We start from the raw sequence: 72,089 nt of genomic DNA on the forward strand, positions 1-72,089 counted from the left end.
TGCGAGTCGGGCCTAGTGCCTTTTGCATTCCCGATAGCCTTGAGTGACTTATGGAAATAAAGGAGGCTTCTTACCCTCCTTTCTCCTCGATTGTGGCGCTATTAGAAACCGAGTAAGCAGATTCGTGACGTTAAACAAGAGAAGTCAGGGTGGTTGGATTATGTGAGTAGTATGGACGACGCCTCAAGGATCGTTCATAATTTGTAGTTACAAACTAGTCATTTTCAATAATGCGTTATTGTAACAACTCACAACCCTTAATTAATCCAATGTCACCTGGGAAATCAAAAAACAATCGTCGTATCGGTATAATATCAAACAAGTCATATAATTTACACATTGGGAAAACATCAGGTTTTCCCGGGGAGTTCAACACTTTTACCTACGTGATGTATACAAAGTTCAACAATTATACATGTTTTCAAAATCGACAAGCATACTTACGGATCTTCACACTTTTAATAAACAATACTCTTTTCAGAAAATATCGGATTTTCTGGGTGTTCAAACTTCACAAAAATTATTTTCCATAACATTACTTATGAACTCACCAACATTTCATATGTTGACCGTTTTCAAAATAACTTGTATTCTCAGGTAACTGGTAAACAGAAGAATATGTATCAAGTTATATCATGGTGTTTTGCTTAGATTAATGATCAAACGGTTTATGTTATGAAATTGTAACGTTAAAACAATGTACTGAATGTAAACAATATCGGTTGTAATATTTCAATGCATGGTGATGAATGATGTTATGATTCGTGTATAATCATTGTGATGGTATTCAATTTAAGTCACAAGAGCCCTTGGACGTTTCCGCCGTCTGGTTCGGGGGTGTGACAGGTGGTATCAGAGCTCTGTTTATAGCGAACTAGCATATCAAATAAATCCCTTAAGACAAAATTCGAGATCCACGACTACCGGCGAAATGTAATAACAAATACACTTTCAACAACCAATATCGTTACCAAACGAATTGATTCGGTCTTGAATAAATAACAAATCAAAAATCAAATAACCGTAGTACTTCAATAACACGCGACAACTACGAAGAGACAATATTCAATCTTTGGGATTGAAAGCTTCAAATCATGCTTGTTGGGCCTTGCTCGCCCAATAACATGATCTTTGGGCCCGAAGGGGACGCGCTTACATGTTAATGGGCGTCCTATAACCTAATTTCATGTAAAAGGACTTTCAATAGCTCTATTGTGCTGTTGGGCCCCAAGGGTCCATTAGTACTGCTAGCGAAGTCGAGAAGTCAAATGCGAGTCAGGCCTAGTGCCTTTCGCATTCCCGATAGCCTTGAGTGACTTATGGAAATAAAGGAGGCTTCTTACCCTCCTTTCTCCTCGATTGTGGCGCTATTAGAAACCGAGTAAGCAGATTCGTGACGTTAAACAAGAGAAGTCAGGGTGGTTGGATTATGTGAGTAGTATGGACGACGCCTCAAGGATCGTTCATAATTTGTAGTTACATACTAGTCATTTTCAATAATGCGTTATTGTAACAACTCACAACCCTTAATTAATCCAATGTCACTTGGGAAATCAAAAACAATCGTCGTATCGGTATAATAATAAACAAGTCATGTAATTTACACATTGGGAAAACATCGGGTTTTCCCGGGGAGTTCAACACTTTTACCTACGTGATGTATACAAAGCTCAACAATTATACATGTTTTCAAAATCGACAAGCATACTTACGGATCTTCACACTTTTAATAAACAATACTCTTTTCAGAAAATATCGGATTTTCTGGGTGTTCAAACTTCACAAAAATTATTTTCCATAACATTACTTATGAACTCACCAACATTTCATATGTTGACCGTTTTCAAAATAACTTGTATTCTCAGGTAACTGGTAAACAGAAGAATATGTATCAAGTTATATCATGGTGTTTTGCTTAGATTAATGATCAAACAGTTTATGTTATGAAATTGTAACGTTAAAACAATGTACTGAATGTAAACAATATCGGTTGTAATATTTCAATGCATGGTGATGAATGATGTTATGATTCGTGTATAATCATTGTGATGGTATTCAATTTAAGTCACAAGAGCCCTTGGACGATTCCGCCGTCTGGTTCGGGGGTGTGACAGGTTGGTATCAGAGCTCTGTTTATAGTGAACTAGCAAATCAAATAAATCCCTTAAGACAAAATTCGAGATCCACGACTACCGGCGAAATGTAATAACAAATACACTTTCAACAACCAATATCGTTACCAAACGAATTGATTCGGTCTTGAATCAATAACAAACAAAAATCAAATAACCGTAGTACTTCAATAACACGCGACAACTACGAAGAGACAATATTCAATCTTTGGGATTGAAAGCTTCAAATCTTGCTTGTTGGGCCTTGCTCGCCCAATAACATGATCTTTGGGCCCGAAGGGGACGCGCTTACATGTTAATGGGCGTCCTATGACCTAACTTCATGTAAAAGGACTTTCAATAGCTCTATTGTGCTGTTGGGCCCCAAGGGTCCATTAGTACTGCTAGCGAAGTCGAGAAGTCAAATGGGAGTCGGGCCTAGTGCCTTTCGCATTCCCGATAGCCTTGAGTGACTTATGGAAATAAAGGAGGCTTCTTACCCTCCTTTCTCCTCGATTGTGGCGCTATTAGAAACCGAGTAAGCAGATTCGTGACGTTAAACAAGAGAAGTCAGGGTGGTTGGATTATGTGAGTAGTATGGACGACGCCTCAAGGATCGTTCATAATTTGTAGTTACAAACTAGTCATTTTCAATAATGCGTTATTGTAACAACTCACAACCCTTAATTAATCCAATGTCACCTGGGAAATCAAAAAACAATCGTCGTATCGGTATAATAATAAACAAGTCATATAATTTACACATTGGGAAAACATCGGGTTTTCCCGGGGAGTTCAACACTTTTACCGACGTGATGTATACAAAGTTCAACAATTATACATGTTTTCAAAATTGACAAGCATACTTACGGATATTCACACTTTTTATATACAATACTCTTTTCAGAAAATATCAGATTTTCTGGGTTTTTAAACTTCACAAAAATCATTTTCCATAACATTACTTATGAACTCACCAACATTTCATATGATGACCGTTTTCAAATTATCTTGTATTGTCAGGTAACAAGTAAACAGAAGAATATGTATCAAGTTAAATCATGGGGTTTTGCTTAGATTAATGATCAAACGGTTTATGTTATGAAATTGTAACGTTAAAACAATGTACTGAATGTAAACAATATCGGTTGTAATATTTCAATGCATGGTGATGAATGATGTTATGATTCGTGTATAATCATTGTGATGGTATTCAATTTAAGTCACAAGAGCCCTTGGACGTTTCCGCCGTCTGGTTCGGGGGTGTGACAGGTGGTATCAGAGCTCTGTTTATAGTGAACTAGCATATCAAATAAATCCCTTAAGACAAAATTCGAGATCCACGACTACCGGCGAAATGTAATAACAAATACACTTTCAACAACCAATATCGTTACCAAACGAATTGATTCGGTCTTGAATCAATAACAAATCAAAAATCAAATAACCGTAGTACTTCAATAACACGCGACAACTACGAAGAGACAATATTCAATCTTTGGGATTGAAAGCTTCAAATCATGCTTGTTGGGCCTTGCTCGCCCAATAACATGATCTTTGGGCCCGAAGGGGACGCGCTTACATGTTAATGGGCGTCCTATAACCTAATTTCATGTAAAAGGACTTTCAATAGCTCTATTGTGCTGTTGGGCCCCAAGGGTCCATTAGTACTGCTAGCGAAGTCGAGAAGTCAAATGCGAGTCAGGCCTAGTGCCTTTCGCATTCCCGATAGCCTTGAGTGACTTATGGAAATAAAGGAGGCTTCTTACCCTCCTTTCTCCTCGATTGTGGCGCTATTAGAAACCGAGTAAGCAGATTCGTGACGTTAAACAAGAGAAGTCAGGGTGGTTGGATTATGTGAGTAGTATGGACGACGCCTCAAGGATCGTTCATAATTTGTAGTTACATACTAGTCATTTTCAATAATGCGTTATTGTAACAACTCACAACCCTTAATGAATCCAATGTCACTTGGGAAATCAAAAACAATCGTCGTATCGGTATAATAATAAACAAGTCATGTAATTTACACATTGGGAAAACATCGGGTTTTCCCGGGGAGTTCAACACTTTTACCTACGTGATGTATACAAAGCTCAACAATTATACATGTTTTCAAAATCGACAAGCATACTTACGGATCTTCACACTTTTAATAAACAATACTCCTTTCAAAAAATATCGGATTTTCTGGGTGTTCAATCTTCACAAAAATTATTTTCCATAACATTACTTATGAACTCACCAACATTTCATATGTTGACCGTTTTTAAAATAACTTGTATTCTCAGGTAACTGGTAAACAGAAGAATATGTATCAAGTTATATCATGGTGTTTTGCTTAGATTAATGATCAAACGGTTTATGTTATGAAATTGTAAAGTTAAAACAATGTACTGAATGTAAACAATATCGGTTGTAATATTTCAATGCATGGTGATGAATGATGTTATGATTCATGTATAATCATTGTGATGGCATTCAATTTAAGTCACAAGAGCCCTTGGACGTTTCCGGCGTCTGGTTCGGGGGTGTGACAGGTTGGTATCAGAGCTCTATTTATAGTGAACTAGCATATCAAATAAATCCCTTAAGACAAAATTCGAGATCCACGACTACCGGCGAAATGTAATAACAAATACACTTTCAACAACCAATATCGTTACCAAACGAATTGATTCGGTCTTGAATCAATAACAAATCAAAAATCAAATAACCGTAGTACTTCAATAACCCGCGACAACTACGAAGAGACAATATTCAATCTTTGGGATTGAAAGTTTCAAATCATGCTTGTTGGGCCTTGCTCGCCCAATAACATGATCTTTGGGCCCGAAGGGGACGCGCTTACATGTTACTGGGCGTTCTATGACCTAATTTCATGTAAAAGGACTTTCAATAGCTCTATTGTGCTGTTGGGCCCCAAGGGTCCATTATTACTGCTAGCGAAGTCGAGAAGTCAAATGCGAGTCGGGCCAAGTGCCTTTCGTATTCCTGATAGCCTTGAGTGACTTATGGAAATAAAGGAGGCTTCTTACCCTTCTTTCTGCTCGATTGTGGCGCTATTAGAAACCGAGTAAGCAGATTCGTGACGTTAAACAAGAGAAGTCAGGGTGGTTGGATTATGTGAGTAGTATGGACGACGCCTCAAGGATCGTTCATAATTTGTAGTTACAAACTAGTCATTTTCAATAATGCGTTATTGTAACAACTCACAACCCTTAATTAATCCAATGTCACCTGGGAAATCAAAAAACAATCGTCGTATCGGTATAATAATAAACAAGTCATATAATTTACACAATGGGAAAACATCGGGTTTTCCCGGGGAGTTCAACACTTTTACCTACGTGATGTATACAAAGTTCAACAACTATACATGTTGTCAAAATCGACAAGCATACTTACGGATATTCACACTTTTTATATACAATACTCTTTTCAGAAAATATCAGATTTTCTGGGTTTTTAAACTTCACAAAAATCATTTTCCATAACATTACTTATGAACTCACCAACATTTCATATGATGACCGTTTTCAAATTATCTTGTATTGTCAGGTAACAAGTAAACAGAAGAATATGTATCAAGTTATATCATGGTGTTTTGCTTAGATTAATGATCAAACGGTTTATGTTATGAAATTGTAACGTTAAAACAATGTACTGAATGTAAACAATATCGGTTGTAATATTTCAATGCATGGTGATGAATGATGTTATGATTCGTGTATAATCATTGTGATGGTATTCAATTTAAGTCACAAGAGCCCTTGGACGTTTCCGCCGTCTGGTTCGGGGGTGTGACAGGTGGTATCAGAGCTCTGTTTATAGTGAACTAGCATACCAAATAAATCCCTTAAGACAAAATTCGAGATCCACGACTACCGGCGAAATGTAATAACAAATACACTTTCAACAACCAATATCGTTACCAAACGAATTGATTCGGTCTTGAATCAATAACAAATCAATAATCAAATAACCGTAGTACTTCAATAACACGCGACAACTACGAAGAGACAATATTCAATATTTGGGATTGAAAGCTTCAAATCATGCTTGTTGGGCCTTGCTCGCCCAATAACATGATCTTTGGGCCCGAAGGGGACGCGCTTACATGTTAATGGGCGTCCTATAACCTAATTTCATGTAAAAGGACTTTCAATAGCTCTATTGTGCTGTTGGGCCCTAAGGGTCCATTAGTACTGCTAGCGAAGTCGAGAAGTCAAACGTGAGTCGGGCCTAGTGCCTTTCGCATTCCCGATAGCCTTGAGTGACTTATGGAAATAAAGGAGGCTTCTTACCCTCCTTTCTCCTCGACTGTGGCGCTATTACAAACCGAGTAAGCAGATTCGTGACGTTAAACAAGAGAAGTCAGGGTGGTTGGATTATGTGAGTAGTATGGACGACGCCTCAAGGATCGTTCATAATTTTTAGTTACATACTAGTCATTTTCAATAATGCGTTATTGTAACAACTCACAACCCTTAATTAATCCAATGTCACTTGGGAAATCAAAAACAATCGTCGTATCGGTATAATAATAAACAAGTCATGTAATTTACACATTGGGAAAACATCGGGTTTTCCCGGGGAGTTCAACACTTTTACCTACGTGATATATACAAGGCTCAACAATTATACATGTTTTCAAAATCGACACGCATACTTACGGATCTTCACACTTTTAATAAACAATACGCTTTTCAGAAAATATCGGATTTTCTGGGTGTTCAAACATCACAAAAATCATTTTCCATAACAGTACTTATGAACTCACCAACATTTCATATGTTGACCGTTTTCAAAATAACTTGTATTCTCAGGTAACTGGTAAACAGAAGAATATGTATCAAGTTATATCATGGTGTTTTGCTTAGATTAATGATCAAACGGTTTATGTTATGAAATTGTAACGTTAAAACAATGTACTGAATGTAAACAATATCGGTTGTAATATTTCAATGCATGGTGATGAATGATGTTATGATTCTTGTATAATCATTGTGATGGTATTCAATTTAAGTCACAAGAGCCCTTGGACGTTTCCGCCGTCTGGCTCGGGGGTGTGACAGGTTGGTATCAGAGCTCTGTTTATAGTGAACTAGCATATCAAATAAATCCCTTAAGACAAAATTCGAGATCCACGACTACCGGCGAAATGTAATAACAAATACACTTTCAACAACCAATATCGTTACCAAACGAATTGATTCGGTCTTGAATCAATAACAAACAAAAATCAAATAACCGTAGTACTTCAATAACACGCGACAACTACGAAGAGACAATATTCAATCTTTGGGATTGAAAGCTTCAAATCTTGCTTGTTGGGCCTTGCTCGCCCAATAACATGATCTTTGGGCCCGAAGGGGACGCGCTTACATGATAATGGGCGTCCTATGACCTAATTTCATGTAAAAGGACTTTCAATAGCTCTATTGTGCTGTTGGGCCCCAAGGGTCCATTAGTACTGCTAGCGAAGTCGAGAAGTCAAATGTGAGTCGGGCCTAGTGCCTTTCGCATTCCCGATAGCCTTTAGTGACTTCTCTTGTGGAAATAAAGGAGGCTTCTTACCCTCCTTTCTCCTCGATTGTGGCGCTATTAGAAACCGAGTAAGCAGATTCGTGACGTTAAACAAGAGAAGTCAAGGTGGTTGGATTATGTGAGTAGTATGGACGACGCCTCAAGGATCGTTCATAATTTGTAGTTACATACTAGTCATTTTCAATAATGCGTTATTGTAACAACTCACAACCCTTAATTAATCCAATGTCACTTGGGAAATCAAAAACAATCGTCGTATCGGTATAATAATAAACAAGTCATGTAATTTACACATTGGGAAAACATCGGGTTTTCCCGGGGAGTTCAACACTTTTACCTACGTGATGTATACAAGGCTCAACAATTATACATGTTTTCAAAATCGACACGCATACTTACGGATCTTCACACTTTTAATAAACAATACGCTTTTCAGAAAATATCGGATTTTCTGGGTGTTCAAACATCACAAAAATCATTTTCCATAACAGTACTTATGAACTCACCAACATTTCATATGTTGACCGTTTTCAAAATAACTTGTATTCTCAGGTAACTGGTAAACAGAAGAATATGTATCAAGTTATATCATGGTGTTTTGCTTAGATTAATGATCAAACGGTTTATGTTATGAAATTGTAACGTTAAAACAATGTACTGAATGTAAACAATATCGGTTGTAATATTTCAATGCATGGTGATGAATGATGTTATGATTCGTGTATAATCATTGTGATGGTATTCAATTTAAGTCACAAGAGCCCTTGGACGTTTCCGCCGTCTGGTTCGGGGGTGTGACAGGTGGTATCAGAGCTCTGTTTATAGTGAACTAGCATACCAAATAAATCCCTTAAGACAAAATTCGAGATCCACGACTACCGGCGAAATGTAATAACAAATACACTTTCAACAACCAATATCGTTACCAAACGAATTGATTCGGTCTTGAATCAATAACAAATCAAAAATCAAATAACCGTAGTACTTCAATAACACGCGACAACTACGAAGAGACAATATTCAATCTTTGGGATTGAAAGCTTCAAATCATGCTTGTTGGGCCTTGCTCGCCCAATAACATGATCTTTGGGCCCGAAGGGGAGACGCTTACATGTTAATGGGCGTCCTATAACCTAATTTCATGTAAAAGGACTTTCAATAAATCTATTGTGCTGTTGGGCCCCAAGGGTCCATTAGTACTGCTAGCGAAGTCGAGAAGTCAAATGCGAGTCGGGCCTAGTGCCTTTCGCATTCCCGATAGCCTTGAGTGACTTATGGAAATAAAGGAGGCTTCTTACCCTCCTTTCTCCTCGATTGTGGCGCTATTACAAACCGAGTAAGCAGATTCGTGACGTTAAACAAGAGAAGTCAGGGTGGTTGGATTATGTGAGTAGTATGGACGACGCCTCAAGGATCGTTCATAATTTTTAGTTACATACTAGTCATTTTCAATAATGCGTTATTGTAACAACTCACAACCCTTAATTAATCCAATGTCACTTGGGAAATCAAAAACAATCGTCGTATCGGTATAATAATAAACAAGTCATGTAATTTACACATTGGGAAAACATCGGGTGTTCCCGGGGAGTTCAACACTTTTACCTACGTGATGTATACAAAGCTCAACAATTATACATGTTTTCAAAATCGACAAGCATACTTACGGATCTTCACACTTTTAATAAACAATACTCTTTTCAGAAAATATCGGATTTTCTGGGTGTTCAAACATCACAAAAATCATTTTCCATAACAGTACTTATGAACTCACCAACATTTCATATGTTGACCGTTTTCAAAATAACTTGTATTCTCAGGTAACTGGTAAACAGAAGAATATGTATCAAGTTATATCATGGTGTTTTGCTTAGATTAATGATCAAACGGTTTATGTTATGAAATTGTAACGTTAAAACAATGTACTGAATGTAAACAATATCGGTTGTAATATTTCAATGCATGGTGATGAATGATGTTATGATTCGTGTATAATCATTGTGATGGTATTCAATTTAAGTCACAAGAGCCCTTGGACGTTTCCGCCGTCTGGTTCGGGGGTGTGACAGGTTGGTATCAGAGCTCTGTTTATAGTGAACTAGCATATCAAATAAATCCCTTAAGACAAAATTCGAGATCCACGACTACCGGCGAAATGTAATAACAAATACACTTTCAACAACCAATATCGTTACCAAACGAATTGATTCGGTCTTGAATCAATAACAAATCAAAAATCAAATAACCGTAGTACTTCAATAACACACGACAACTACGAAGAGACAATATTCAATCTTTGGGATTGAAAGTTTTAAATCATGCTTGTTGGGCCTTGCTCGCCCAATAACATGATCTTTGGGCCCGAAGGGGACGCGCTTACATGTTAATGGGCATTCTATGACCTAATTTCATGTAAAAGGACTTCCAATAGCTCTATGGTACTGTTGGGCCCCAAGGGTCCATTAGTACTGCTAGCGAAGTCGAGAAGTCAAATGCGAGTCGGGCCAAGTGCCTTTCGCATTCCCGATAGCCTTGAGTGACTTATGGAAATAAAGGAGGCTTCTTACCCTCCTTTCTCCTCGATTGTGGCGCTATTAGAAACCGAGTAAGCAGATTCGTGACGTTAAACAAGAGAAGTCAGGGTGGTTGGATTATGTGAGTAGTATGGACGACGCCTCAAGGATCGTTCATAATTTGTAGTTACAAACTAGTCATTTTCAATAATGCGTTATTGTAACAACTCACAACCCTTAATTAATCCAATGTCACCTGGGAAATCAAAAAACAATCGTCGTATCGGTATAATAATAAACAAGTCATATAATTTACACATTGGGATAACATCGGGTTTTCCCGGGGAGTTCAACACTTTTACGTACGTGATGTATACAAAGTTCAACAATTATACATGTTTTCAAAATTGACAAGCATACTTACAGATATTCACACTTTTTATAAACAATACTCTTTTCAGAAAATATCGGATTTTCTGGGTGTTCAAACTTCACAAAAATCATTTTCCATAACATTACTTATGAACTCACCAACATTTTATATGTTGACCGTTTTCAAAATAACTTGTATTCTCAGGTAACAGGTAAACAGAAGAATATGTATCAAGTTATATCATGGTGTTTTGCTTAGATTAATGATCAAACGGTTTATGTTATGAAATTGTAACGTTAAAACAATGTACTGAATGTAAACAATATCGGTTGTAATATTTCAATGCATGGTGATGAATGATGTTATGATTCGTGTATAATCATTGTGATGGTATTCAATTTAAGTCACAAGAGCCTTAGACGTTTTCACCGTCTGGTTCAGGGGTGTGACAGGTTGGTATCAGAGCTCTGTTTATAGTGAACTAGCATATCAAATAAATCCCTTAAGACAAAATTCGAGATCCACGACTACCGGCGAAATATAATAACAAATACACTTTCAACAACCAATATCGTTACCAAACGAATTGATTCGGTGTTGAATCAATAACAAATCAAAAATCAAATAACCGTAGTACTTCAATAACACGCGACAACTACGAAGAGACAATATTCAATCTTTGGGATTGAAAGCTTCAAATCTTGCTTGTTGGGCCTTGCTCGCCCAATAACATGATCTTTGGGCCCGAAGGGGACGCGCTTACATGTTAATGGGCGTCCTATGACCTAACTTCATGTAAAAGGACTTTCAATAGCTCTATTGTGCTGTTGGGCCCCAAGGGTCCATTAGTACTGCTAGTGAAGTCGAGAAGTCAAATGCGAGTCGGGCCTAGTGCCTTTCGCATTCCCGATAGCCTTGAGTGACTTATGGAAATAAAGAAGGCTTCTTACCCTCCTTTCTCCTCGATTGTGGCGCTATTACAAACCGAGTAAGCAGATTCGTGACGTTAAACAAGAGAAGTCAGGGTGGTTGGATTATGTGAGTAGTATGGACGACGCCTCAAGGATCGTTCATAATTTGTAGTTACATACTAGTCATTTTCAATAATGCGTTATTGTAACAACTCACAACCCTTAATTAATCCAATGTCACTTGGGAAATCAAAAACAATCGTCGTATCGGTATAATAATAAACAAGTCATGTAATTTACACATTGGGAAAACATCGGATTTTCCCGGGGAGTTCAACACTTTTACCTACGTGATGTATACAAAGCCCAACAATTATACATGTTTTCAAAATCGACAAGGATACTTACGGATCTTCACACTTTTAAGAAACAATACTCTTTTCAGAAAATATCGGATTTTCTCGGTGTTCAAACTTCACAAAATTTATTTTCCATAACATTACTTATGAACTCACCAACATTTCATATGTTGACTGTTTTCAAAATAACTTGTATTCTCAGGTAACTGGTAAACAGAAGAATATGTATCAAGTTATATCATGGTGTTTTGCTTAGATTAATGATCAAACGGTTTATGTTATGAAATTGTAACGTTAAAACAATGTACTGAATGTAAACAATATCGGTTGTAATATTTCAATGCATGGTGATGAATGATGTTATGATTCGTGTATAATCATTGTGATGGTATTCAATTTAAGTCACAAGAGCACTTGGACGTTTCCGCCGTCTGGTTCGGGGGTGTGATAGGTTGGTATCAGAGCTCTGTTTATAGTGAACTAGCATATCAAATAAATCCCTTAAGACAAAATTCGAGATCCACGACTACCGGCGAAATTTAATAACAAATACATTTTCAACAACCAATATCATTACCAAACGAATTGATTCGGTCTTGAATCAATAACAAAACAAAAATCAAATAACCGTAGTACTTCAATAAACATGCAACAACTACGAGGAGTCAATATTCAATCTTCGGGGTTGAAAGTTTCAAATCGTGCTTGTTGGGCCTTGCTAGCCCAATAACATGATCTTTGGGCCCGAAGGGGACGGGCTTACATGTTAATGGGCGTTCTATGACCTAATTTCATGGAAAAGGACTTTCAATAGCTCTATTGTGCTGTTGGGCCCCAAGGGTCCATTAGTACTGCTAGCGAAGTCGAGAAGTCAAATGCGAGTCGGGCCAAGTGCCTTTCGCATTCCCGATAGCCTTGAGTGACTTATGGAAATAAAGGAGGCTTCTTACCCTCCTTTCTCCTCGATTGTGGCGCTATTAGAAACCGAGTAAGTAGACTCGTGACGTTAAACAAGAGAAGTCAGGGTGGTTGGATTATGTGAGTAGTATGGACGACGCCTCAAGGATTGTTCATAATTTGTAGTTACAAACTAGTCATTTTCAATAATGAGTTATTGTAACAACTCACAACCCTTAATTAATCCAATGTCACCTGGGAAATCAAAAACAATCGTCGTATCGGTATAACAATAAACAAGTCATGTAATTTACACATTGGGAAAACATCGGGTTTTCCCGGGGAGTTCAACACTTTTACCTACGTGATGTATACAAAGTTCAACAATTATACATGTTTTCAAAATCGACAAGCATACTTACGGATCTTCACACTTTTTATAAACAATACTCTTTTCAGAAAATATCGGATTTTCTGGGTGTTCAAACTTCACAAAAATCATTTTCCATAACATTACTTATGAACTGACCAACATTTTATATGTTGACCGCTTTCAAAATAACTTGTATTCTCAGGTAACAGGTAAACAGAAGAATATGTATCAAGTTATATCATGGTGTTTTGCTTAGATTAATGATCAAACGGTTTATGTTATGAAATTGTAACGTTAAAACAATGTACTGAATGTAAACAATATCGGTTGTAATATTTCAATGCATGGTGATGAATGATGTTATGATTCGAGTATAATCATTGTGATGGTATTCAATTTAAGTCACAAGAGCCCTTGGACGTTTCCGCCGTCTGGTTCGGGGGTGTGACAGGTTGGTATCAGAGCTCTGTTTATGGTGAACTAGCATATCAAATAAATCCCTTAAGACAAAATACGAGATCGACGACTACCGGCAAAATTTAATAACAAATACATTTTCAACAACCAATATCATTACCAAACGAATTGATTCGGTCTTGAATCAATAACAAATCAAAAATCAAATAACCGTAGTACTTCAATAAACACACGACAACTACGAGGAGTCAATATTCAATCTTCGGGATTGAAAGTTTCAAATCGTGCTTGTTGGGCCTTGCTAGCCCAATAACATGATCTTTGGGCCCGAAGGGGACGGACTTACATGTTAATGGGCGTTCTATGACCTAATTTCATGGAAAAGGACTTTCAATAGCTCTATTGTGCTGTTGGGCCCCAAGGGTCCATTAGTACTGCTAGCGAAGTCGAGAAGTCAAATGCGAGTCGGGCCAAGTGCCTTTCGCATTCCTGATAGCCTTGAGTGACTTATGGAAATAAAGGAGGCTTCTTACCCTCCTTTCTCCTCGATTGTGGCGCTATTAGAAACTGTCACACCCCAAAACCAAGAACGGCGAAAACGTTCTGGGGCGGAGGACGTCATGTATAGTATCACAACACAGTAAATGTAAATAAGCAAACAACATCATACATTGCATTAAATATATAATTTTAATGCAAGTGTGTTCTGTACAGTTATAGACACCAAAAATAATGAAACACAAAATAATATGAGATGAGTCTTGAATGCACTCCATCTTCTCAAAAGCTGGCCTCGGTACCTGTCTACTGATGACCTGAGAATACAAGTTATTTTGAAAGAGTTTATCAGCATTAAGCTGGTGAGTTCATAAGTATTTTAGTGTCAATGTTTCTTGTAAAAACGTTTGAACCTGTCTCAATGTATAAGTTTGTAAAAATGTAAGCAAATGTTTGAAAGTGTTTGTAAAAGTTTGAATCTCTCAGAAAATCCTATATTTTCTATAAAAGTAACCTTCTACCAAGGCTAAACTGTTTTGTAAACTTGTCTGTTATAAAAGTATGTAATTACCCAAGTATAACTATCATTTGTTAAAAATATAGGTTTGTACACTAATGCTTAAGTGAGATTATCACTAAAATATGTAATGGGTAAATCATTGTAGTACTGTAGCTTTGTATAATAAGACTACTACTGTACTAAATACTACTACCTTAAATCGGATTTATATTAAGGCATAATGTGATAAATTGCACCATGCTATCGACTGGTAACAACGCCTTAATGAATGGTCGTAATAAAAGAAATGACGTTTGGCACCCGCAGACCTGCAGGTCCGGCTGTAGCTAGCAGCAAGGTGTAGGATAGTCAATCCAGTATAGATCTATACGCAAACTCACGCTCTCCCTCCAGGAGAATTCTGGCTACAACTCGGGCCATGACAATTAAGGCATGCCCGATACAGTGGATCACAATTATTACGTATTTATATATATATATATGTATTGTTTCTCGTATATCTGTATATGTATTGTTTCTCGTATTTCTGTATATGTATTGTTTCTAGTATATCTGTATATGTATTGTTTCTAGTATATCTGTATATGTATTGTTTCTCGTATTTCTGTATATGTATTGTTTCTAGTATATCTGTATATGTATTGTTTCTCGTATTTCTGTATATGTATTGTTTCTAGTATATCTGTATATGTATTGATCCTGCGTTACCCCGATGGTAACCAGCTAATGATGTACTGATGAGCATGAATATGGAAGTACTTTTATGTCTATACATGTATATATGATATATAAGTAATATGGAAACGACCTTCGGATGGTCACCCGAAATCCCACCAGACCACATCCAAATCGAGGAAAAGGAAATAGGGCGGATGGCATTCCTAAGCCTTTTGAACATTATTTATATATCTATACCTATATGGGCATGCAATTGTATATGTAAAGCATAAATAAGTTTTCATAAAACATTTTGAAGCATAATTATAATTTCAAGAGAAGATTGATTTGATGTCGATCCATAATTCATTTTGAAAGCATAAGTTGATAAAACAGTTTAAGTAAAAGAAGCATTTGATTGAATCACAGTCTATAAGTAAGTTTGGATAGTAAAACAGTTTGTAAAACATTTCAAAGTAAGGCATTTTGATAAACAGCTTGAACAGTGGTAAAAATCGTTGTTTTCCTAGTTATTAATCACATGTGATTAAACACAATCACATGCGATTGAAGCAATAACTTATAAGTATTTGACTTGTATTCCCCCCCCCCCCCCCATAAAGTATTTAAAACACTTAAAATCATTTCAAAGGTTGATTCAAGGGGTATGAACTCACTTGTGGTGAGTCGTTTGAATTGCAGTTTCGGCTACCGTGCTAGGTGACAAACGGAGACTGGTTTACACGCACGAGCCTAGTTATCATATAATAAACATATATATAACTAATTAGACATATAATAACTTAAATAAATAAGTTAAGGCACTTAGAAAACATTTAAACACTTTTATGAGTGTTTAGGGTTCAAATGGTTGCATCTAAGTTGCTACGGGACAAGGCAAAAGGGTTTGAAACATCAAAGGGCCTTGTATAGGAGTTCACCATCCAACAAACCCCACACCTTGGAGTTTACGCCCGTAAACTCATAGGCTTATGGCCGTGAACTCCTCAAATGGTGTTTTTGGGTGTTTTGTGGTGTTATCTTGCATCTAGAACACTTCTATCTTTATTGGAATAATGCATGAAGTAGTTTTAAGGCTCTAGAACACTCCATAAGGGAGTTTACGGCCTAAGGTCCTTCACCTTAGAGTTTACGGCCGTAAACTCTAGGAAATTAATTGATTTGAGGCACCTAAACATCAAGAATGGCATCCATGAATTTATCTAAGGCTAATGGGGGCATGAGGCACACTTTGGTGCCTTCACTTGGAGTTTACGGCCCAAGTCATGTTCCTTGGCCGTAAACTCCTTTCAAGGAGTGATTTCAATGTGTTCTACTCTCCATTCTAGTCCCAAAGGTGCAAGGTAAATTGTCTAAAGGCTTAAGGGTAGCTTGGAATGATTTTTGTCCCACAAAAAGGGGTTTACGGCCCAAGAAGGGTTCTTGGCCGTAAACTCCTACTAACTTGTGATTTTGATGAGCTTTTGGTGTTCTAAATAAGCACAAGTACTAGTAGTTAAAGTCCTTAAGCATTTGGGGAAGATTTGGGGCACTTTAAGCCCTTGAAAAGGGGTTTACGGCCCAAGGTAGTTCCTTGGCCGTAAACTCCAAAGACTTATGTTTCTTGGTTGCTTTTTGATCCCTAAATGTCATACCCTATCTCCTATACAAGTCTTCTAGCAAGGGATTGGGACTAGGAAGCCATAATGTTCCATTTTGGAATTTACTCCCCAAGAACGATCTTGGGCGGTAAACTCCCGGATCTTGACATCTAGACATGTAATTAGTGTTAATGAGCATCTAACAAGTATTGAAACACATATAGAAAAGTAGACTCACAATCTGGGATGAAAACCCGAAGATCCGTCAGAGAGAATATGGCTTTTCTCTATTTGGAATTGTGAATAATGAATTAATTTAATTCAGAAAACTATTTATAGTCCTGGAATATTTTGACAGAAAATATTTTTATTCCTGACGTTGGACTGTAACCTTATGAAACTTGAAATGCCCAAGTTTCACCAAACCAGGAGTATCCACTCTCCTGATATCATCTAAAACATAAACCCTAATGTACACAAACTTGTTCGGAAAAGCTTGTAAATCACTGAAACTGAACTAGCTTCTATTGAATAGATGATGTTCGTTCAATGGAAATTTCGGGTTGTCACATCATCCCCCTGTTAGAGGGAATTTCGTCCCGAAATTAGAATTTAAGCAAATAAAAGTTACAAACAATTAAGCGAAAAGATGAGGGTATTTCAACTTCATCTGATCCTCGCGTTCCCAAGTGAATTCTGGTCCTCGCTTGGCGTTCCAGCGAACCTTCACGATAGGGATACGACTTTGTTTCGTCTGCTTGACCTCACGGTCCATGACCTCTACAGGTTCTTCCACGAAGTTGAGGCTCTCGTTGATCTCGATCTCGTCGAGTGGGATTACGAGAGTCTCGTCAGACAGACACTTTTTCAAGTTAGACACGTGGAATGTAGAATGTACGTTACGTAGTGTGTCGGGTAGATCCAGTTTGTAAGCTACGGGGCCGACCCTGGCAAGAATCTCGAAAGGCCCTATATACCTCGGATTAAGCTTCCCACGCTTGCCGAAGCGTATCAAGCCTTTCCAGGCTGAGACTTTGAGAAGGACTCGGTCTCCCACCTGAAATTCCAAAGGTTTTCTTCGTTTATCGGCGTAGCTCTTCTGTCGGTCTCTAGAGGCTTTCAATCGTTCACGGATTTGAACGATCTTCTCTGTCGTTTCCCGAATGATTTCTGGACCAGTGAGAGTACTGTCGGAAGCTTGCCCTCTCGCTAATTGGGTATCACCAACCTCAGCCCAGCACAGAGGGGATCTGCACTTGCGGCCGTAGAGAGCCTCGAATGGAGCAGCCTTGATGCTTGTGTGATAACTGTTATTATAGGAAAATTCGACAAGCGGTAAATGAGTATCCCATGCCTTCCCAAAATCAATCACACAGGCTCGCAACATGTCTTCCAATGTTTGAATGGTTCTCTCACTCTGTCCGTCGGTCTGGGGATGGTAGGCTGTGCTCATGTCCAGCCTTGTTCCCAGAGAACGTTGTAGGGATTGCCAAAATCTTGAAGTGAACCTACTATCTCTATCGGAGATAATGGAAATAGGTACACCATGCAACCGTACAATTTCCCTAATGTATGTTCTTGTAAGTTTCTCCATCTTGTCGGTTTCTTTGATAGGCAGGAAGTGTGCAGACTTGGTCAATCTATCAACGATGACCCATATGGTGTCAAGTCCACCCGTCGTCTTGGGTAACTTGGTTATGAAATCCATAGTGATCCGCTCCCACTTCCACTCTGGGATCTCTGGTTGTTGCAGTAAGCCAGAGGGCTTCTGGTACTCGACCTTAACCTTTGCGCAAGTAAGGCATTTACTCACGAAGGTAGCAATCTCTGCTTTCATACTAGGCCACCAGTATAGCTTTTTAAGATCCAGATACATCTTATCTGAACCTGGGTGGACGGAATACCGAGTGTTGTGCGCCTCGGTCATGACCAAGTATCGGAAACCACTGTGTTTCGGTGTCCAGATCCGGTTCATGAAATATAAAACTCCGTCACCCTTGGCTTCGAAGTTCTTGTCCATTCCCCTAAGGGATTCACTCGACACATTTTCAGGTTTCATGGCCTCTAGTTGAGCCGCCTGAATTTGCTTAGTCAAGTGTGAATGGATGGTTATGGATAATGACTTAACCTTGCGACCAGTATATTCTTTCCGACTTAGGGCGTCTGCTACTACGTTGGCTTTACCCGGATGATAACGAATATCGCATTCGTAGTCACTGAGTAGCTCGACCCACCGTCGTTGTCTCATGTTGAGCTCCTTCTGATCGAAAATGTGTTGCAAACTCTTATGGTCGGTAAAGATAGTGCTCTTCGTTCCATACAAGTAATGTCTCCAGATCTTCAGAGCAAACACTACTGCTCCTAGTTCAAGATCGTGGGTCGTGTAGTTAACCTCATGTGTCTTCAACTGTCTCGAGGCGTAGGCGATGACCTTACCTCGCTGCATCAGAACACATCCGAGTCCTTGATTGGATGCATCGCAATAGACTACAAAGTCTTCTATTCCTTCCGGAAGGGATAGTATTGGTGCGGTGCACAAGGATCGTTTGAGCGTTTGGAATGCTCTTTCTTGCTTCTCTTCCCAGTCAAAGGCCACGCCTTTCTGGGTCAGGGTCGTAAGAGGCTTTGCTATTCGTGAGAAGTTCTGAATGAACCTGCGGTAGTAGCCAGCGAGACCTAGAAATTGACGAATTTCTGTAGGTGTCTTTGGTGCTGACCAGTTCTCAATGGCTTTTATTTTGGATGGGTCCACGTGAATTCCTTCTTCGCTAACCATGTGTCCTAAGAATTCGACTCTTCGGATCCAAAATTCACATTTCGAGAACTTCGCATAAAGTTTCTCCTTTCGTAGTGTCTCTAGAACTTGTCGTAGATGATCACCATGCTCTTCCTTACTTCGGGAGTAGATCAGGATGTCGTCAATGAAAATGATGACGAACTGATCTAAGTAAGGTCGGCATACTCTATTCATCAGATCCATGAAGACTGCGGGCGCATTGGTCAATCCGAATGGCATCACCACGAATTCGTAGTGTCCGTAACGAGTTCGGAAGGCTGTCTTCGGCACATCCTCCTCGAGCACTCGTAACTGGTGATATCCGGATCTCAGATCAATCTTGGAAAAATAGTTCGCCCCTTGCAGTTGGTCGAATAGATCATCTATGCGTGGCAGAGGGTAACGATTTTTGATCTTCAATTTGTTGAGTTCTCTGTAGTCAATACACATACGGAATGATCCGTCTTTCTTCTTAACGAACAAGACCGGTGCTCCCCAAGGTGAGAAACTTGGTCTTATAAAGCCCTTGCTGAGCAGTTCGTTAAGTTGACCAGAGAGTTCTTGCATCTCGGCTGGTGCTAAACGGTAGGGTGACTTGGCTACTGGGGTAGCTCCTGGGACTAAGTCTATTCTGAACTCGACTTGTCGTTGCGGAGGTAACCCGGGTAGTTCTTCTGGGAAAATGCCGGGAAAGTCGCTCACTACTGGGAGGTTCTTCAGTTCTTTCGTTTCTAGGTTCGTGTCGACGACGTGAGCAAGAAATGCGTGGTATTCTTTGCGCAGATATTTTTGAGCCTGAATACTAGAAATAATGCGAAGACTCGCACCAGGTTTGTCGCCGTAGACTATAAGAGTTTCGTTAGACGGGAGGTTTAGTCGGACTGCTTTCTCGTAGCACATGATGTCGGCGCGATGAAGACTTAACCAATCCATGCCGATAATAACGTCGAAACTTTTTATCGAGACTGGCATAAGGTCAATTGGGAATGAATGGTTATCTAAGGTTAGAAGACAACCTAAGTATATGCTATTAGTACTTTCAGTTTTTCCATTGGCCATTTCTACTGTGAATTGTTCATTAAGTGCGTGTGGTTGTTGCTTAAGCATGCGAGCAAATTTGTGGTTTACGAAGCTTCGCTCCGCTCCACTATCGAACAGAATGCATGCATAGGAGTTATCAAGGAGGAACGTACCAGTCACCACTGTCGGGTCAGCAACTGCTTCCCCGTGGCCTATTGCTAGTACTCTCCCTGCTCCTCCAGCATTCCTCGCCTTTGGGCAGTCCCTTTTAAAGTGGCCTGCTTCGCCACATCCATAGCAAGTTGGGCTCACGCCAGAGCCAGGAACTTGGGAGATCGGTTGCGCCGGAAACTTACAGAATCGGACGGTGTGTCCTTTTCTGTGGCAGTTAGAACACTGCATTTCACGGCAGGCGCCGTTATGGTGGAAGTTGCATTTGTTGCACTTCGGCAAACTTCCAGAATACTGCTTCCCCGGAGCAGTAACAGTAGTAGGGGCTACCGCAGCATGTACTGCTACGATTTGCTGTTTCTTTGAAGCACGCTGCTTCTTCTTCTCGTCCCAGAACTTCCGCTTGTTGCCAGCGGGTTTAGAGGGTTCCGGGATGGCTAGGGTGGTTGTTGTTGCAGGGGTCTTGACTCCATGGTCAATAAGTCTTTGTGCCAATCGTTTGGCACTGTCGAAGGTAGCAGGGTTGGATGCTAAGACATTCCCCTGGTACGGAGGCACTAGCCCCCATACATACCGTTCAATCTTTTTCCCTTCAGTGGGAACCATATTGGGGCATAGGGCCACCAGTTCGCTAAAGCGGGCAGTGTAAGCGATCACGTTGGTGCCCTTCATTGTCAGATTCCAGAGTTCATGTTCCAACTTCTAGACTTCACCCCTAGGGCAGTACTCCTCGGTCATGAGGTCCTTCATCGTTGCCCAGCCCATGTCGTTAGCCACGACGAGAGTTAGGGCTTTGACGTGGCCGTTCCACCACGTTAGGGCTTTATCCTCGAAGGTGCACGCGGCATATTTCACTTTAAATGCAGCCGGGCACGAACAGATTTCGAAGACTGATTCAGTCTTCTCGAACCATTGCGAGAGAGCAATGACTCCGCCGGTGCCATAGAAAGGCTTCGGCTTGCAGTTTGTAAAATCCTTGTAAGAGCACTCTCTCGAGCGCACAGGGATTTCAACTGGGATAGATTCAACAGGGGTTCCACCTCTGCTAGCATCCGATGAGTGATACTGAGCCATGGCAGTTGCCACTGCTGCAGCTACGGCAGCATTCAGGGCTACAGTATCGATGACTGCAGGTGGTGGAGGCGGTGGAGGTACAGGATTATTCCTATTTCTGGGAGACTTGCGAGGAGGCATCCTTCAGCTATAAGTTTATAAAGACAAGAAGGATGTTAAGAATCAATTTGTAAGCAACTTGAGAGTGACCCATGGACTAACTAACCATAGCCCAACAGTTTGAATGAGTGTTTGAAATCACAATAAGAAATATTAGTAGGAATACACAAGTGTACAAATTTTTCCCACAGATTAGGTAGATTTCAATAGTACGGGTATTACTGATGTAATAAGTTCAAGGAAAAAATCGACCTAACAGTAGGTCTTACATCATACCATAAGGACAATAATGACAGTCCTAGATTCCTAATTAGAGTACCGAAAGTTAGGAATATTTTACAGACAAATGCCACTTAGAGCACATAAGTTCAAGGCTATCCCTAAATCAAAAGACAGAGATGTACTAGACATCATCTAATGGCGATGGGAATTCCTCGGGCGATCCCTGAGGTCGGACATTTGACGAAACACCTCTTGAAGGTGTCGGTCCTGAGCTCTCTGACGAGCTCGAAGTTCTAAGACTTCAGCACGGGAGGCAGCCAGCTGTTGCTGCAGAGTTTCGTTGGTTCTCCGGGTCCGTTCCATGTCTTCTTCGAGACGGCGAATGCGGACTGTATTGACGCCTGAATTGGCATCAATCTCCATGACCCGGTCGATGGCTGCTCGACCTTGCTCGACATTACGAGCTATTCTGCGGATGATCACCGGCAGAGCTCTGTCAGCAGAGCCACCATCGCTGATGTTGTAAAAGGTTCGGTCCCCAAAGTATGGTAAGGGCTGACCCTGCTCATCACTCCAGCGATTCAGATTGTTTGCCCACATGGGTGTAGGACCTGGAAACGCTGGTCGAGGGTTGTTGTTCGGGGCTTGACCTACAAGCGGTAGGTTGTTGACTTCAGGCTCGGAGTCGGATCCATCCGAAAAGCCTTCTGCGAGGTGATCATCCAAAGGGATTGGATGATCATCTTCGGGCTCTTCATCGATCCATCCAGCATTGCCTTCATTGGGAAAGTACGGGTCGCCATGATGGAATCCAGCCATTTAGATATACGCGAGAAGAGAGGTATAAGAATATAGTATACGTGTAACTAATAGCACAAAATACTCCTATAGTATTTTAAGGTTAAGTTCTACTGATCTTCTTGTGGTATTGTTGGTAAGTTTTTAGACTTGTTAACATATCACAACCATTCTAGGGCATATGCTAATCACTCCTAGGACCAACATAGTTGATCAGGCTATGCCATTCCCAGGACTAACCATACATCCCCGAGCTCACTTGTGATATTCAACAATCGTAATACTTTTGTTCTTGTCATTGTGACACTGATTTTAGTATGAATGCAGACTAGTATACTTAATTAAATATTTTATTATTTAAAGTATAGACTCTTGGTCAGAGTGTTTTAGTCCCTTTTTGGGTTTATAGATTAGTATATCTTTTATGGGTTGATATACTTGATTCACTATAAACAATGCTCTGATACCAATCTGTCACACCCCAAAACCAAGAACGGCGGAAACGTTCTAGGGCGAAGGACGTCATGTATAGTATCACAACACAGTAAATGTAAATAAGCAAACAACATCATCCATTGCATTAAATATATAATTTTAATGCAAGTGTGTTCTGTACAGTTATAGACACCAAAAATAATGAAACACAAAATAATATGAGATGAGTCTTGAATGCACTCCATCTTCTCAAAAGCTGGCCTCGGTACCTGTCTACTGATGACCTGAGAATACAAGTTATTTTGAAAGAGTTTATCAGCATTAAGCTGGTGAGTTCATAAGTATTTTAGTGTCAATGTTTCTTGTAAAAACGTTTGAACCTGTCTCAATGTATAAGTTTGTAAAAATGTAAGCAAATGTTTGAAAGTGTTTGTAAAAGTTTGAATCTCTCAGAAAATCCTATATTTTCTATAAAAGTAACCTTCTACCAAGGCTAAACTGTTTTGTAAACTTGTCTGTTGTAAAAGTATGTAATTACCCAAGTATAACTATCATTTGTTAAAAATATGGTTTGTACACTAATGCTTAAGTGAGATTATCACTAAAATATGTAATGGGTAAATCATTGTAGTACTGTAGCTTTGTATAATAAGACTACTGCTGTACTAAATACTACTACCTTAAACCGGATTTATATTAAGGCATAATGTGATAAATTGCACCATGCTATCGACTGGTAACAACGACATAATGAATGGTCGTAATAAAAGAAATGACGTTTGGCACCCGCAGACCTGCAGGTCCGGCTGTAGCTAGCAGCAAGGTGTAGGATAGTCAATCCAGTATAGATCTATACGCAAACTCACGCTCTCCCTCCAGGAGAATTCTGGCTACAACTCGGGCCATGACAATTAAGGCATGCCCGATACAGTGGATCACAATTATTACGTATTTATGTATATGTATTGTTTCTCGTATATCTGTATATGTATTGTTTCTCGTATCTCTGTATATGTATTGTTTCTAGTATATCTGTATATGTATTGTTTCTCGTATTTCTGTATATGTATTGTTTCTAGTATATCTGTATATGTATTGTTTCTAGTATATCTGTATATGTATTGTTTCTCGTATTTCTGTATATGTATTGTTTCTAGTATATCTGTATATGTATTGTTTCTCGTATTTCTGTATATGTATTGTTTCTAGTATATCTGTATATGTATTGATCCTGCGTTACCCCGATGGTAACCAGCTAATGATGTACTGATGAGCATGAATATGGAAGTACTTTTATGTCTATACATGTATATATGATATATAAGTAATATGGAAACGACCTTCGGATGGTCACCCGAAATCCCACCAGACCACATCCAAATCGAGGAAAAGGAAATAGGGCGGATGGCATTCCTAAGCCTTTTGAACATTATTTATATATCTATACCTATATGGGCATGCAATTGTATATGTAAAGCATAAATAAGTTTTCATAAAACATTTTGAAGCATAATTATAATTTCAAGAGAAGATTGATTTGATGTCGATCCATAATTCATTTTGAAAGCATAAGTTGATAAAACAGTTTAAGTAAAAGAAGCATTTGATTGAATCACAGTCTATAAGTAAGTTTGGATAGTAAAACAGTTTGTAAAACATTTCAAAGTAAGGCATTTTGATAAACAGCTTGAACAGTGGTAAAAATCGTTGTTTTCCTAGTTATTAATCACATGTGATTAAACACAATCACATGCGATTGAAGCAATAACTTATAAGTATTTGACTTGTATTCCCCCCCCCATAAAGTATTTAAAACACTTAAAATCATTTCAAAGGTTGATTCAAGGGGTATGAACTCACTTGTGGTGAGTCGTTTGAATTGCAGTTTCGGCTACCGTGCTAGGTGACAAACGGAGACTGGTTTACACGCACGAGCCTAGTTATCATATAATAAACATATATATAACTAATTAGACATATAATAACTTAAATAAATAAGTTAAGGCACTTAGAAAACATTTAAACACTTTTATGAGTGTTTAGGGTTCAAATGGTTGCATCTAAGTTGCTACGGGACAAGGCAAAAGGGTTTGAAACATCAAAGGGCCTTGTATAGGAGTTCACCATCCAACAAACCCCACACCTTGGAGTTTACGCCCGTAAACTCATAGGCTTATGGCCGTGAACTCCTCAAATGGTGTTTTTGGGTGTTTTGTGGTGTTATCTTGCATCTAGAACACTTCTATCTTTATTGGAATAATGCATGAAGTAGTTTTAAGGCTCTAGAACACTCCATAAGGGAGTTTACGGCCTAAGGTCCTTCACCTTAGAGTTTACGGCCGTAAACTCTAGGAAATTAATTGATTTGAGGCACCTAAACATCAAGAATGGCATCCATGAATTTATCTAAGGCTAATGGGGACAAGAGGCACACTTTGGTGCCTTCACTTGGAGTTTACGGCCCAAGTCATGTTCCTTGGCCGTAAACTCCTTTCAAGGAGTGATTTCAATGTGTTCTACTCTCCATTCTAGTCCCAAAGGTGCAAGGTAAATTGTCTAAAGGCTTAAGGGTAGCTTGGAATGATTTTTGTCCCACAAAAAGGGGTTTACGGCCCAAGAAGGGTTCTTGGCCGTAAACTCCTACTAACTTGTGATTTTGATGAGCTTTTGGTGTTCTAAATAAGCACAAGTACTAGTAGTTAAAGTCCTTAAGCATTTGGGGAAGATTTGGGGCACTTTAAGCCCTTGAAAAGGGGTTTACGGCCCAAGGTAGTTCCTTGGCCGTAAACTCCAAAGACTTATGTTTCTTGGTTGCTTTTTGATCCCTAAATGTCATACCCTATCTCCTATACAAGTCTTCTAGCAAGGGATTGGGACTAGGAAGCCATAATGTTCCATTTTGGAATTTACTCCCCAAGAACGATCTTGGGCGGTAAACTCCCGGATCTTGACATCTAGACATGTAATTAGTGTTAATGAGCATCTAACAAGTATTGAAACACATATAGAAAAGTAGACTCACAATCTGGGATGAAAACCCGAAGATCCGTCAGAGAGAATATGGCTTTTCTCTATTTGGAATAGTGAATAATGAATTAATTTAATTCAGAAAACTATTTATAGTCCTGGAATATTTTGACAGAAAATATTTTTATTCCTGACGTTGGACTGTAACCTTATGAAACTTGAAATGCCCAAGTTTCACCAAACCAGGAGTATCCACTCTCCTGATATCATCTAAAACATAAACCCTAATGTACACAAACTTGTTCGGAAAAGCTTGTAAATCACTGAAACTGAACTAGCTTCTATTGAATAGATGATGTTCGTACAATGGAAATTTCGGGTTGTCACAGAAACCGAGTAAGCAGATTCGAGACGTTAAACAAGAGAAGTCAGGGTGCTTGGATTATGTGAGTAGTATGGACGACGCCTCAAGGATCATTCATAATTTGTAGTTACAAACTAGTCATTTTCAGTAATGAGTTATTGTAACAACTCGCAACCCTTAATTAATCCAATGTCACCTGGGAAATCAAAAAACAATCGTCGTATCGGTATAGCAATAAACAAGTCATGTAATTTACACATTGGGAAAACATCGGGTTTTCCCGGGGAGTTCAACACTTTTACCTACGTGATGTATACAAAGTTCAACAATTATACATGTTTTCAAAATCGACAAGCATACTTACGGATCTTCACACTTTTTATAAACAATACTCTTTTCAGAAAATATCGGATTTTCTGGGTGTTCAAACTTCACAAAAATCATTTTCCATAACATTACTTATGAACTCACCAACATTTTATATGTTGACCGTTTTCAAAATAACTTGTATTCTCAGGTAACAGGTAAACAGAAGAATATGTATCAAGTTATATCATGGTGTTTTGCTTAGATTAATGATCAAACGGTTTATGTTATGAAATTGTAACGTTAAAACAATGTACTGAATGTAAACAATATCGGTTGTAATATTTCAATGCATGGTGATGAATGATGTTATGATTCGTGTATAATCATTGTGATGGTATTCAATTTAAGTCACAAGAGCCCTTGGACGTTTCCGCCGTCTGGTTCGGGGGTGTGACAGGTTGGTATCAGAGCTCTGTTTATGGTGAACTAGCATATCAAATAAATCCCTTAAGACAAAATACGAGACCGACGACTACCGGCGAAATTTAATAACAAATACATTTTCAACAACCAATATCATTACCAAACGAATTGATTCGGTCTTGAATCAATAACAAATCAAAAATCAAATAACCGTAGTACTTCAATAAACACACGACAACTACGAGGAGTCAATATTCAATCTTCGGGATTGAAAGTTTCAAATCGTGCTTGTTGGGCCTTGCTAGCCCAATAACATGATCTTTGGGCCCGAAGGGGACGGGCTTACATGTTAATGGGCGTTCTATGACCTAATTTCATGGAAAAGGACTTTCAATAGCTCTATTGTGCTGTTGGGCCCCAAGGGTCCATTAGTACTGCTAGCGAAGTCGAGAAGTCAAATGCGAGTCGGGCCAAGTGCCTTTCGCATGCCTGATAGCCTTGAGTGACTTATGGAAATAAAGGAGGCTTCTTACCCTCCGTTCTCCTCGATTGTGGCGCTATTAGAAACCGAGTAAGCAGATTCGTGACGTTAAACAAGAGAAGTCAGGGTGGTTGGATTATATGAGTAGTATGGACGACGCCTCAAGGATCGTTCATAATTTGTAGTTACAAACTAGTCATTTTCAATAATGAGTTATTGTAACAACTCACAACCCTTAATTAATCCAATGTCACCTGGGAAATCAAAAACAATCGTCGTATCGGTATAACAATAAACAAGTCATGTAATTTACACATTGGGAAAACATCGGGTTTTCCCGGGGAGTTCAACACTTTTACCTACGTGATGTATACAAAGTTCAACAATTATACATGTTTTCAAAATCGACAAGCATACTTACGGATCTTCACACTTTTTATAAACAATACTCTTTTCAGAAAATATCGGATTTTCTGGGTGTTCAAACTTCACAAAAATCATTTTCCATAACATTACTTATGAACTCACCAACATTTTATATGTTGACCGTTTTCAAAATAACTTGTATTCTCAGGTAACAGGTAAACAGAAGAATATGTATCAAGTTATATCATGGTGTTTTGCTTAGATTAATGATCAAACGGTTTATGTTATGAAATTGTAACGTTAAAACAATGTACTGAATGTAAACAATATCGGTTGTAATATTTCAATGCATGGTGATGAATGATGTTATGATTCGTGTATAATCATTGTGATGGTATTCAATTTAAGTCACAAGAGCCCTTGGACGTTTCCGCCGTCTGGTTCGGGGGTGTGACAGGTTGGTATCAGAGCTCTGTTTATGGTGAACTAGCATATCAAATAAATCCCTTAAGACAAAATACGAGACCGACGACTACCAGCGAAATTTAATAACAAATACATTTTCAACAACCAATATCATTACCAAACGAATTGATTCGGTCTTGAATCAATAACAAAACAAAAATCAAATAACCGTAGTACTTCAATAAACACGCAACAACTACGAGGAGTCAATATTCAATCTTCGGGATTGAAAGTTTCAAATCGTGCTTGTTGGGCCTTGCTAGCCCAATAACATGATCTTTGGGCCCGAAGGGGACGGGCTTACATGTTAATGGGCGTTCTATGACCTAATTTCATGGAAAAGGACTTTCAATAGCTCTATTGTGCTGTTGGGCCCCAAGGGTCCATTAGTACTGCTAGCGAAGTCGAGAAGTCAAATGCGAGTCGGGCCAAGTGCCTTTCGCATTCCTGATAGCCTTGAGTGACTTATGGAAATAAAGGAGGCTTCTTACCCTCCTTTCTCCTCGATTGTGGCGCTATTAGAAACCGAGTAAGCAGATTCGTGACGTTAAACAAGAGAAGTCAGTGTGGTTGGATTATGTGAGTAGTATGGACGACGCCTCAAGGATCGTTCATAATTTGTAGTTACAAACTAGTCATTTTCAATAATGAGTTATTGTAACAACTCACAACCCTTAATTAATCCAATGTTACCTGGGAAATGAAAAACAATCGTCGTATCGGTATAACAATAAACAAGTCATGTAATTTACACATTGGGAAAACATCGGGTTTTCCCGGGGAGTTCAACACTTTTACCTACGTGATGTATACAAAGTTCAACAATTACACATGTTTTCAAAATCGACAAGCATACTTACGGATCTTCACACTTTTTATAAACAATACTCTTTTCAGAAAATATCGGATTTTCTGGGTGTTCAAACTTCACAAAAATCATTTTCCATAACATTACTTATGAACTCACCAACATTTTATATGTTGACCGCTTTCAAAATAACTTGTATTCTCAGGTAACAGGTAAACAGAAAAATATGTATCAAGTTATATCATGGTGTTTTGCTTAGATTAATGATCAAACGGTTTATGTTATGAAATTGTAACGTTAAAACAATGTACTGAATGTAAACAATATCGGTTATAATATTTCAATGCATGGTGATGAATGATGTTATGATTCGTGTATAATCATTGTGATGGTATTCAATGTAAGTCACAAGGGCCCTTGGACGTTTACGCCGTCTGGTTCGGGGGTGTGACAGGTTGGTATCAGAGCTCTGTTTATAGTGAACTAGCATATCAAATAAATCCCTTAAGACAAAATACGAGATCGACGACTACCGGCGAAATGTAATAACAAATACATTTTCAACAACCAATATCATTACCAAACGAATTGATTCGGTCTTGAATCAATAACAAAACAAAAATCAAATAACCGTAGTACTTCAATAAACACGCGACAACTACGAGGAATCAATATTCAATCTTTGGGATTGAAAGTTTCAAATCGTGCTTGTTGGGCCTTGCTAGCCCAATAACATGATCTTTGGGCCCGAAGGGGACGAGCTTACATGTTAATGGGCGTTCTATGACCTAATTTCATGGAAAATGACTTTCAATAGCTCTATTGTGCTGTTGGGCCCCAAGGGTCCATTAGTACTGCTAGCGAAGTCGAGAAGTCAAATGCGAGTCGGGCCAAGTGCCTTTCGCATTCCCGATAGCCTTGAGTGACTTATGGAAATAAAGGAGGCTTCTTACCCTCCTTTCTCCTCGATTGTGGCGCTATTAGAAACCGAGTAAGCAGATTCGTGACGTTAAACAAGAGAAGTCAGGGTGGTTGGATTATGTGAGTAGTATGGACGACGCCTCAAGGATCGTTCATAATTTGTAGTTACAAACTAGTCATTTTCAATAATGAGTTATTGTAACAACTCACAACCCTTAATTAATCCAATGTCACCTGGGAAATCAAAAACAATCGCCGTATCGGTATAACAATAAACAAGTCATGTAATTTACACATTGGGAAAACATCGGGTTTTCCCGGGGAGTTCAACACTTTTACCTACGTGATGTATACAAAGTTCAACAATTATACATGTTTTCAAAATCGACAAGCATACTTACGGATCTTCACACTTTTATAAACAATACTCTTTTCAGAAAATATCGGATTTTCTGGGTGTTAAAACTTCACAAAAATCATTTTCCATAACATTACTTATGAACTCACCAACATTTTATATGTTGACCGCTTTCAAAATAACTTGTATTCTCAGGTAACAGGTAAACAGAAGAATATGTATCAAGTTATATCATGGTGTTTTGCTTAGATTAATGATCAAACGGTTTATGTTATGAAATTGTAACGTTAAAACAATGTACTGAATGTAAACAATATCGGTTGTAATATTTCAATGCATGGTGATGAATGATGTTATGATTCGTGTATAATCATTGTGATGGTATTCAATTTAAGTCACAAGAGCCCTTGGACGTTTCCGCCGTCTGGTTCGGGGGTGTGACAGGTTGGTATCAGAGCTCTGTTTATGGTGAACTAGCATATCAAATAAATCCCTTAAGACAAAATACGAGATCGACGACTACCGGCGAAATTTAATAACAAATACATTTTCAACAACCAATATCATTACCAAACGAATTGATTCGGTCTTGAATCAATAACAAATCAAAAATCAAATAACCGTAGTACTTCAATAAACACACGACAACTACGAGGAGTCAATATTCAATCTTCGGGATTGAAAGTTTCAAATCGTGCTTGTTGGGCCTTGCTAGCCCAATAACATGATCTTTGGGCCCGAAGGGGACGGGCTTACATGTTAATGGGCGTTCTATGACCTAATTTCATGGAAAAGGACTTTCAATAGCTCTATTGTGCAGTTGGGCCCCAAGGGTCCATTAGTACTGCTAGCGAAGTCGAGAAGTCAAATGCGAGTCGGGCCAAGTGCCTTTCGCATTCCTGAAAGCCTTGAGTGACTTATGGAAATAAAGGAGGCTTCTTTCCCTCCTTTCTCCTCGATTGTGGCGCTATTAGAAACCGAGTAAGCAGATTCGTGACGTTAAACAAGAGAAGTCAGGGTGCTTGGATTATGTGAGTACTATGGACGACGCCTCAAGGATCATTCATAATTTGTAGTTACAAACTAGTCATTTTCAGTAATGAGTTATTGTAACAACTCGCAACCCTTAATTAATCCAATGTCACCTGGGAAATCAAAAACAATCGTCGTATCGGTATAACAATAAACAAGTCATGTAATTTACACATTGGGAAAACATCGGGTTTTCCCGGGGAGTTCAACACTTTTACCTACGTGATGTATACAAAGTTCAACAATTATACATGTTTTCAAAATCGACAAGCATACTTACGGATCTTCACACTTTTTATAAACAATACTCTTTTCAGAAAATATTGGATTTTCTGGGTGTTCAAACTTCACAAAAATCATTTTCCATAACATTACTTATGAACTCACCAACATTTTATATGTTGACCGTTTTCAAAATAACTTGTATTCTCAGGTAACAGGTAAACAGAAGAATATGTATCAAGTTATATCATGGTGTTTTGCTTAGATTAATGATCAAACGGTTTATGTTATGAAATTGTAACGTTAAAACAATGTACTGAATGTAAACAATATCGGTTGTAATATTTCAATGCATGGTGATGAATGATGTTATGATTCGTGTATAATCATTGTGATGGTATTCAATTTAAGTCACAAGAGCCCTTGGACGTTTCTGCCGTCTGGTTCGGGGGTGTGACAGGTTGGTATCAGAGCTCTGTTTATGGTGAACTAGCATATCAAATAAATCCCTTAAGACAAAATACGAGATCGACGACTACCGGCGAAATTTAATAACAAATACATTTTCAACAACCAATATCATTACCAAACGAATTGATTCGGTCTTGAATCAATAACAAATCAAAAATCAATTAACCGTAGTACTTCAATAAACACACGACAACTACGAGGAGTCAATATTCAATCTTCGGGATTGAAAGTTTCAAATCGTGCTTGTTGGGCCTTGCTAGCCCAATAACATGATCTTTGGGCCCGAAGGGGACGGGCTTACATGTTAATGGGCGTTCTATGACCTAATTTCATGGAAAAGGACTTTCAATAGCTCTATTGTGCTGTTGGGCCCCAAGGGTCCATTAGTACTGCTAGCGAAGTCGAGAAGTCAAATGCGAGTCGGGCCAAGTGCCTTTCGCATTCCTGATAGCCTTGAGTGACTTATGGAAATAAAGGAGGCTTCTTTCCCTCCTTTCTCCTCGATTGTGGCGCTATTAGAAACCGAGTAAGCAGATTCGTGACGTTAAACAAGAGAAGTCAGGGTGCTTGGATTATGTGAGTACTATGGACGACGCCTCAAGGATCATTCATAATTTGTAGTTACAAACTAGTCATTTTCAGTAATGAGTTATTGTAACAACTCGCAACCCTTAATTAATCCAATGTCACCTGGGAAATCAAAAACAATCGTCGTATCGGTATAACAATAAACAAGTCATGTAATTTACACATTGGGAAAACATCGGGTTTTCCCGGGGAGTTCAACACTTTTACCTACGTGATGTATACAAAGTTCAACAATTATACATGTTTTCAAAATCGACAAGCATACTTACGGATCTTCACACTTTTTATAAACAATACTCTTTTCAGAAAATATCGGATTTTCTGGGTGTTCAAACTTCACAAAAATCATTTTCCATAACATTACTTATGAACTCACCAACATTTTATATGTTGACCGTTTTCAAAATAACTTGTATTCTCAGGTAACAGGTAAACAGAAGAATATGTATCAAGTTATATCATGGTGTTTTGCTTAGATTAATGATCAAACGGTTTATGTTATGAAATTGTAACGTTAAAACAATGTACTGAATGTAAACAATATCGGTTGTAATATTTCAATGCATGGTGATGAATGATGTTATGATTCGTGTATAATCATTGTGATGGTATTCAATTTAAGTCACAAGAGCCCTTGGACGTTTCCGCCGTCTGGTTCGGGGGTGTGACAGGTTGGTATCAGAGCTCTGTTTATGGTGAACTAGCATATCAAATAAATCCCTTAAGACAAAATACGAGATCGACGACTACCGGCGAAATTTAATAACAAATACATTTTCAACAACCAATATCATTACCAAACGAATTGATTCGGTCTTGAATCAATAACAAATCAAAAATCAAATAACCGTAGTACTTCAATAAACACACGACAACTACGAGGAGTCAATATTCAATCTTCGGGATTGAAAGTTTCAAATCGTGCTTGTTGGGCCTTGCTAGCCCAATAACATGATCTTTGGGCCCGAAGGGGACGGGCTTACATGTTAATGGGCGTTCTATGACCTAATTTCATGGAAAAGGACTTTCAATAGCTCTATTGTGCTGTTGGGCCCCAAGGGTCCATTAGTACTGCTAGCGAAGTCGAGAAGTCAAATGCGAGTCGGGCCAAGTGCCTTTCGCATTCCTGATAGCCTTGAGTGACTTATGGAAATAAAGGAGGCTTCTTTCCCTCCTTTCTCCTCGATTGTGGCGCTATTAGAAACCGAGTAAGCAGATTCGTGACGTTAAACAAGAGAAGTCAGGGTGCTTGGATTATGTGAGTACTATGGACAACGCCTCAAGGATCATTCATAATTTGTAGTTACAAACTAGTCATTTTCAGTAATGAGTTATTGTAACAACTCGCAACCCTTAATTAATCCAATGTCACCTGGGAAATCAAAAACAATCGTCGTATCGGTATAACAATAAACAAGTCATGTAATTTACACATTGGGAAAACATCGGGTTTTCCCGGGGAGTTCAACACTTTTACCTACGTGATGTATACAAAGTTCAACAATTATACATGTTTTCAAAATCGACAAGCATACTTACGGATCTTCACACTTTTTATAAACAATACTCTTTTCAGAAAATATCGGATTTTCTGGGTGTTCAAACTTCACAAAAATCATTTTCCATAACATTACTTATGAACTCACCAACATTTTATATGTTGACCGTTTTCAAAATAACTTGTATTCTCAGGTAACAGGTAAACAGAAGAATATGTATCAAGTTATATCATGGTGTTTTGCTTAGATTAATGATCAAACGGTTTATGTTATGAAATTGTAACGTTAAAACAATGTACTGAATGTAAACAATATCGGTTGTAATATTTCAATGCATGGTGATGAATGATGTTATGATTCGTGTATAATCATTGTGATGGTATTCAATTTAAGTCACAAGAGCCCTTGGACGTTTCCGCCGTCTGGTTCGGGGGTGTGACAGGTTGGTATCAGAGCTCTGTTTATGGTGAACTAGCATATCAAATAAATCCCTTAAGACAAAATACGAGATCGACGACTACCGGCGAAATTTAATAACAAATACATTTTCAACAACCAATATCATTACCAAACGAATTGATTCGGTCTTGAATCAATAACAAATCAAAAATCAAATAACCGTAGTACTTCAATAAACACACGACAACTACGAGGAGTCAATATTCAATCTTCGGGATTGAAAGTTTCAAATCATGCTTGTTGGGCCCTGCTAGCCCAATAACATGATCTTTGGGCCCGAAGGGGACGGGCTTACATGTTAATGGGCGTTCTATGACCTAATTTCATGGAAAAGGACTTTCAATAGCTCTATTGTGCTGTTGGGCCCCAAGGGTCCATTAGTACTGCTAGCGAAGTCGAGAAGTCAAATGCGAGTCGGGCCAAGTGCCTTTCGCATTCCTGATAGCCTTGAGTGACTTATGGAAATAAAGGAGGCTTCTTTCCCTCCTTTCTCCTCGATTGTGGCGCTATTAGAAACCGAGTAAGCAGATTCGTGACGTTAAACAAGAGAAGTCAGGGTGCTTGGATTATGTGAGTACTATGGACAACGCCTCAAGGATCATTCATAATTTGTAGTTACAAACTAGTCATTTTCAGTAATGAGTTATTGTAACAACTCGCAACCCTTAATTAATCCAATGTCACCTGGGAAATCAAAAACAATCGTCGTATCGGTATAACAATAAACAAGTCATGTAATTTACACATTGGGAAAACATCGGGTTTTCCCGGGGAGTTCAACACTTTTACCTACGTGATGTATACAAAGTTCAACAATTATACATGTTTTCAAAATCGACAAGCATACTTACGGATCTTCACACTTTTTATAAACAATACTCTTTTCAGAAAATATCGGATTTTCTGGGTGTTCAAACTTCACAAAAATCATTTTCCATAACATTACTTATGAACTCACCAACATTTTATATGTTGACCGTTTTCAAAATAACTTGTATTCTCAGGTAACAGGTAAACAGAAGAATATGTATCAAGTTATATCATGGTGTTTTGCTTAGATTAATGATCAAACGGTTTATGTTATGAAATTGTAACGTTAAAACAATGTACTGAATGTAAACAATATCGGTTGTAATATTTCAATGCATGGTGATGAATGATGTTATGATTCGTGTATAATCATTGTGATGGTATTCAATTTAAGTCACAAGAGCCCTTGGACGTTTCCGCCGTCTGGTTCGGGGGTGTGACAGGTTGGTATCAGAGCTCTGTTTATGGTGAACTAGCATATCAAGTAAATCCCTTAAGACAAAATACGAGATCGACGACTACCGGCGAAATTTAATAACAAATACATTTTCAACAACCAATATCATTACCAAACGAATTGATTCGGTCTTGAATCAATAACAAAACAAAAATCAAATAACCGTAGTACTTCAATAAACACGCGACAACTACGAGGAGTTAATATTCAATCTTCGGGATTGAAAGTTTCAAATCGTGCTTGTTGGGCCTTGCTAGCCCAATAACATGATCTTTGGGCCCGAAGGGGACGGGCTTACATGTTAATGGGCGTTCTATGACCTAATTTCATGGAAAAGGACTTTCAATAGCTCTATTGTGCAGTTGGGCCCCAAGGGTCCATTAGTACTGCTAGCGAAGTCGAGAAGTCAAATGCGAGTCGGGCCAAGTGCCTTTCGCATTCCCGATAGCCTTGAGTGACTTATGGAAATAAAGGAGGCTTCTTACCCTCCTTTCTCCTCGATTGTGGCGCTATTAGAAACCGAGTAAGCAGATTCGTGACGTTAAACAAGAGAAGTCAGGGTGGTTGGATTATGTGAGTAGTATGGACGACGCCTCAAGGATCGTTCATTATTTGTAGTTACAAAGTAGTCATTTTCAATAATGAGTTATTGTAACAACTCACAACCCTTAATTAATCCAATGTCACCTGGGAAATCAAAAACAATCGTCATATCGGTATAACAATAAACAAGCCATGTAATTTACACATTGGGAAAACATCGGGTTTTCCCGGGGAGTTCAACACTTTTACCTACGTGATGTATACAAAGTTCAACAATTATACATGTTTTCAAAATCGACAAGCATACTTACGGATCTTCACACTTTTTATAAACAATACTCTTTTCAGAAAATATTAGATTTTCTGGGTGTTCAAACTTCACAAAAATCATTTTCCATAACATTACTTATGAACTCACCAACATTTTATATGTTGACCGCTTTCAAAATAACTTGTATTCTCAGGTAACAGGTAAACAGAAGAATATGTATCAAGTTATATCATTGTGTTTTGCTTAGATTAATGATCAAACGGTTTATGTTATGAAATTGTAACGTTAAAACAATGTACTGAATGTAAACAATATCGGTTGTAATATTTCAATACATGGTGATGAATGATGTTATGATTCGTGTATAATCATTGTGATGATATTCAATTTAAGTCACAAGAGCCCTTGGACGTTTCCGCCGTCTGGTTCGGGGGTGTGACAGGTTGGTATCAGAGCTCTATTTATAGTGAACTAGCATATCAAATAAATCCCTTAAGACAAAATACGAGATCCACGACTACCGGCGAAATGTAATAACAAATACACTTTCAACAACCAATATCGTTACCAAACGAATTGATTCGGTCTTGAATCAATAACAAAACAAAAATCAAATAACCGTAGTACTTCAATAAACACGCGACAACTACGAGGAGTCAATATTCAATCTTTGGGATTGAAAGTTTCAAATCGTGCTTGTTGGGCCTTGCTAGCCCAATAACATGATCTTTGGGGCCGAAGGGGACGCGCTTACATGTTAATGGGCGTTCTATGACCTAATTTCATGTAAAAGGACTTTCAATAGCTCTATTGTGCTGTTGGGCCCCAAGGGTCCATTAGTACTGCTAGCGAAGTCGAGAAGTCAAATGCGAGTCGGGCCAAGTGCCTTTCGCATTCCCGATAGCCTTGAGTGACTTATGGAAATAAAGGAGGCTTCTTACCCTCCTTTCTCCTCGATTGTGGCGCTATTAGAAACCGAGTAAGCAGATTCGTGACGTTAAACAAGAGAAGTCAGGGTGGTTGGATTATGTGAGTAGTATGGACGACGCCTCAAGGATCGTTCATAATTTGTAGTTACAAACTAGTCATTTTCAATAATGAGTTATTGTAACAACTCACAACCCTTAATTAATCCAATGTCACCTGGGAAATCAAAAACAATCGTCGTATCGGTATAACAATAAACAAGTCATGTAATTTACACATTGGGAAAACATCGGGTTTTCCCGGGGAGTTCAACACTTTTACCTACGTGATGTTTACAAAGTTCAACAATTATACATGTTTTCAAAATCGACAAGCATACTTACTGATCTTCACACTTTTTATAAACAATACTCTTTTCAAAACATATCGGACTTTCTGGGTGTTCAAACTTCACAAAAATCATTTTCCATAACATTAGTTATTAACTCACCAACATTTTATATGTTGACCGCTTTCAAAATAACTTGTATTTTCAGGTAACAGGTAAACAGAAGAATATGTATCAAGTTATATCATGGTGTTTTGCTTAGATTAATGATCAAACGGTTTATGTTATGAAATTGTAACGTTAAAACAATGTACTGAATGTAAACAATATCGGTTGTAATATTTCAATGCATGGTGATGAATGATGTTATGATTCGTGTATAATCATTGTGATGGTATTCAATTTAAGTCAAAAGAGCCCTTCGACATTTCCGCCGTCTGGTTCGGGGGTGTGACAGGTTGGTATCAGAGCTCTGTTTATAGTGAACTAGCATATCAAATAAATCCCTTAAGACAAAATACGAGATCCCCGACTACCGGCGAAATGTAATAACAAATACACTTTCAACAACCAATATCGTTACGAAACGAATTGATTCGGTCTTGAATCAATAACAAAACAAAAATCAAATAACCGTAGTACTTCAATAAACACGCGACAACTACGAGGAGTCAATATTCAATCTTTGGGATTGAAAGTTTCAAATCGTGCTTGTTGGGCCTTGCTAGCCCAATAACATGATCTTTGGGGCCGAAGGGGACGCGCTTACATGTTAACGGGCGTTCTATGACCTAATTTCATGTAAAAGGACTTTCAATAGCTCTATTGTGCTGTTGGGCCCCAAGGGTCCATTAGTACTGCTAGCGAAGTCGAGAAGTCAAATACGAGTCGGGCCAAGTGCCTTTCGCATTCCCGATAGCCTTGAGTGACTTATGGAAATAAAGGAGGCTTCTTACCCTCCTTTCTCCTCGATTGTGGCGCTATTATAAACCGAGTAAGCAGATTCGTGACGTTAAACAAGAGAAGTCAGGGTGGTTGGATTATGTGAGTAGTATGGACGACGCCTCAAGGATCGTTCATAATTTGTAGTTACAAACTAGTCATTTTCAATAATGAGTTATTGTAACAACTCACAACCCTTAATTAATCCAATGTCACCTGGGAAATCAAAAAACAATCGTCGTATCGGTATAACAATAAACAAGTCATGTAATTTACACATTGGGAAAACATCGGGTTTTCCCGGGGAGTTCAACACTTTTACCTACGTGATGTATACAAAGTTCAACAATTATACATGTTTTCAAAATCGACAAGCATACTTACGGATCTTCACACTTTTTATAAACAATACTCTTTTCAGAAAATATCGGATTTTCTGGGTGTTCAAACTTCACAAAAATCCTTTTCCATAACATTACTTAAGAACTCACCAACATTTTATATGTTGACCATTTTCAAAATAACTTGTATTTTCAGGTAACAGGTAAACAGAAGAATATGTATCAAGTTATATCATGGTGTTTTGTTTAGATTAATGATCAAACGGTTTATGTTATGAAATTGTAACGTTAAAACAATGTACTGAATGTAAACAATATCGGTTGTAATATTTCAATGCATGGTGATGAATGATGTTATCATTCGTGTATAATCATTGTGATGGTATTCAATTTAAGTCACAAGAGCCCTTCGACATTTCTGCCGTCTGGTTCGGGGGTGTGACAGGTTGGTATCAGAGCTCTGTTTATAGTGAACTAGCATATCAAATAAATCCCTTAAGACAAAATACGAGATCCCCGACTACCGGCGAAATGTAATAACAAATACACTTTCAACAACCAATATCGTTACGAAACGAATTGATTCGGTCTTGAATCAATAACAAAACAAAAATCAAATAACCGTAGTAGTTCAATAAACACGCGACAACTACGAGGAGTCAATATTCAATCTTTGGGATTGAAAGTTTCAAATCGTGCTTGTTGGGCCTTGCTAGCCCAATAACATGATCTTTGGGGCCGAAGGGGACGCGCTTACATGTTAACGGGCGTTCTATGACCTAATTTCATGTAAAAGGACTTTCAATAGCTCTATTGTGCTGTTGGGCCCCAAGGGTCCATTAGTACTGCTAGCGAAGTCGAGAAGTCAAATACGAGTCGGGCCAAGTGCCTTTCGCATTCCCGATAGCCTTGAGTGACTTATGGAAATAAAGGAGGCTTCTTACCCTCCTTTCTCCTCGATTGTGGCGCTATTATAAACCGAGTAAGCAGATTCGTGACGTTAAACAAGAGAAGTCAGGGTGGTTGGATTATGTGAGTAGTATGGATGACGCCTCAAGGATCGTTCATAATTTGTAGTTACAAACTAGTCATTTTCAATAATGAGTTATTGTAACAACTCACAACCCTTAATTAATCCAATGTCACCTGGGAAATCAAAAAACAATCGTCGTATCGGTATAATAATAAACAAGTCATGTAATTTACACATTGGGAAAACATCGGGTTTTCCCGGGGAGTTCAACACTTTTACCTACGTGATGTATATAAAGTTCAACAATTATACATGTTTTCAAAATCGACAAGCATACTTACGGATCTGCACACTTTTTATAAACAATACTCTTTTCAGAAAATATCGGATTTTCTGGGTGATCAAACTTCACAAAAATCATTTTCCATAACATTACTTATGAACTCACCAACATTTTATATGTTGACCGTTTTCAAAATAACTTGTATTTTCAGGTAACAGGTAAACAGAAGAATATGTATCAAGTTATATCATGGTGTTTTGTTTAGATTAATGATCAAACGGTTTATGTTATGAAATTGTAACGTTAAAACAATGTACTGAATGTAAACAATATCGGTTGTAATATTTCAATGCATGGTGATGAATGATGTTATGATTCGTGTATAATCATTGTGATGGTATTCAATTTAAGTCACAAGAGCCCTTGGACGTTTCCGCCGTCTGGTTCGGGGGTGTGACAGGTTGGTATCAGAGCTCTGTTTATAGTGAACTAGCATATCAAATAAATCCCTTAAGACAAAATACGAGATCCACGACTACCGGCGAAATGTAATAACAAATACACTTTCAACAACCAATATCTTTACCAAACGAATTGATTCGGTCTTGAATCAATAACAAAACAAAAATCAAATAACCGTAGTACTTCAATAAACACGCGACAACTACGAGGAGTCAATATTCAATCTTTGGGATTGAAAGTTTCAAATCGTGCTTGTTGGGCCTTGCTAGCCCAATAACATGATCTTTGGGGCCGAAGGGGACGCGCTTACATGTTAACGGGCGTTCTATGACCTAATTTCATGTAAAAGGACTTTCAATAGCTCTATTGTGCTGTTGGGCCCCAAGGGTCCATTAGTACTGCTAGCGAAGTCGAGAAGTCAAATACGAGTCGGGCCAAGTGCCTTTCGCATTCCCGATAGCCTTGAGTGACTTATGGAAATAAAGGAGGCTTCTTACCCTCCTTTCTCCTCGATTGTGGCGCTATTATAAACCGAGTAAGCAGATTCGTGACGTTAAACAAGAGAAGTCAGGGTGGTTGGATTATGTGAGTAGTATGGACGACGCCTCAAGGATCGTTCATAATTTGTAGTTACAAACTAGTCATTTTCAATAATGAGTTATTGTAACAACTCACAACCCTTAATTAATCCAATGTCACCTGGGAAATCAAAAAACAATCGTCGTATCGGTATAACAACAAACAAGTCATGTAATTTACACATTCGGAAAACATCGGGTTTTCCCGGGGAGTTCAACACTTTTACCTACGTGATGTATACAAAGTTCAACAATTATACATGTTTTCAAAATCGACAAGCATACTTACGGATCTTCACACTTTTTATAAACAATACTCTTTTCAGAAAATATCGGATTTTCTGGGTGTTCAAACTTCACAAAAATCCTTTTCCATAACATTACTTAAGAACTCACCAACATTTTATATGTTGACCATTTTCAAAATAACTTGTATTTTCAGGTAACAGGTAAACAGAAGAATATGTATCAAGTTATATCATGGTGTTTTGTTTAGATTAATGATCAAACGGTTTATGTTATGAAATTGTAACGTTAAAACAATGTACTGAATGTAAACAATATCGGTTGTAATATTTCAATGCATGGTGATGAATGATGTTATGATTCGTGTATAATCATTGTGATGGTATTCAATTTAAGTCACAAGAGCCCTTGGACGTTTCCGCCGTCTGGTTCGGGGGTGTGACAGGTTGGTATCAGAGCTCTGTTTATGGTGAACTAGCATATCAAATAAATCCCTTAAGACAAAATACGAGATCGACGACTACCGGCGAAATTTAATAACAAATACATTTTCAACAACCAATATCATTACCAAACGAATTGATTCGGTCTTGAATCAATAACAAATCAAAAATCAAATAACCGTAGTACTTCAATAAACACACGACAACTACGAGGAGTCAATATTCAATCTTCGGGATTGAAAGTTTCAAATCGTGCTTGTTGGGCCTTGCTAGCCCAATAACATGATCTTTGGGCCCGAAGGGGACGGGCTTACATGTTAATGGGCGTTCTATGACCTAATTTCATGGAAAAGGACTTTCAATAGCTCTATTGTGCTGTTGGGCCCCAAGGGTCCATTAGTACTGCTAGCGAAGTCGAGAAGTCAAATGCGAGTCGGGCCAAGTGCCTTTCGCATTCCTGATAGCCTTGAGTGACTTATGGAAATAAAGGAGGCTTCTTTCCCTCCTTTCTCCTCGATTGTGGCGCTATTAGAAACCGAGTAAGCAGATTCGTGACGTTAAACAAGAGAAGTCAGGGTGCTTGGATTATGTGAGTACTATGGACGACGCCTCAAGGATCATTCATAATTTGTAGTTACAAACTAGTCATTTTCAGTAATGAGTTATTGTAACAACTCGCAACCCTTAATTAATCCAATGTCACCTGGGAAATCAAAAACAATCGTCGTATCGGTATAACAATAAACAAGTCATGTAATTTACACATTGGGAAAACATCGGGTTTTCCCGGGGAGTTCAACACTTTTACCTACGTGATGTATACAAAGTTCAACAATTATACATGTTTTCAAAATCGACAAGCATACTTACGGATCTTCACACTTTTTATAAACAATACTCTTTTCAGAAAATATCGGATTTTCTGGGTGTTCAAACTTCACAAAAATCATTTTCCATAACATTACTTATGAACTCACCAACATTTTATATGTTGACCGTTTTCAAAATAACTTGTATTCTCAGGTAACAGGTAAACAGAAGAATATGTATCAAGTTATATCATGGTGTTTTGTTTAGATTAATGATCAAACGGTTTATGTTATGAAATTGTAACGTTAAAACAATGTACTGAATGTAAACAATATCGGTTGTAATATTTCAATGCATGGTGATGAATGATGTTATGATTCGTGTATAATCATTGTGATGGTATTCAATTTAAGTCACAAGAGCCCTTGGACGTTTCCGCCGTCTGGTTCGGGGGTGTGACAGGTTGGTATCAGAGCTCTGTTTATGGTGAACTAGCATATCAAATAAATCCCTTAAGACAAAATACGAGATCGACGACTACCGGTGAAATTTAATAACAAATACATTTTCAACAACCAATATCATTACCAAACGAATTGATTCGGTCTTGAATCAATAACAAAACAAAAATCAAATAACCGTAGTACTTCAATAAACACGCGACAACTACGAGGAGTTAATATTCAATCTTCGGGATTGAAAGTTTCAAATCGTGCTTGTTGGGCCTTGCTAGCCCAATAACATGATCTTTGGGCCCGAAGGGGACGGGCTTACATGTTAATGGGCGTTCTATGACCTAATTTCATGGAAAAGGACTTTCAATAGCTCTATTGTGCAGTTGGGCCCCAAGGGTCCATTAGTACTGCTAGCGAAGTCGAGAAGTCAAATGCTTGTCGGGCCAAGTGCCTTTCGCATTCCCGATAGCCTTGAGTGACTTATGGAAATAAAGGAGGCTTCTTACCCTCCTTTCTCCTCGATTGTGGCGCTATTAGAAACCGAGTAAGCAGATTCGTGACGTTAAACAAGAGAAGTCAGGGTGGTTGGATTATGTGAGTAGTATGGACGATGTCTCAAGGATCGTTCATAATTTGTAGTTACAAACTAGTCATTTTCAATAATGAGTTATTGTAACAACTCACAACCCTTAATTAATCCAATGTCACCTGGGAAATCAAAAACAATCGTCATATCGGTATAACAATAAACAAGTCATGTAATTTACACATTGGGAAAACATCGGGTTTTCCCGGGGAGTTCAACACTTTTACCTACGTGATGTATACAAAGTTCAACAATTATACATGTTTTCAAAATCGACAAGCATACTTACGGATCTTCACACTTTTTATAAACAATACTCTTTTCAGAATATATTAGATTTTCTGGGTGTTCAAACTTCACAAAAATCATTTTCCATAACATTACTTATGAACTCACCAACATTTTATATGTTGACCGCTTTCAAAATAACTTGTATTCTCAGGTAACAGGTAAACAGAAGAATATGTATCAAGTTATATCATTGTGTTTTGCTTAGATTAATGATCAAACGGTTTATGTTATGAAATTGTAACGTTAAAACAATGTACTGAATGTAAACAATATCGGTTGTAATATTTCAATACATGGTGATGAATGATGTTATGATTCGTGTATAATCATTGTGATGATATTCAATTTAAGTCACAAGAGCCCTTGGACGTTTCCGCCGTCTGGTTCGGGGGTGTGACAGGTTGGTATCAGAGCTCTATTTATAGTGAACTAGCATATCAAATAAATCCATTAAGACAAAATACGAGATCCACGACAACCGGCGAAATGTAATAACAAATACACTTTCAACAACCAATATCGTTACCAAACGAATTGATTCGGTCTTGAATCAATAACAAAACAAAAATCAAATAACCGTAGTACTTCAATAAACACGCGACAACTACGAGGAGTCAATATTCAATCTTTGGGATTGAAAGTTTCAAATCGTGCTGTTTGGGCCTTGCTAGCCCAATAACATGATCTTTGGGGCCGAAGGGGACGCGCTTACATGTTAATGGGCGTTCTATGACCTAATTTCATGTAAAAGGACTTTCAATAGCTCTATTGTGCTGTTGGGCCCCAAGGGTCCATTAGTACTGCTAGCGAAGTCGAGAAGTCAAATGCGAGTCGGGCCAAGTGCCTTTCGCATTCCCGATAGCCTTGAGTGACTTATGGAAATAAAGGAGGCTTCTTACCCTCCTTTCTCCTCGATTGTGGCGCTATTAGAAACCGAGTAAGCAGATTCGTGACGTTAAACAAGAGAAGTCAGGGTGGTTGGATTATGTGAGTAGTATGGACGACGCCTCAAGGATCGTTCATAATTTGTAGTTACAAACTAGTCATTTTCAATAATGAGTTATTGTAACAACTCACAACCCTTAATTAATCCAATGTCACCTGGGAAATCAAAAACAATCGTCGTATCGGTATAACAATAAACAAGTCATGTAATTTACACATTGGGAAAACATCGGGTTTTCCCGGGGAGTTCAACACTTTTACCTACGTGATGTTTACAAAGTTCAACAATTATACATGTTTTCAAAATCGACAAGCATACTTACTGATCTTCATACTTTTTATAAACAATACTCTTTTCAAAACATATCGGACTTTCTGGGTGTTCAAACTTCACAAAAATCATTTTCCATAACATTAGTTATTAACTCACCAACATTTTATATGTTGACCGCTTTCAAAATAACTTGTATTCTCAGGTAACAGGTAAACATAACAATCTGTATCAAGTTATATCATGGTGTTTTGCTTAGATTAATGATCAAACGGTTTATGTTATGAAATAGTAACGTTAAAACAATGTACTGAATGTAAACAATATCGGTTGTAATATTTCAATGCATGGTGATGAATGATGTTATGATACGTGTATAATCATTGTGATGGTATTCAATTTAAGTCACAAGAGCCCTTGGACGTTTCCGCCGTCTGGTTCGGGGGTGTGACAGGTTGGTATCAGAGCTCTGTTTATAGTGAACTAGCATATCAAATAAATCCCTTAAGACAAAATACGAGATCCACGACTACCGGCGAAATGTAATAACAAATACACTTTCAACAACCAATATCGTTACCAAACGAATTGATTCGGTCTTGAATCAATAACAAAACAAAAATCAAATAACCGTAGTACTTCAATAAACACGCGACAACTACGAGGAGTCAATATTCAATCTTTGGGATTGAAAGTTTCAAATCGTGCTTGTTGGGCCTTGCTAGCCCAATAACATGATCTTTGGGGCCGAAGGGGACGCGCTTACATGTTGACGGGCGTTCTATGACCTAATTTCATGTAAAAGGACTTTCAATAGCTCTATTGTGCTGTTGGGCCCCAAGGGTCCATTAGTACTGCTAGCGAAGTCGAGAAGTCAAATACGAGTCGGGCCAAGTGCCTTTCGCATTCCCGATAGCCTTGAGTGACTTATGGAAATAAAGGAGGCTTCTTACCCTCCTTTCTCCTCGATTGTGGCGCTATTATAAACCGAGTAAGCAGATTCGTGACGTTAAACAAGAGAAGTCAGGGTGGTTGGATTATGTGAGTAGTATGGACGACGCCTCAAGGATCGTTCATAATTTGTAGTTACAAACTAGTCATTTTCAATAATGAGTTATTGTAACAACTCACAACCCTTAATTAATCCAATGTCACCTGGGAAATCAAAAAACAATCGTCGTATCGGTATAACAATAAACAAGTCATGTAATTTACACATTGGGAAAACATCGGGTTTTCCCGGGGAGTTCAACACTTTTACCTACGTGATGTATACAAAGTTCAACAATTATACATGTTTTCAAAATCGACAAGCATACTTACGGATCTTCACACTTTTTATAAACAATACTCTTTTCAGAAAATATCGGATTTTCTGGGTGTTCAAACTTCACAAAAATCCTTTTCCATAACATTACTTAAGAACTCACCAACATTTTATATGTTGACCGTTTTCAAAATAACTTGTATTTTCAGGTAACAGGTAAACAGAAGAATATGTATCAAGTTATATCATGGTGTTTTGCTTAGATTAATGATCAAACGGTTTATGTTATGAAATTGTAACGTTAAAACAATGTACTGAATGTAAACAATATCGGTTGTAATATTTCAATGCATGGTGATGAATGATGTTATGATTCGTGTATAATCATTGTGATGGTATTCAATTTAAGTCAAAAGAGCCCTTCGACATTTCCGCCGTCTGGTTCGGGGGTGTGACAGGTTGGTATCAGAGCTCTGTTTATAGTGAACTAGCATATCAAATAAATCCCTTAAGACAAAATACGAGATCCCCGACTACCGGCGAAATGTAATAACAAATACACTTTCAACAACCAATATCGTTACGAAACGAATTGATTCGGTCTTGAATCAATAACAAAACAAAAATCAAATAACCGTAGTACTTCAATAAACACGCGACAACTACGAGGAGTCAATATTCAATCTTTGGGATTGAAAGTTTCAAATCGTGCTTGTTGGGCCTTGCTAGCCCAATAACATGATCTTTGGGGCCGAAGGGGACGCGCTTACATGTTAACGGGCGTTCTATGACCTAATTTCATGTAAAAGGACTTTCAATAGCTCTATTGTGCTGTTGGGCCCCAAGGGTCCATTAGTACTGCTAGCGAAGTCGAGAAGTCAAATGCGAGTCGGGCCAAGTGCCTTTCGCATTCCCGATAGCCTTGAGTGACTTATGGAAATAAAGGAGGCTTCTTACCCTCCTTTCTCCTCGATTGTGGCGCTATTAGAAACCGAGTAAGCAGATTCGTGACGTTAAACAAGAGAAGTCAGGGTGGTTGGATTATTTGAGTAGTATGGACGACGCCTCAAGGATCGTTCATAATTTGTAGTTACAAACTAGTCATTTTCAATAATGAGTTATTGTAACAACTCACAACCCTTAATTAATCCAATGTCACCTGGGAAATCAAAAAACAATCGTCGTATCGGTATAACAATAAACAAGTCATGTAATTTACACATTCGGAAAACATCGGGTTTTCCCGGGGAGTTCAACACTTTTACCTACGTGATGTATACAAAGTTCAACAATTATACATGTTTTCAAAATCGACAAGCATACTTACGGATCTTCACACTTTTTATAAACAATACTCTTTTCAGAAAATATCGGATTTTCTGGGTGTTCAAACTTCACAAAAATCCTTTTCCATAACATTACTTAAGAACTCACCAACATTTTATATGTTGACCATTTTCAAAATAACTTGTATTTTCAGGTAACAGGTAAACAGAAGAATATGTATCAAGTTATATCATGGTGTTTTGTTTAGATTAATGATCAAACGGTTTATGTTATGAAATTGTAACGTTAAAACAATGTACTAAATGTAAACAATATCGGTTGTAATATTTCAATGCATGGTGATGAATGATGTTATCATTCGTGTATAATCATTGTGATGGTATTCAATTTAAGTCACAAGAGCCCTTCGACATTTCTGCCGTCTGGTTCGGGGGTGTGACAGGTTGGTATCAGAGCTCTGTTTATTGTGAACTAGCATATCAAATAAATCCCTTAAGACAAAATACGAGATCCCCGACTACCGGCGAAATGTAATAACAAATACACTTTCAACAACCAATATCGTTACCAAACGAATTGATTCGGTCTTGAATCAATAACAAAAAAAAAATCAAATAACCGTAGTACTTCAACAAACACGCGACAACTACGAGGAGTCAATATTCAATCTTTGGGATTGAAAGTTTCAAATCGTGCTTGTTGGGCCTTGCTAGCCCAATAACATGATCTTTGTGGCCGAAGGGGACGCGCTTACATGTTAATGGGCGTTCTATGACCTAATTTCATGTAAAAGGACTTTCAATAGCTCTATTGTGCTGTTGGGCCCCAATGGTCCATTAGTACTGCTAGCGAAGTCGAGAAGTCAAATGCGAGTCGGGCCAAGTGCCTTTCGCATTCCCGATAGCCTTGAGTGACTTATGGAAATAAAGGAGGCTTCTTACCCTCCTTTCTCCTCGATTGTGGCGCTATTATAAACCGAGTAAGCAGATTCGTGACGTTAAACAAGAGAAGTCAGGGTGGTTGGATTATGTGAGTAGTATGGACGACGCCTCAAGGATCGTTCATAATTTGTAGTTACAAACTAGTCATTTTCAATAATGAGTTATTGTAACAACTCACAACCCTTAATTAATCCAATGTCACCTGGGAAATCAAAAAACAATCGTCGTATCGGTATAACAATAAACAAGTCATGTAATTTACACATTCGGAAAACATCGGGTTTTCCCGGGGAGTTCAACACTTTTACCTACGTGATGTATACAAAGTTCAACAATTATACATGTTTTCAAAATCGACAAGCATACTTACGGATCTTCACACTTTTTATAAACAATACTCTTTTCAGAAAATATCGGATTTTCTGGGTGTTCAAACTTCACAAAAATCCTTTTCCATAACATTACTTAAGAACTCACCAACATTTTATATGTTGACCATTTTCAAAATAACTTGTATTTTCAGGTAACAGGTAAACAGAAGAATATGTATCAAGTTATATCATGGTGTTTTGTTTAGATTAATGATCAAACGGTTTATGTTATGAAATTGTAACGTTAAAACAATGTACTGAATGTAAACAATATCGGTTGTAATATTTCAATGCATGGTGATGAATGATGTTATGATTCGTGTATAATCATTGTGATGGTATTCAATTTAAGTCACAAGAGCCCTTCGACATTTCTGCCGTCTGGTTCGGGGGTGTGACAGGTTGGTATCAGAGCTCTGTTTATAGTGAACTAGCATATCAAATAAATCCCTTAAGACAAAATACGAGATCCCCGACTACCGGCGAAATGTAATAACAAATACACTTTCAACAACCAATATCGTTACGAAACGAATTGATTCGGTCTTGAATCAATAACAAAACAAAAATCAAATAACCGTAGTAGTTCAATAAACACGCGACAACTACGAGGAGTCAATATTCAATCTTTGGGATTGAAAGTTTCAAATCGTGCTTGTTGGGCCTTGCTAGCCCAATAACATGATCTTTGGGGCCGAAGGGGACGCGCTTACATGTTAACGGGCGTTCTATGACCTAATTTCATGTAAAAGGACTTTCAATAGCTCTATTGTGCTGTTGGGCCCCAAGGGTCCATTAGTACTGCTAGCGAAGTCGAGAAGTCAAATACGAGTCGGGCCAAGTGCCTTTCGCATTCCCGATAGCCTTGAGTGACTTATGGAAATAAAGGAGGCTTCTTACCCTCCTTTCTCCTCGATTGTGGCGCTATTATAAACCGAGTAAGCAGATTCGTGACGTTAAACAAGAGAAGTCAGGGTGGTTGGATTATGTGAGTAGTATGGACGACGCCTCAAGGATCGTTCATAATTTGTAGTTACAAACTAGTCATTTTCAATAATGAGTTATTGTAACAACTCACAACCCTTAATTAATCCAATGTCACCTGGGAAATCAAAAAACAATCGTCGTATCGGTATAACAATAAACAAGTCATGTAATTTACACATTGGGAAAACATCGGGTTTTCCCGGGGAGTTCAACACTTTTACCTACGTGATGTATACAAAGTTCAACAATTATACATGTTTTCAAAATCGACAAGCATACTTACGGATCTTCACACTTTTTATAAACAATACTCTTTTCAGAAAATATCGGATTTTCTGGGTGTTCAAATTTCACAAAAATCCTTTTCCATAACATTACTTAAGAACTCACCAACATTTTATATGTTGACCGTTTTCAAAATAACTTGTATTTTCAGGTAACAGGTAAACAGAAGAATATGTATCAAGTTATATCATGGTGTTTTGCTTAGATTAATGATCAAACGGTTTATGTTATGAAATTGTAACGTTAAAACAATGTACTGAATGTAAACAATATCGGTTGTAATATTTCAATGCATGGTGATGAATGATGTTATGATTCGTGTATAATCATTGTGATGGTATTCAATTTAAGTCAAAAGAGCCCTTCGACATTTCCGCCGTCTGGTTCGGGGGTGTGACAGGTTTGTATCAGAGCTCTGTTTATAGTGAACTAGCATATCAAATAAATCCCTTAAGACAAAATACGAGATCCCCGACTACCGGCGAAATGTAATAACAAATACACTTTCAACAACCAATATCGTTACGAAACGAATTGATTCGGTCTTGAATCAATAACAAAACAAAAATCAAATAACCGTAGTAGTTCAATAAACACGCGACAACTACGAGGAGTCAATATTCAATCTTTGGGATTGAAAGTTTCAAATCGTGCTTGTTGGGCCTTGCTAGCCCAATAACATGATCTTTGGGGCCGAAGGGGACGCGCTTACATGTTAACGGGCGTTCTATGACCTAATTTCATGTAAAAGGACTTTCAATAGCTCTATTGTGCTGTTGGGCCCCAAGGGTCCATTAGTACTGCTAGCGAAGTCGAGAAGTCAAATACGAGTCGGGCCAAGTGCCTTTCGCATTCCCGATAGCCTTGAGTGACTTATGGAAATAAAGGAGGCTTCTTACCCTCCTTTCTCCTCGATTGTGGCGCTATTATAAACCGAGTAAGCAGATTCGTGACGTTAAACAAGAGAAGTCAGGGTGGTTGGATTATGTGAGTAGTATGGACGACGCCTCAAGGATCGTTCATAATTTGTAGTTACAAACTAGTCATTTTCAATAATGAGTTATTGTAACAACTCACAACCCTTAATTAATCCAATGTCACCTGGGAAATCAAAAAACAATCGTCGTATCGGTATAACAATAAACAAGTCATGTAATTTACACATTGGGAAAACATCGGGTTTTCCCGGGGAGTTCAACACTTTTACCTACGTGATGTATACAAAGTTCAACAATTATACATGTTTTCAAAATCGACAAGCATACTTACGGATCTTCACACTTTTTATAAACAATACTCTTTTCAGAAAATATCGGATTTTCTGGGTGTTCAAATTTCACAAAAATCCTTTTCCATAACATTACTTAAGAACTCACCAACATTTTATATGTTGACCGTTTTCAAAATAACTTGTATTTTCAGGTAACAGGTAAACAGAAGAATATGTATCAAGTTATATCATGGTGTTTTGCTTAGATTAATGATCAAACGGTTTATGTTATGAAATTGTAACGTTAAAACAATGTACTGAATGTAAACAATATCGGTTGTAATATTTCAATGCATGGTGATGAATGATGTTATGATTCGTGTATAATCATTGTGATGGTATTCAATTTAAGTCAAAAGAGCCCTTCGACATTTCCGCCGTCTGGTTCGGGGGTGTGACAGGTTGGTATCAGAGCTCTGTTTATAGTGAACTAGCATATAAAATAAATCCCTTAAGACAAAATACGAGATCCCCGACTACCGGCGAAATGTAATAACAAATACACTTTCAACAACCAATATCGTTACGAAACGAATTGATTCGGTCTTGAATCAATAACAAAACAAAAATCAAATAACCGTAGTACTTCAATAAACACGCGACAACTACGAGGAGTCAATATTCAATCTTTGGGATTGAAAGTTTCAAATCGTGCTTGTTGGGCCTTGCTAGCCCAATAACATGATCTTTGGGGCCGAAGGGGACGCGCTTACATGTTAACGGGCGTTCTATGACCTAATTTCATGTAAAAGGACTTTCAATAGCTCTATTGTGCTGTTGGGCCCCAAGGGTCCATTAGTACTGCTAGCGAAGTCGAGAAGTCAAATACGAGTCGGGCCAAGTGCCTTTCGCATTCCCGATAGCCTTGAGTGACTTATGGAAATAAAGGAGGCTTCTTACCCTCCTTTCTCCTCGATTGTGGCGCTATTATAAACCGAGTAAGCAGATTCGTGACGTTAAACAAGAGAAGTCAGGGTGGTTGGATTATGTGAGTAGTATGGACGACGCCTCAAGGATCGTTCATAATTTGTAGTTACAAACTAGTCATTTTCAATAATGAGTTATTGTAACAACTCACAACCCTTAATTAATCCAATGTCACGTGGGAAATCAAAAAACAATCGTCGTATCGGTATAACAATAAACAAGTCATGTAATTTACACATTGGGAAAACATCGGGTTTTCCCGGGGAGTTCAACACTTTTACCTACGTGATGTATACAAAGTTCAACAATTATACATGTTTTCAAAATCGACAAGCATACTTACGGATCTTCACACTTTTTATAAACAATACTCTTTTCAGAAAATATCGGATTTTCTGGGTGTTCAAACTTCACAAAAATCCTTTTCCATAACATTACTTAAGAACTCACCAACATTTTATATGTTGACCATTTTCAAAATAACTTGTATTTTCAGGTAACAGGTAAACAGAAGAATATGTATCAAGTTATATCATGGTGTTTTGTTTAGATTAATGATCAAACGGTTTATGTTATGAAATTGTAACGTTAAAACAATGTACTGAATGTAAACAATATCGGTTGTAATATTTCAATGCATGGTGATGAATGATGTTATCATTCGTGTATAATCATTGTGATGGTATTCAATTTAAGTCACAAGAGCCCTTCGACATTTCTGCCGTCTGGTTCGGGGGTGTGACAGGTTGGTATCAGAGCTCTGTTTATAGTGAACTAGCATATCAAATAAATCCCTTAAGACAAAATACGAGATCCCCGACTACCGGCGAAATGTAATAACAAATACACTTTCAACAACCAATATCGTTACGAAACGAATTGATTCGGTCTTGAATCAATAACAAAACAAAAATCAAATAACCGTAGTAGTTCAATAAACACGCGACAACTACGAGGAGTCAATATTCAATCTTTGGGATTGAAAGTTTCAAATCGTGCTTGTTGGGCCTTGCTAGCCCAATAACATGATCTTTGGGGCCGAAGGGGACGCGCTTACATGTTAACGGGCGTTCTATGACCTAATTTCATGTAAAAGGACTTTCAATAGCTCTATTGTGCTTTTGGGCCCCAAGGGTCCATTAGTACTGCTAGCGAAGTCGAGAAGTCAAATACGAGTCGGGCCAAGTGCCTTTCGCATTCCCGATAGCCTTGAGTGACTTATGGAAATAAAGGAGGCTTCTTACCCTCCTTTCTCCTCGATTGTGGCGCTATTATAAACCGAGTAAGCAGATTCGTGACGTTAAACAAGAGAAGTCAGGGTGGTTGGATTATGTGAGTAGTATGGACGACGCCTCAAGGATCGTTCATAATTTGTAGTTACAAACTAGTCATTTTCAATAATGAGTTATTGTAACAACTCACAACCCTTAATTAATCCAATGTCACCTAGGAAATCAAAAAACAATCGTCGTATCGGTATAACAATAAACAAGTCATGTAATTTACACATTGGGAAAACATCGGGTTTTCCCGGGGAGTTCAACACTTTTACCTACGTGATGTATACAAAGTTCAACAATTATACATGTTTTCAAAATCGACAAGCATACTTAAGGATCTTCACACTTTTTATAAACAATACTCTTTTCAGAAAATATCGGATTTTCTGGGTGTTCAAACTTCACAAAAATCCTTTTCCATAACATTATTTAAGAACTCACCAACATTTTATATGTTGACCGTTTTCAAAATAACTTGTATTTTCAGGTATCAGGTAAACAGAAGAATATGTATCAAGTTATATCATGGTGTTTTGCTTAGATTAATGATCAAACGGTTTATGTTATGAAATTGTAACGTTAAAACAATGTACTGAATGTAAACAATATCGGTTGTAATATTTCAATGCATGGTGATGAATGATGTTATGATTCGTGTATAATCATTGTGATGGTATTCAATTTAAGTCAAAAGAGCCCTTCGACATTTCCGCCGTCTGGTTCGGGGGTGTGACAGGTTGGTATCAGAGCTCTGTTTATAGTGAACTAGCATATCAAATAAATCCCTTAAGACAAAATACGAGATCCCCGACTACCGGCGAAATGTAATAACAAATACACTTTCAACAACCAATATCGTTACGAAACGAATTGATTCGGTCTTGAATCAATAACAAAACAAAAATCAAATAACCGTAGTACTTCAATAAACACGCGACAACTACGAGGAGTCAATATTCAATCTTTGGGATTGAAAGTTTCAAATCGTGCTTGTTGGGCCTTGCTAGCCCAATAACATGATCTTTGGGGCCGAAGGGGACGCGCTTACATGTTAACGGGCGTTCTATGACCTAATTTCATGTAAAAGGACTTTCAATAGCTCTATTGTGCTGTTGGGCCCCAAGGGTCCATTAGTACTGCTAGCGAAGTCGAGAAGTCAAATACGAGTCGGGCCAAGTGCCTTTCGCATTCCCGATAGCCTTGAGTGACTTATGGAAATAAAGGAGGCTTCTTACCCTCCTTTCTCCTCGATTGTGGCGCTATTATAAACCGAGTAAGCAGATTCGTGACGTTAAACAAGAGAAGTCAGGGTGGTTGGATTATGTGAGTAGTATGGACGACGCCTCAAGGATCGTTCATAATTTGTAGTTACAAACTAGTCATTTTCAATAATGAGTTATTGTAACAACTCACAACCCTTAATTAATCCAATGTCACGTGGGAAATCAAAAAACAATCGTCGTATCGGTATAACAATAAACAAGTCATGTAATTTACACATTGGGAAAACATCGGGTTTTCCCGGGGAGTTCAACACTTTTACCTACGTGATGTATACAAAGTTCAACAATTATACATGTTTTCAAAATCGACAAGCATACTTACGGATCTTCACACTTTTTATAAACAATACTCTTTTCAGAAAATATCGGATTTTCTGGGTGTTCAAACTTCACAAAAATCCTTTTCCATAACATTACTTAAGAACTCACCAACATTTTATATGTTGACCATTTTCAAAATAACTTGTATTTTCAGGTAACAGGTAAACAGAAGAATATGTATCAAGTTATATCATGGTGTTTTGTTTAGATTAATGATCAAACGGTTTATGTTATGAAATTGTAACGTTAAAACAATGTACTGAATGTAAACAATATCGGTTGTAATATTTCAATGCATGGTGATGAATGATGTTATCATTCGTGTATAATCATTGTGATGGTATTCAATTTAAGTCACAAGAGCCCTTCGACATTTCTGCCGTCTGGTTCGGGGGTGTGACAGGTTGGTATCAGAGCTCTGTTTATAGTGAACTAGCATATCAAATAAATCCCTTAAGACAAAATACGAGATCCCCGACTACCGGCGAAATGTAATAACAAATACACTTTCAACAACCAATATCGTTACGAAACGAATTGATTCGGTCTTGAATCAATAACAAAACAAAAATCAAATAACCGTAGTAGTTCAATAAACACGCGACAACTACGAGGAGTCAATATTCAATCTTTGGGATTGAAAGTTTCAAATCGTGCTTGTTGGGCCTTGCTAGCCCAATAACATGATCTTTGGGGCCGAAGGGGACGCGCTTACATGTTAACGGGCGTTCTATGACCTAATTTCATGTAAAAGGACTTTCAATAGCTCTATTGTGCTTTTGGGCCCCAAGGGTCCATTAGTACTGCTAGCGAAGTCGAGAAGTCAAATACGAGTCGGGCCAAGTGCCTTTCGCATTCCCGATAGCCTTGAGTGACTTATGGAAATAAAGGAGGCTTCTTACCCTCCTTTCTCCTCGATTGTGGCGCTATTATAAACCGAGTAAGCAGATTCGTGACGTTAAACAAGAGAAGTCAGGGTGGTTGGATTATGTGAGTAGTATGGACGACGCCTCAAGGATCGTTCATAATTTGTAGTTACAAACTAGTCATTTTCAATAATGAGTTATTGTAACAACTCACAACCCTTAATTAATCCAATGTCACCTAGGAAATCAAAAAACAATCGTCGTATCGGTATAACAATAAACAAGTCATGTAATTTACACATTGGGAAAACATCGGGTTTTCCCGGGGAGTTCAACACTTTTACCTACGTGATGTATACAAAGTTCAACAATTATACATGTTTTCAAAATCGACAAGCATACTTAAGGATCTTCACACTTTTTATAAACAATACTCTTTTCAGAAAATATCGGATTTTCTGGGTGTTCAAACTTCACAAAAATCCTTTTCCATAACATTATTTAAGAACTCACCAACATTTTATATGTTGACCGTTTTCAAAATAACTTGTATTTTCAGGTATCAGGTAAACAGAAGAATATGTATCAAGTTATATCATGGTGTTTTGCTTAGATTAATGATCAAACGGTTTATGTTATGAAATTGTAACGTTAAAACAATGTACTGAATGTAAACAATATCGGTTGTAATATTTCAATGCATGGTGATGAATGATGTTATGATTCGTGTATAATCATTGTGATGGTATTCAATTTAAGTCAAAAGAGCCCTTCGACATTTCCGCCGTCTGGTTCGGGGGTGTGACAGGTTGGTATCAGAGCTCTGTTTATAGTGAACTAGCATATCAAATAAATCCCTTAAGACAAAATACGAGATCCCCGACTACCGGCGAAATGTAATAACAAATACACTTTCAACAACCAATATCGTTACGAAACGAATTGATTCGGTCTTGAATCAATAACAAAACAAAAATCAAATAACCGTAGTACTTCAATAAACACGCGACAACTACGAGGAGTCAATATTCAATCTTTGGGATTGAAAGTTTCAAATCGTGCTTGTTGGGCCTTGCTAGCCCAATAACATGATCTTTGGGGCCGAAGGGGACGCGCTTACATGTTAACGGGCGTTCTATGACCTAATTTCATGTAAAAGGACTTTCAATAGCTCTATTGTGCTGTTGGGCCCCAAGGGTCCATTAGTACTGCTAGCGAAGTCGAGAAGTCAAATGCGAGTCGGGCCAAGTGCCTTTCGCATTCCCGATAGCCTTGAGTGACTTATGGAAATAAAGGAGGCTTCTTACCCTCCTTTCTCCTCGATTGTGGCGCTATTAGAAACCGAGTAAGCAGATTCGTGACGTTAAACAAGAGAAGTCAGGGTGGTTGGATTATTTGAGTAGTATGGACGACACCTCAAGGATCGTTCATAATTTGTAGTTACAAACTAGTCATTTTCAATAATGAGTTATTGTAACAACTCACAACCCTTAATTAATCCAATGTCACCTGGGAAATAAAACAATCGTCGTATCGGTATAACAATAAACAAGTCATGTAATTTACACATTGGGAAAACATCGGGTTTTCCCGGGGAGTTCAACACTTTTACCTACGTGATGTTTACAAAGTTCAACAATTATACATGTTTTCAAAATCGACAAGCATACTTACTGATCTTCACACTTTTTATAAACAATACTCTTTTCAAAAAATATCGGATTTTCTGGGTGTTCAAACTTCACAAAAATCATTTTCCATAACATTACTTATGAACTCACCAACATTTTATATGTTGACCGCTTTCAAAATAGCTTGTATTCTCAGGTAACAGGTAAACATAAGAATATGTATCAAGTTATATCATGGTGTTTTGCTTAGATTAATGATCAAACGGTTTATGTTATGAAATTGTAACGTTAAAACAATGTACTAAATGTAAACAATATCGGTTGTAATATTTCAATGCATGGTGATGAATGATGTTATGATACGTGTATAATCATTGTGATGGTATTCAATTTAAGTCACAAGAGCCCTTGGACGTTTCCGCCGTCTGGTTCGGGGGTGTGACAGGTTGGTATCAGAGCTCTGTTTATAGTGAACTAGCATATCAAATAAATCCCTTAAGACAAAATACGAGATCCACGACTACCGGCGAAATGTAATAACAAATACACTTTCAACAACCAATATCGTTACCAAACGAATTGATTCGGTCTTGAATCAATAACAAAAAAAAAATCAAATAACCGTAGTACTTCAACAAACACGCGACAACTACGAGGAGTCAATATTCAATCTTTGGGATTGAAAGTTTCAAATCGTGCTTGTTGGGCCTTGCTAGCCCAATAACATGATCTTTGTGGCCGAAGGGGACGCGCTTACATGTTAATGGGCGTTCTATGACCTAATTTCATGTAAAAGGACTTTCAATAGCTCTATTGTGCTGTTGGGCCCCAATGGTCCATTAGTACTGCTAGCGAAGTCGAGAAGTCAAATGCGAGTCGGGCCAAGTGCCTTTCGCATTCCCGATAGCCTTGAGTGACTTATGGAAATAAAGGAGGCTTCTTACCCTCCTTTCTCCTCGATTGTGGCGCTATTAGAAACCGAGTAAGCAGATTCGTGACGTTAAACAAGAGAAGTCAGGGTGCTTGGATTATGTGAGTAGTATGGACGACGCCTCAAGGATCGTTCATAATTTGTAGTTACAAACTAGTCATTTTCAATAATGAGTTATTGTAACAACTCACAACCCTTAATTAATCCAATGTCACCTGGGAAATCAAAAACAATCGTCATATCGGTATAACAATAAACAAGTCATGTAATTTACACATTGGGAAAACATCGGGTTTTCCTGGGGAGTTCAACACTTTTACCTACGTGATGTATACAAAGTTCAACAATTATACATGTTTTCAAAATCGACAAGCATACTTACGGATCTTCACACTTTTTATAAACAATACTCTTTTAAAAAAATATCGGATTTTCTGGGTGTTCAAACTTCACAAAAATCATTTTCCATAACATTACTTATGAACTCACCAACATTTTATATGTTGACCGTTTTCAAAATAACTTGTATTTTCAGGTAACAGGTAAACAGAAAAATATGTATCAAGTTATATCATGGTGTTTTGCTTAGATTAATGATCAAACGGTTTATGTTATGAAATTGTAACGTTAAAACAATGTACTGAATGTAAACAATATCGGTTGTAATATTTCAATGCATGGTGATGAATGATGTTATGATTCGTGTATAATCATTGTGATGGTATTCAATTTAAGTCACAAGGGCCCTTGGACGTTTCCGCCGTCTGGTTCGGGGGTGTGACAGGTTGGTATCAGAGCTCTGTTTATAGTGAACTAGCATATCAAATAAATCCCTTAAGACAAAATACGAGATCGACGACTACCGGCGAAATGTAATAACAAATACATTTTCAACAACCAATATCATTACCAAACGAATTGATTCGGTCTTGAATCAATAACAAAACAAAAATCAAATAACCGTAGTACTTCAATAAACACGCGACAACTACGAGGAATCAATATTCAATCTTTGGGATTGAAAGTTTCAAATCGTGCTTGTTGGGCCTTGCTAGCCCAATAACATGATCTTTGGGCCCGAAGGGGACGAGCTTACATGTTAATGGGCGTTCTATGACCTAATTTCATGGAAAAGGACTTTCAATAGCTCTATTGTGCTGTTGGGCCCCAAGGGTCCATTAGTACTGCTAGCGAAGTCGAGAAGTCAAATGCGAGTCGGGCCAAGTGCCTTTCGCATTCCCGATAGCCTTGAGTGACTTATGGAAATAAAGGAGGCTTCTTACCCTCCTTTCTCCTCGATTGTGGCGCTATTAGAAACCGAGTAAGCAGATTCGTGACGTTAAACAAGAGAAGTCAGGGTGGTTGGATTATGTGAGTAGTATGGACGACACCTCAAGGATCGTTCATAATTTGTAGTTACAAACTAGTCATTTTGAATAATGAGTTATTGTAACAACTCACAACCCTTAATTAATCCAATGTCACCTGGGAAATCAAAAACAATCGTCGTATCGGTATAACAATAAACAAGTCATGTAATTTACACATTGGGAAAACATCGGGTTTTCCCGGGGAGTTCAACACTTTTACCTACGTGATGTATACAAAGTTCAACAATTATACATGTTTTCAAAATCGACAAGTATACTTACGGATCTTCACACCTTTTATAAACAATACTCTTTTCAGAAAATATCGGATTTTCTGGGTGTTCAAACTTCACAAAAATCATTTTCCATAACATTACTTATGAACTCACCAACATTTTATATGTTGACCGCTTTCAAAATAACTTGTATTCTCAGGTAACAGGTAAACAGAAGAATATGTATCAAATTATATCATGGTGTTTTGCTTAGATTAATGATCAAACGGTTTATGTTATGAAATTGTAACGTTAAAACAATGTACTGAATGTAAACAATATCAGTTGTAATATTTCAATGCATGGTGATGAATGATGTTATGATTCGTGTATAATCATTGTGATGGTATTCAATTTAAGTCACAAGAGCCCTTGGACGTTTCCGCCGTCTGGTTCGGGGGTGTGACAGGTTGGTATCAAAGCTCTGTTTATAGTGAACTAGCATATCAAATAAATCCCTTAAGACAAAATACGAGATCCATGACTTCCGGCGAAATGTAATAACAAATACATTTTCAAACAACCAATATCATTACCGAACGAATTGATTCAGTCTTGAATCAATAACAAAAAAAAATCAAATAACCGTAGTACTTCAATAAACACGCGACAACTACGAGGAGTCAATATTCAATCTTTGGGATTGAAAGTTTCAAATCGTGCTTGTTGGGCCTTGCTAGCCCAATAACATGATCTTTGGGGCCGAAGGGGACGCACTTACATGTTAATGGGCGTTCTATGGCCTAATTTCATGTAAAAGGACTTTCAATAGCTCTATTGTGTTGTTGGGCCGCAAGGGTCCAATAGTACTGCTAGCGAAGTCGAGAAGTAAAATGCGAGTCGGGCCAAGTGCCTTTCGCATTCCCGATAGCCTTGAGTGACTTATGGAAATAAAGGAGGCTTCTTACCCTCCTTTCTCCTTGGTTGTGGCACTATTAGAAACCGAGTAAGCAGATTCGTGACGTTAAACAAGAGAAGTCAGGGTGCTTGGATTATGTGAGTAGTATGGACGACGCCTCAAGGATCATTCATAATTTGTAGTTACAAACTAGTCATTTTCAATAATGAGTTATTGTAACAACTCACAACCCTTAATTAATCCAATGTCACCTGGGAAATCAAAAACAATCGTCGTATCGGTATAACAATAAACAAGTCATGTAATTTACACATTGGGAAAACATCGGGTTTTCCCGGGGAGTTCAACACTTTTACCTACGTGATGTTTACAAAGTTCAACAATTATACATGTTTTCAAAATCGACAAGCATACTTACGGATCTTCACACTTTTTATAAACAATACTCTTTTCAGAAAATATTGGATTTTCTGGGTGTTCAAACTTCACAAAAATCATTTTCCATAACATTACTTATGAACTCACCAACATTTTATATGTTGACCGTTTTCAAAATAACTTGTATTCTCAGGTAACAGGTAAATAGAAAAATATGTATCAAGTTATATTATGGTGTTTTGATTAGATTAATGATCAAACGGTTTATGTTATGAAATTGTAACGTTAAAACAATGTACTGAAGGTAAAGAATATCGGTTGTAATATTTCAACGCATGGTGATGAATGATGTTATGATTCGTGTATAATCATTGTGATGGTATTCAATTTAAGTCACAAGAGCCCTTGGACGTTTCCGCCGTCTGGTTTGGGGGTGTGACAGGTTGGTATTAGAGCTCTGTTTAGAGTGAACTAGCATATCAAATAAATCCCTTTAGACAAAATACGAGATCGACGACTACCTGCGAAATGTAATAACAAATACATTTTCAACAACCAATATCATTACCAAACGAATTAATTCGGTCTTGAATCAATAACAAAACAAAAATCAAATAACCGTAGTACTTCAATAAACACGCGACAACTACGAGGAGTCAATATTCAATCTTTGGGATTGAAAGTTTCAAATCGTGCTTGTTGGGCCTTGCTAGCCCAATAACATGATCTTTGGGCCCGAAGGGGACGCGCTTACATGTTAATGGGCGTTCTATGACCTAATTTCATGTAAAAGGACTTTCAATAGCTCTATTGTGTTATTGGGCCCCAAGGGTCCATTAGTACTGCTAGCGAAGTCGAGAAGTCAAATGCGAGTCGGGCCAAGTGCCTTTCGCATTCCCGATAGACTTGAGTGACTTATGGAAATAAAGGAGGCTTCTTACCCTCCTTTCTCCTCGATTGTGGCGCTATTAGAAACCGAGTAAGCAGATTCGTGACGTTAAACAAGAGAAGTCAGGGTGGTTGGATTATGTGAGTAGTATGGACGACGCCTCAAGGATCGTTCATAATTTGTAGTTACGAACTAGTCATTTTCAATAATGAGTTATTGTAACAACTCACAACCCTTAATTAATCCAATGTTACCTGGGAAATCAAAAACAATCGTCGTATCGGTATAACAATAAACAAGTCATGTAATTTACACATTGGGAAAACATCGGGTTTTCCCGGGGAGTTCAACACTTTTACCTACGTGATGTTTACAAAGTTCAACAATTATACATGTTTTCAAAATCGACAAGCATACTTACGGATCTTCACACTTTTTATAAACAATACTCTTTTCAGAAAATATCGGATTTTCTGGGTGTTCAAACTTCACAAAAATCATTTTCCATAACATTACTTATGAACTCACCAACATTTTATATGTTGACCGTTTTCAAAATAACTTGTATTCTCAGGTAACCGGTAAACAGAAGAATATGTATCAAGTTATATCATGGTGTTTTGCTTAGATTAATGATCAAACGGTTTATGTTATGAAATTGTAACGTTAAAACAATGTACTGAATGTAAACAATATCAGTTGTAATATTTCAATGCATGGCGATGAATGATGTTATGATTCGTGTATAATCATTGTGATGGTATTCAATTTAAGTCAAAGGAGCCCTTGGACGTTTCCGCCGTCTGGTTCGGGGGTGTGACAGGTTGGTATCAGAGCTCTGTTTATAGTGAACTAGCATATCAAATAAATCCCTTAAGACAAAATACGAGATCCACGACTACCGGCGAAATGTAATAACAAATACATTTTCAACAACCAATATCATTACCAAACAAATTGATTCGGTCTTGAATCAATAACATAACAAAAATCAAATAACCATAGTACTTCAATAAACACGCGACAACTACGAGGAGTCAATATTCAATCTTTGGGATTGAAAGTTTCAAATCGTGCTTGTTGGGCCTTGCTAGCCCAATAACATGATCTTTGGGGCCGAGGGGGACGCGCTTACATGTTAATGGGCGTTCTATGACCTAATTTCATGTAAAAGGACTTTCAATAGCTCTATTGTGCTGTTGGGCCTCAAGGGTCCATTAGTACTGCTAGCGAAGTCGAGAAGTCAAATGCGAGTCGGGCCAAGTGCCTTTCGCATTCCCGATAGTCTTGAGTGACTTATGGAAATAAAGGAGGCTTCTTACCCTCCTTTCTCCTTGGTTGTGGCACTATTAGAAACCGAGTAAGCAGATTCGTGACGTTAAACAAGAGAAGTTAGGGTGCTTGGATTATGTGAGTAGTATGGACGACGCCTCAAGGATCATTCATAATTTGTAGTTACAAACTAGTCATTTTCAGTAATGAGTTATTGTAACAACTCGCAACCCTTAATTAATCCAATGTCACCTGGGAAATCAAAAACAATCGTCGTATCGGTATAACAATAAACAAGTCATGTAATTTACACATTGGGAAAACATCGGGTTTTCCCGGGGAGTTCAACACTTTTACCTACGTGATGTATACAAAGTTCAACAATTATACATGTTTTCAAAATCGACAAGCATACTTACGGATCTTCACACTTTTTATAAACAATACTCTTTTCAGAAAATATCGGATTTTCTGGGTGTTCAAACTTCACAAAAATCATTTTCCATAACATTACTTATGAACTCACCAACATTTTATATGTTGACCGTTTTCAAAATAACTTGTATTCTCAGGTAACCGGTAAACAGAAGAATATGTATCAAGTTATATCATGGTGTTTTGCTTAGATTAATGATCAAACGGTTTATCTTATGAAATTGTAATGTTAAAACATTGTACTGAATGTAAACAATATCGGTTGTAATATTTCAATGCATGGTGATGAATGATGTTATGATTCGTGTATAATCATTGTGATGGTATTCAATTTAAGTCACAAGAGCCCTTGGACGTTTCCGCCGTCTGGTTCGGGGGTGTGACAGCTTGGTATCAGAGCTCTGTTTATAGTGAACTAGCATATCAAATAAATCCTTTAAGACAAAATACGAGATCGACGACTACCGGCGAAATGTAATAACAAATACATTTTCAACAACCAATATCATTACCAAACGAATTGATTCGGTCTTGAATCAATAACAAAACAAAAATCAAATAACCGTAGTACTTCTATAAACACGCGACAACTACGAGGAGTCAATATTCAATCTTCGAGATTGAAAGTTTCAAATCGTGCTTGTTGGGCCTTGCTAGCCCAATAACATGATCTTTGGGCCCGAAGGGGACGGGCTTACATGTTAATGGGCGTTCTATGACCTAATTTCATGGAAAAGGACTTTCAATAGCTCTATTGTGCTGTTGGGCCCGAAGGGTCCATTAGTACTGCTAGCGAAGTCGAGAAGTCAAATGCGAGTCAGGCCAAGTGCCTTTCGCATTCCCGATAGCCTTGAGTGACTTATGGAAATAAAGGAGGCTTCTTACCCTCCTTTCTCCTCGATTGTGGCGCTATTAGAAACCGCGTAAGCAGATTCGTGACGTTAAACAAGAGAAGTCAGGGTGGTTGGATTATGTGAGTAGTATGGACGACGCGTCAAGGATCGTTCATAATTTGTAGTTACAAAGTAGTCATTTTCAATAATGAGTTATTGTAACAACTCACAACCCTTAATTAATCCAATGTCACCTGGGAAATCAAAAACAATCGTCGTATCGGTATAACAATAAACAAGTCATGTAATTTACACATTGGGAAAACATCGGGTTTTCCCGGGGAGTTCAACACTCTTACCTACGTGATGTATATAAAGTTCAACAATTATACATGTTTTCAAAATCGACAAGCATACTTACGGATCTTCACACTTTTTATAAACAATACTCTTTTCAGAAAATATCGGATTTTCTGGGTGTTCAAACTTCACAAAAATCATTTTCCATAACATTACTTATGAACTCACCAACATTTTATATGTTGACCGCTTTCAAAATAACTTGTATTCTCAGGTAACAGGTAAACAGAAGAATATGTATCAAGTTATATCATGGTGTTTTGCTTAGATTAATGATCAAACAGTTTATGTTATGAAATTGTAACTTTAAAACAATGTACTGAATGTAAACAATATCGGTTGTAATATTTCAATGCATGGTGATGAATGATGTTATGATTCGTGTATAATCATTGTGATGGTATTCAATTTAAGTCACAAGAGCCCTTGGACGTTTCCGCCGTCTGGTTCGGGGGTGTGACAGGTTGGTATCAAAGCTCTGTTTATAGTGAACTAGCATATCAAATAAATCCCTTAAGACAAAATACGAGATCCATGACTTCCGGCGAAATGTAATAACAAATACATTTTCAAACAACCAATATCATTACCGAACGAATTGATTCAGTCTTGAATCAATAACAAAAAAAAAAAATCAAATAACCGTAGTACTTCAATAAACACGCGACAACTACGAGGAGTCAATATTCAATCTTTGGGATTGAAAGTTTCAAATCGTGCTTGTTGGGCCTTGCTAGCCCAATAACATGATCTTTGGGGCCGAAAGGGACGCACTTACATGTTAATGGGCGTTCTATGACATAATTTCATGTAAAAGGACTTTCAATAGCTCTATTGTGCTGTTGGGCCTCAAGGGTCCATTAGTACTGCTAGCGAAGTCGAGAAGTCAAATGCGAGTCGGGCCAAGTGCCTTTCGCATTCCCGATAGTCTTGAGTGACTTATGGAAATAAAGGAGGCTTCTTACCCTCCTTTCTCCTTGGTTGTGGCACTATTAGAAACCGAGTAAGCAGATTCGTGACGTTAAACAAGAGAAGTCAGGGTGCTTGGATTATGTGAGTAGTATGGACGACGCCTCAAGGATCATTCATAATTTGTAGTTACAAACTAGTCATTTTCAGTAATGAGTTATTGTAACAACTCGCAACCCTTAATTAATCCAATGTCACCTGGGAAATCAAAAACAATCGTCGTATCGGTATAACAATAAACAAGTCATGTAATTTACACATTGGGAAAACATCGGGTTTTCCCGGGGAGTTCAACACTTTTACCTACGTGATGTATACAAAATTCAACAATTATACATGTTTTCAAAATCGACAAGCATACTTACGGATCTTCACACTTTTTATAAACAATACTCTTTTAAGAAAATATCGGATTTTCAGGGTGTTCAAACTTCACAAAAATCATTTTCCATAACATTACTTATGAACTCACCAACATTTTATATGTTGACCGTTTTCAAAATAACTTGTATTCTCAGGTAACAGGTAAACAGAAGAATATGTATCAAGTTATATCATGGTGTTTTGCTTAGATTAATGATCAAACGGTTTATGTTATGAAATTGTAACGTTAAAACAATGTACTGAATGTAAACAATATCGGTTGTAATATTTCAATGCATGGTGATGAATGATGTTATGATTCGTGTATAATCATTGTGATGGTATTCAATTTAAGTCACAAGAGCCCTTGGACGTTTCCGCCGTCTGGTTCGGGGGTGTGACAGGTTGGTATCAGAGCTCTGTTTATAGTGAACTAGCATATCAAATAAATCCCTTAGGACAAAATACGAGATCCACGACTACCGGCGAAATGTAATAACAAATACACTTTCAACAACTAATATCGTTACCAAACGAATTGATTCGGTCTTGAATCAATAACAAAACAAAAATCAAATAACCGTAGTACTTCAATAAACACGCGACAACTACGAGGAGTCAATATTCAATCTTTGGGATTGAAAGTTTCAAATCGCGCTTGTTGGGCCTTGCTAGCCCAATAACATGATCTTTGGGCCCGAAGGGGACGCGCTTACATGTTAATGGGCGTTCTATGACCTAATTTCATGTAAAATGACTTTCAATAGCTTTATTGTGTTGTTGGGCCCCAAGGGTGCATTAGTACTGCTAGCGAAGTCGAGAAGTCAAATGCGAGTCGGGCCAAGTGCCTTTCGCATTCCTGATAGCCTTGAGTGACTTATGGAAATAAAGGAGGCTTCTTACCCTCCTTTCTCCTCGGTTGTGGCGCTATTAGAAACCGAGTAAGCAGATTCGTGACGTTAAACAAGAGAAGTCAGGGTGGTTGGATTATGTGAGTAGTATGGACGACGCCTCAAGGATCATTCATAATTTGTAGTTACAAACTAGTCATTTTCGATAATGAGTTATTGTAACAACTCGCAACCCTTAATTAATCCAATGTCACTTGGGAAATCAAAAACAATCGTCGTATCGGTATAACAATAAACAAGTCCTGTAATTTACACATTGGGAAAACATCGGGTTTTCCTGGGGAGTTCAACACTTTTACCTACGTGATGTATACAAAGTTCAACAATTATACATGTTTTCAAAATCGACAAGCATACTTACGGATCTTCACACTTTTTATAAACAATATTCTTTTCAGAAAATATCAGATTTTCAGGGTGTTCAAACTTCAGAAAAATCATTTTCCATAACATTACTTATGAACTCACCAACATTTCATATGTTGACCGTTTTCAAAATAACTTCTATTCTCAGGTAACAGGTAAACAGAAGAATACGTATCAAGTTATATCATGGTGTTTTGCTTAGATTAATGATCAAACAGTTTATGTTATGAAATTGTAACGTTAAAACAATGTACTGAATGTAAACATTATCGGTTGTAATATTTCAATGCGTGGTGATGAATGATGTTATGATTCGTGTATAATCATTGTGATGGTATCCAATTTAAGTCAGAAGATGTGACAACCCGAAAATTTCTAGCGTGCATTCTTCATTTCTTATCAATAAATGACTCATTTTGCTATCTTGTAGTACCATTTAGGGTCTATTGGAGCATTGTAAACGTGTTATAATCAAGGTTGGAGGTTGGAAATGGATTAACTCAAAGGGTTGGATTCAAAAAGAGGCCAAACACTCCAACACATGGAGTGTGCGGCGACACACTTGAGTGTGCGGCCATACACATGTGTTTGCGGCCTCACACCCTTCCTAACCGCACACTCCACCTATATATATACCACACTTAGTCGTTTTTGAACACTTTTTCCACTTCTTCAAACATAGAACTCGAAATCCTCTCAAGTATCATTCAAATCTCTTTGAAGATCTTCATAAAAGGTACCAAGAACACCAAGAACACCATCTGGCCACACACATGGCAGCACACACCATCTGGCAGCACACAGGGCCGCACACATGTGCTGGCAGCACAGTATGCCGCACACCTGGCCGCACACACACATATAGTGTGTATTTTGGCCATACACCCTCATTTATAGCCTTATAAACCCTCATACAATCATATATGATTATAACTCTTCATTATAAGTGTTTACTAGTCCCTAAGGTGGCCCCAATTCATTAATTAGTTGTTCATAACACTAATTATATTCATATATGTGTCAATATATGCTAAATAGGATTCTCGTGTGTACTCAAGTCACCACTTGATACTTAGCAACTGATCTAACATTTTCATCAGAACCACTCACTGCAGGTGAGTTCATACCCCTTAATAAATGTTTTAACTATTATAAATGTTATATGGGAGGGGATACAAGTAGAATCATGCTACTTATTATATCAATCACATGTGATTAATAAGCAGCATTTAAATGATTTACCACTTATTAGCCGTTTTACCAAACAGTTTTCTTCAAATGATGTTCATAAACATTTTATATGTTTTAAAACTCCTTATTACACTGTACATTTTACTCTGTATGTTTTATTTCAAACTTATTTACAATTGTGTTTCTAACAAATGTTTCCTTATACTTAAACCGTTTTATCAAACCCATGCCTACAAACCGTTTTATAGATCGACATCAAGTCGATCTTTTCTTAGATAATGATTATGTTCAAAGGTTTACAAAACTTGTTTATGTTTTTATATTATAAATTGCATGCCTCTATATGTATAGTTATATAAGAAATGTTTAAGAGACTTAGGAAGGTTATCCACCCTATTTCCTTTTCGCGCTTGAGATGTGGTCTGGTGGGATATCGGGTACTTGTCCAAAGGTCGTTTAAATATTAGTTATATAACATATATACATATATAGTCATAAAGGTCCTTCCAATTCATCCCATGCCCTTGGGTAGCAAGGGTATACATCCATGTCCATACGTACCAGTTAGATTACTAGTAAACTACCATACGGGTAGTTTAGGAAGATACTAGAACAATACTAGAACGCGACACCATACAATGAGTCAGTTCATTCATGAGTCTATACTTGCTAGATAGAGAGCACGTACACTACTGCTAGAACATTACAGTACATTACTATACTTGCTAGATAGAGAGCATGTACACTACAATTAGAACATTACAATACATTACTATACTTGCTAGATAGAGGAAGAACACACATTACAGCTAGCACACGTAGAATTTTTCCGTACATTACATATACATTACTACGTTGACATAATCGTGATCCACTGTATCGGAGCATGCCTTAAATGTCATGGCCCGAGTTGTAGCCATAATTCTCTTGGAGGGAGAGCGTGAGTTTGCGTATAGATCTATACTGGATTGACTATCCTACACCTTGCTGCTAGCTATAGCCGGACCTACTGGTCTGCGGGTGCCAAACATCATTCCCTTTTACGACCATACTTATGTCGTTGTTATCAGTCAATAGTATGGTGCAATTAATCACATGATGCCTTAATATAAATCCAGTTTAAGGTAGTTAGTACAGCAGTAGTTCCTATAATACAACACTACAATACTACATTTATTTTCCCTTGCATATATTTAGTGATCTTTTCACTTAAACATTTAATATAAAAACTATATTTTGATAATGATAGTTACACTTGGGAAAATTACACACGTTTTACAAGAAACGAACATATAGAACAGTTAGGTCTTGGTAGAAGACTACATTGAGAACATTTAGGTCTTGGTAGAAGACACCCTTATATAATAGTAGGAATCGTAAGGATTTCTATAGTTTTTCAAACGCTTACAGTTGTTTTACAAACATTTTTATACTTACGGTTCATTTACAATTTTCCATACTTACAGTTCATAAACTTACAAATTCTTAAATACAAATTAAGCCACTAAAGTACTTATGATCTCACCAGCTTCAAAGCTAATACTCGCTTTCAAAATTACTTGTATCCTCAGGTCATCACAGACAGGTACCGATGCAAGGATAAAGGAAGATGGAGCTTGTTCAAGACTCATCTTTTATTTTGATTTATGCTTTAGTGTTTATCAAAATTAGACAGAACACTTGTATAATAATTATATTATTAATGTAATGGATGATGTTGTTGCTTGTTTACTACTTTTCATTGTTGTGATACTGTACATGACGTCCTCCGCCCCAGAACGTTTCCGACATTCATTGGTTTTGGGGTGTGACACAAGAGCCCTCACACGTTTCCGCCGTCTGGTTCGGGGGTGTGACAGGTTGGTATTAGAGCTCTGTTTATAGTGAACTATCCCTTAAGA

This window comes from Lactuca sativa, chromosome 9, assembly GCF_002870075.4.
Source record: "Lactuca sativa cultivar Salinas chromosome 9, Lsat_Salinas_v11, whole genome shotgun sequence".
Lineage (NCBI taxonomy): Eukaryota > Viridiplantae > Streptophyta > Magnoliopsida > Asterales > Asteraceae > Lactuca > Lactuca sativa.